Source organism: Primulina tabacum, chromosome 12, assembly GCF_025594145.1.
Source record: "Primulina tabacum isolate GXHZ01 chromosome 12, ASM2559414v2, whole genome shotgun sequence".
Lineage (NCBI taxonomy): Eukaryota > Viridiplantae > Streptophyta > Magnoliopsida > Lamiales > Gesneriaceae > Primulina > Primulina tabacum.
Window position 1 is genome coordinate 3591186 of NC_134561.1, and position 72089 is coordinate 3663274.

General features: G+C 36.0%; 4 protein-coding genes across 4 annotated transcripts; all 4 read left to right on the plus strand.

The window, feature by feature from the left end:
- Positions 1-10355: 10355 nt before the first annotated feature.
- LOC142520152 (uncharacterized) lies at positions 10356-11699 on the plus strand. Its single transcript, XM_075623151.1, has 2 exons — positions 10356-11142; positions 11287-11699. The coding sequence occupies exons 1-2, from the start codon at positions 10356-10358 to the stop codon at positions 11697-11699; spliced, it is 1200 nt and encodes a 399-aa protein (XP_075479266.1).
- Positions 11700-21592: 9893 nt separating this feature from the next.
- Positions 21593-27186, plus strand: LOC142520153 (subtilisin-like serine-protease S). Its single transcript, XM_075623152.1, has 12 exons — positions 21593-21742; positions 22633-22724; positions 22984-23084; positions 23155-23307; positions 23517-23613; positions 23855-24097; positions 24257-24557; positions 24965-25059; positions 25498-25740; positions 25943-26054; positions 26223-26421; positions 27056-27186. The coding sequence occupies exons 1-12, from the start codon at positions 21653-21655 to the stop codon at positions 27184-27186; spliced, it is 1857 nt and encodes a 618-aa protein (XP_075479267.1). The 5' UTR covers positions 21593-21652.
- A 20261-nt stretch (positions 27187-47447) lies between these two features.
- LOC142520154 (uncharacterized) lies at positions 47448-55563 on the plus strand. The gene is made up of 8 exons (XM_075623154.1): positions 47448-47609; positions 47655-47846; positions 48135-48924; positions 49069-49320; positions 49483-49803; positions 53460-53712; positions 54046-54726; positions 55077-55563. The coding sequence occupies exons 1-8, from the start codon at positions 47448-47450 to the stop codon at positions 55561-55563; spliced, it is 3138 nt and encodes a 1045-aa protein (XP_075479269.1).
- A 3705-nt stretch (positions 55564-59268) lies between these two features.
- LOC142521047 (subtilisin-like serine-protease S) lies at positions 59269-65565 on the plus strand. Its single transcript, XM_075624229.1, has 12 exons — positions 59269-59401; positions 60292-60383; positions 60643-60743; positions 60814-60966; positions 61176-61272; positions 61508-61750; positions 61910-62210; positions 62780-62874; positions 63316-63558; positions 63761-63872; positions 64038-64236; positions 64902-65565. The coding sequence occupies exons 1-12, from the start codon at positions 59312-59314 to the stop codon at positions 65435-65437; spliced, it is 2262 nt and encodes a 753-aa protein (XP_075480344.1). The 5' UTR covers positions 59269-59311; the 3' UTR covers positions 65438-65565.
- Positions 65566-72089: the final 6524 nt, after the last annotated feature.

The window sequence follows — 72089 nt, forward strand, 5'->3', positions numbered from 1 at the left end:
AATATATATTTGCCAAATAATAAAATAATAAAAATATTATGAAAATAGAAATAAGTATTATTTTATAAGTGAAATGTTGGTCTTGCCATATTTAAATTTTGGTAGGTAATATTCATTAACTCTACACCACTTACCTTATAATATAACACTACCATGCCTATAAATTTGAGTACATCATCCTATCATCTCAACCCTCGAATTACATTCACAACCTCATTGCAAAATGAAGTATTCCTTTGTTTTCTCCATCATTCTCTTAGCTCTTTTGGTCCAAACTTTGGGTATACATATATAAATGTGGTTTTGTCACTTTTTTATTATAAATTTGACACGAGAAAATTATATTTTTAGTTACATAATTTGTATGTTTTTTTATTGTAAGTCATTTTATCTCTCAATTCAAGGTCCTAGTCTACTGTTGCAATTTTAGTTATTTAATCGGGGTGCTGATGTGACAATTGAAGTTTTAGAAATGCTCGCACGCCAGCATTTTCCTTTGGCACATCATCATTTTTTCAACGTCACGTCATCATTCCGATGAAAAAAATAATAGAATCAGAAAAAAATTCAAATCAGTTTACTAAGACTGTAAATTGTCCGATAACATAAAAAAAATATATAACATGTAAGTTACAATATGAAAAACGTAATTTTCCCATTTTCTTTCTATATTTGGTTTATTTTCACTTTTGGTCGTACATGTCGTCAAAATTTGATCAGAAATTAATATATTTATTTTTTGACAGAGGAAAAGAAATCAAATATTTCCCTGCTCCAAGCCTCTTATTAAGATATGAAAATAAATGTTCTTCCATATGGTATGCGATATTGCTGTGTTGATTAAATTAAAGGACACGAAGAAGTTGGCGCATAACATTCAATGTGTTGATGTGGAACCTGGTGCCATCAAATGTACTTACGAAGTTTCTTGTGATTAATAAATTAATTCATGCAACAAAATTAGTTTAAACAAGAAATAATTAAATAAAGGCAAAAACTTCTGTGAGACGGTCTCACGGGTCGTATTTTGTGATACAGATCTCTCATTTGGATCACCCATGAATAAGTATTACTTTTTATTCTAAGAGTATTACTTTTTATTGTGAATATCGGTAGGATCGACACGTCTCACAGATAAAGATTCATGAGACCGTGAGACCTAGTCATAAATAAATAAATAAATGCATCATTATTCGCATCTATTAATAAATTTATTGTCCATGTGTGGATTCATCTGATCAATTTTAGGAAATAAATGTTAAAAATATGTGGAGGAAAAAAAAAATCTAATGTGAAAGTATCATTATTGTTGGTTTCGATTCAATTCGAGTTTTAGTTATTCGTGCTAAAATATAGAAAATTCAGAAACTATGATCGAAAGAATAGAATATTTTTAAAAAGTGAATGTTTGTCATTTTATCAAAATTTATAACTGATAAGAACGGTATAACTCAAATAGTTTAAATCATACAACAACTCAAGCATCGCATTTCGATTGTTCTACTATCAAAGACAATTATTGCACCACAAAAATTTTCCTATCGATAATTACATTCTTTGCAATCAACGATAATCGAACTCGTGATCAGAAGAGTATCTATTATAAGTTAATGTGTGAAAATTTAAATAGATTACTTATATTGATTGTTGTGTAGAAGCTAACTATAAATATAAGGGAAAATTTTAAATTACTCCCTTTTTCAAAACTCAACTTTCTCCTTACTCCCTACCCTTCTAAATCTTTGTTTTAACTCCCCATTTTTCCAAAATTTTCAAAAACATCCTTAATTCTATTATTTTTGTATGTGGCATTGTTATAACTACCGAGTTTGTTCTTGAAAGCATATAGCCCCAGGACATGCAGCTACGCAAGGTTTCCAGCCTATATATCATTCTCAAATGATCGATTTTTATTTTTATAAATGGCCAATCATGCTTTCGTATAATAAATTGAACTATTTACCTCTTTGACTGGAATGCCTTCGGGTTATATCCATCAGATTTTACAGACTGCTCGTCACAGCCTAACCACGCAGTCGCAACGGATGGTTCCTGACGCAGATTCTTTCAACAGCACTTAGCTCAACCCTGTTTCGTTTCCTACCTCAGGGTGTATAGTAAAATAGTTCAATCTGAAACTAATATATGAGAGGGGCAAAAGACTTGGTTCTTTTTTCAAATATACAAAATATTATTACATAGTAACCTCATGTAGAGGAGGAGAAACTTGTTTACTGAACTTACAGCACACATAAACTTGAAATAAAATATTGCAAATATTTTGAAGAAAAACGAAGAGGTTGAGTGATGCCTTCATCTTCCTTCTACCTGATTATTTATAGAAGTCCCTGGCGGATTTGTATTTCGGACTTCAAACCCTTGCTATAATCTGATGCCTTCCAGCTGTGGTTGGCCCTATCTGGTTGAGTGGTTGTCTTCTTCCTAGATTATTAATCTAGAAACAGCTCGTTCTTCTGACTTTTTCTCCTAGCATAACCGGTAGATATGTGTTTGTATTATATCAGCTGAGATCTCGTTTCCTTCTTCTTTTAACAGTTTGTAGAGATCTTTAGTATTTACCAGCTGCTTTCTTATTCTCTTGATGCATCTTTTAGAAACCTTTAAATATGTATAACACATTTTTCTTCAGGTTTCGACTTTGTTCTTGTGTATTTTTACTGGTTCCTATTTACTCTATTTATAGTTGTAATCGGGTCCAATTTTCCTTGTTCATTTAGTGGGTGAGTCACATGCCCACTATCTTTTGTCAGAGAATCTTTTGATTTTGTTATCCCAAGGAAAAGTGATTAAGTTCACATGCCCACTTATTTCTGTCGAGGAATCTTAAACTATTGATGTCCCCGAGGAAAACGTGATTGTGGTCCTTCACCACTTGGTCATGTTTCTGCAAGATGCTTCCTATATTACCGAGGTCTGAAGCCCTTGCCAAATTTTGGCTCTTTTTTATTCGGGCACTCTGGCAGATTTGTTCTGACCATCTTCTCACATGAGCCATATTGCAAAATTTTCGACGAGTTTCTTTACTCCCCGGCAGCTTGCTATTCCACAGAAGATTTCTTTTCTTCTCGAATAGATTTTCTGCAAAACTTGTGGTTTTACATGTCATAGTATTTAACAGGAATTATCTGTTTACCGAATTATGATAAAATTTAAACGGAAACTTGACTTTGTCCATCTCAGTTGGACAGACCCATAAAACACATGCTTTTCTGGTAGAAATATCGTCTTCAGTAATTGAACCAATCAGGGGTGTTTCTTCTGACGGATGATCCTTGATAAATTTCTGAACATTTGTATCTTCCCTCCTTAACTTGATAAAGTGAAAGACTTCATGTGAGCCTTTTTTCTGCTGGTTCTGGTGCTGTACTAAAAAAGTATAGCTCTCGAATATCTCCTCTGGACAAATAATCATTATTTGCGCTCAAGTTTCATGAACAACTTCCTGGATCCATTTCGGCAATCCTGAAATTTCTGGAAAGCTAGGCGATGTGGAATAAACTGAGGCAAGAGCCCCGAATTCATACCAAGATTTGTCTTCCTTTGGATATTTATTTGGTTTCATCCATACCCTAGCATGTTTTCCTGAAACATCAACCCTAATAGTGGTTGGGTTAATGCCTAATCTTTTTTTTAATTTCTCCCAGTTTTGCTGGTAAACCTAAAATGGAGAAATTGCAGCTTCATTAGTATCAACCTTAGATTTACCCTTGTCAGTATTAGGTCTAAGGTTGATCTTTTCCTCTAAAGTGTTGACTTGAGGACTCGAGATAAGGATCTAGAGTCTCAATTTTTATTTCAACCGACTCATCTAGAGATCTCGACTTAACACTTGTGCTAGGGGTATTTGAATCCTGTGCTCCAGGTATAGAGTCATGTACTCGAAAACTCTCCATTTGGGAAACCAGTGGCTTCTCAATGCCTTGGAGGATAGGCCTTTGCATTACATACAAGAACTGAGTATAAGCCCGTAAACATCTTGTGATTAGATCAGAGACAATTCTCTTATCGTCTTGTTGTAGTCTTCCCGTAACTTCTGCGTTTAAGACCAGTTTGTTAAACTCGTTCTGAAGCATTTCAAGGTGTTCCCTCAAATGCCTCTGTATTTGAGGGAACACCTTGAAATGCTTCAAAACGAGTTCAACAAGCTGGTCTTGATGGCATCGATATCACCGCTGTCCATCTCTTGTTAAAAAATCTGCAAGAATATTTTCATGAGATTTAATTATCACAATATCAAAAATATAATTCTAACATAATGTTTGTCATCTTAATAATCTTGTTTTCTCAGGTTTAGATTCTATTCTATTTCTTAAGAAAGCTTTTACCTATGCATTTTCAACTTTCAAAGTGAATTTTTTTGCAAATTAAAACAGTGGCCATTTTTCAAAAGCCCTTTTTACTGCATAATTTTTTTTTTCGTTGATCTGTCATCTTATGGCTTCTGCATCCGAGAAAAGTCCACTGCAATATGTGCATGGCTGTTCTCCTTCTTGTGTGAGTTTGGTTAAAACTGACGTCCACCAATGATCACTGGTATCTGTATATAATACCAGATCATGTTCATCCCGAGAAATAGAGATTTTCGGAAGATTTTTACAAATCTCCTTTAGTTGACTAAGTCCATGTGTGTGTTATTTCGTCCATATAAATTTCGCATCTTTTTTCAGTAATGGACTGAACACTTTCCTATGTTTTGCTAGGTTTTTGATAAACATCCCAACAAAATTAACAACCCCTAGAAAACTTTGAATTTGTTTCTTTTCTTTTAACTCGTTTGGAAAATTTTTCACTTTCTCTACTCTATGATCCTGCAAAATTATTCCTGACACATCGATTTCTATTCCGACGAATTCAATCTTTCTTGCGGCAATGACTGCTTTCTTTTCTGATAGAACTGGTCCTTCCTTTTTACAAACATCAGAGAAAATCTCTAGATGCTTAATATGTTCTTCCATATTTTTAGATGCGATCAACACATCGTCAATATAAACAAACATAAATTTAAAATAATATTTAAGTAAATTATCCATTTTCCTTTTAAATATCTTAGGTGAATTAGCCAATCCATTGGTAATACTTCTCAGATATAATGTCCTTGTGGAGTATAGAAAGCTATGAACTTCTTGCTTTCTTCCTGCGTTCGAATCTGATAAAAACCAGACTTACAATCGAATTTAGAGAATATCTTAGCATTGCGTATGCAACTGATTAGATATTCTCTGCTAGGTATAACATACCCATCAAAATCCAGAATCTTATTAATTTCTTGATAATTAATATCTAATCTGGGTTTGTTCCTTTTTATTTCACCATGATTTCTTACCAGGAATTCTGGGCTGCTGTATGGTGAAATTCCTGCTTTGATCAAATCAAGGTCCAAATGTTCCTTGATTTTAATCTGCATATCCATTTGATCAATTATATTCATTGGGATGCTTGCAACAGACAAATTCATACCCTTTGTCTTCCTTAATTTTAAGGCAAGATTTGAGTTGATTTTTGTCCCACCATTCCAAGGGATCTTCATTGTAATTTTCTTTGATCCTTATCTTAACATCTTCTAAAGATACCTTAGATTCATACCCTACCTCATTTTTATGTAGAGCTATCTTAAGGCATTCTATTTCTTCAGGTTGAAGCTCTTTATTTGCTCTTAGTTGAAGCAATGTTTCTCCAAACCGTCTAGAATCTTTTATTTTTGAGTTCAGAAGTTTTCCTTCATCACCACGCTTGCTGCGAAATTGTATTGGTAATTTTCTATAAAATACCTATCTTAATCTATGGACTATGATTTTTTGATTACAAGGTGTTGTAAACACTAATATTATAGTCTCATTTTCTTGAGTATATGATTTAAACATTTGTAGGAAATTATTTCCTAACAAAATATCAGCTCATGTATCATGAAAATAAATCGGTGGTGTTTTTACCTTATACCAAGGTGTTTGTCCAGCACCTCCGATTACGATCTCGGTCATTTTAATCCCCTTACATAAGATTAAGATTCTTCTAGAGAAATCTCTTCCAACAATCTTTGGTGGTTCTTCTTCCAAATTATTTGGAAAAACTCCTCTTTTGGCTGTACAGATTACAGCCCCTGAGACAATATAAGCAGCAAAGTATTCTGCTTTGTATTGTTCATATAACATCCCTACTGGAATGTATATCGAGAATGGACTTGTGGTCATTGGATTTTCCACATTCTATCATCTGCCATAAACTCCATTCCATACTCTAGACGTTTCCAAGGTTTGTGTTCCTCGAGAAACTCTAGTCCACGAACCAGCCGATCTGATTCTTTCCCTGGAATTTCTTTGATATGAACTTTCAGTTCTCCGATATTGATCATTCCTTGGTAAGTTCCTATTATAGGTTGTTCCAAATAGTATATGGTATTACAAAGAAATTGATTCCTTGTTTCGTAATATCAAATACTATTTCTACTTTCTTCCACCCTTCTGGGCATCTAAGCTTTCCTATGGTAGAAAAACTTTTTGGCTCATGTTGGGTTTCTTGGACAGGCATTTTTCCCCATCTGTAACTTGTAATTCTATCTCCCTGAAAAGATAGTCTCCTTGATTCCAATCTAAGACTTTGATTCCTTTGTAGAAATGGTTTGTCTTGTATTTGGATATATGTTTCCTGTATTAACGGAAACTCAACTCTTTCTGGATAAATAGCCTGAGCAACTTTTCCAAATATCTCGGGTAATTCAATGAATTAATTTCTAATAAAAAATTCTGAATGATGTATATTAGATAGAGCATATGAAATTTGATAGGCAATAGAATATGGTCTAATACCTTCTTTCATCAGTCCCTTTCCTTGAAATTCTGATGTATTGTCAAGGCTCGACTAAAATCTAGATCTGTTAAGTTGTAGTAAATTCTCGGATAAATTACTCCGACAATCTTTCCTGTGCAGAGATTTCCTGAGATAGTTCCCAGTACTGAATCTTGAAGGTTTCCCATTCTTTTATCGCATATAGCAATATCAATGGGTGAATATATTCCTTCTTTGAAATTAGCTTTTATCATAATCTGGATTGCTCCAATATGAATCCAAGACATAGTCCTTGCTACTTCTATCTTGAGTTTTTTGTAATTCCTCCTTAATTTTTTTTAGAAGGAATTAATTGCATCTCAATTCTATTTCCCGTAAGTTCGATCGGAATTGCCATTTCCCTTCTAGAAACTTTATAGATTATATGATGCTTTTTGTTTCTTAGGCCAAGACTTCCTAAGAACTTTTCTACCTGTCCTGCAGAGAATCCTTGATATCTCTGTAGACTAGGATTTTTTCTCATGATTCTTTGAACCATGTTATTAGATATTGTTGTCTGACTGAAGAAACCAGACAAATCTTCATGTGTTTTTTGTCGAAACACTTCGTCTTCAGTCAGATTCCGATTCAGTTCCATCAGATTCTCCCTGACTCAAGACTTCTTCTTCTTCATATATACTTTCATCTGAGGCAATATCCTCGAATCGGTATACCCGAATAAGATCTTGGTAATAAACTGCTTCTTCAATATCCGAGGTTGGATCGAAGGTTTAATACCTCTTTTTTTTCATTTTTTGGACAATTGGTTGAGATATGACCTCTTGCTCCACATGTCCGGCAATTACATTCTTCAAAATTTTCATTGGCTCGAGTATGAGCTCTTCTAAAAGTTTTCTTTGTAGGTGTTTTTCCTGTGCTTCAAGAGGTACTCAATGCTTGGGATGATATCCTACTCTTGATGATCCACTTCTTTGTCCAGATTTATAAGATCTGGCTTTTTGTCTAGACCAAACTGTTCTTGGTTTTCAAGAACTTCTTCCACTTCGAGCATAAAGATGAGTCCTAAAACTTTTCCTCTTATACTTCTGTGTTTTATTTCCAATAATTGTTGGAAGATCATTTTCGTTACGACACAAAGGAGTTCTTTTATTGATACCCTTAGGCGTTTGTAATTCTTTTGTGATGCTGCTATATGACACCATTCTGCCAATTTTCTTTTGGGAAAAGAGGCTATTCGTGCCAACGTATCTGGATTGCCATGGACATATTCCCTTATAAGCATTTCTCTCCAGAGACTTGGCATTTTGGCGAAGAAAAGCTGCATAGCTATATTTTCTACGACCCCTGAATTCCATCTATATTTAATGAATAACATAATATGTCCATCCACTAAACATATGTCGTGTAATTCAAGGCTATACAGAGCTTGAGTATATTTCTTCCTCTTCTCTGTATCTTGACTGTTAAAAAAATCTACCCCTATAAATTGTGCTTTAAATAGGGTAGCTATTTTTCCAGCTATCTCACTAAGAGATTCTCCAGCTAGGACTGACTCTTTGGTTTCTAATGAAGTTATGTCCCAAGCAATTTTAACTGATCCCATAAGACTCGTTTCTAGGAGTTTAATGAATCCTTCTCTGTTGAGATCAAGTGTTCCTTCGGCGATTCTCATAGCAGATGTCCAGTCGTCTATGATATCTTCTCTGTTTTTGTAATCAAGTAAATCAAGGTTAAGCATAACCCCATAAGGATATATAGGTTCTAAAACAGTTTTCCCATATGGAGATTTATGCATGTTGTTTTATTGTGCATGTTGTTTTCCCCATAAGGTTAAGCATCTCGAAATTTATGCATGTAGTTTTATTTTGCTCGATATGCCCCCACTTGCTGAGTATTCCCAAATACTCACCCCCGTTACAACCTTCCCAGATAAGCTTGAAGAAGAACTTGAGGAGGAAGAATCTGAGAAATTCTGGGGATGGTGAATGCTCAAGAATTTAGATTAAGTTTAGAGTTTATTATGTTATTCAGTTTTACGTTTCCGCATTAAACTCTGTTGTTTTGAGAATTCGGTTTTGTAAAGACAATGGTTATTATCGTTTAAATTATGATTTATAAATTGGTTTCGGTTTACACTATACTACAAAGGCTTGTTGTTTCGATTGTGTGATTGTTAAACAACGACGGTGTCAATCCCGAGTCTCGGGGCGTGACATTTAAGTGGTATCAGAGCCGCCAGGTTCATAATCTGGTTTGGAAAAATGAGAAAAATTTTTATAAAAAATAATTTTCGGTGGGATTTTTGAGTAAGGCCAATGCTATCCCCTCCGAAACAGCCCAACGATTGGAAATCGCGAAATTCCTTCGTTTGGGCCTCCGAAACGTCATTTTTGCCGTTTTAGGAAATATTCGTAGACACTATAACTTATCATAGGGAATTCCGAATTCGATTACGTCAATTGTTCTGGAATCCTCTCGACATATGCTTCGAACCCATGTGTCTATTTCCAAACTTTTCATTTTTGGAAAAAAAATATATTTCTATATATTTCGAAAATTTCATATATATTACATATTGCCCCTTGTTCTATATTGTCTCTTTCCGATTCTGAGCGTTTCCATTTTTGATTTTAGGAAATGGCTCCACGATCTCCCAGATGATTCCGTACTCGTGCCCAGGCTGCTATCCATCTGAAGCAGCTTGCCCTTGATTATCAGTCGCGCTAGCTGAAGCGACTTAGAGCCCGACTAGGCGAGGCGAGAGGAGGCGAGAGGTCGAGACCCTAGCCGCTAAAAAAGAAGAGATTCGCGTTCAGTGGAACAAGTCGATCTATCAGGGAGAGTTGGTCAAAGGAGACAACATGGACCTGAGGGAGGTCATAGAGCAGAGCTTGTACCAAGAGGGAAAGCTGCGAGAGGATATGGATCGATATCGTAAGGAATTGGAGGAGGAGAGGCAGCAGAATGCCAGAGGCAAGAGGAGACTGGAAAATTCATGCGAGGCTATGAGCAGCCTTGTGAAGGTGACCCACGGTCTGACCTAACAGGTGGAAACTCTGAAGGACCAGGCCAAGCAGAAGAAACAGTACCATCTGCAGTATCACCAGTATTGGAATGACGAGATGGATGTGGCCGATGCGGAGATACAGGGACTTAAGGCACAGGTGGCACAGCTCACGGAAGAGAACGCCCTGCTCACCCATATGGTGGAGATACTTCAAGAGGAAGAGCCAGAAGAAGAACCGGAAGAGGAGGAGCCGATATAGATAGATGAGCCTATAGCAGCAGTTGGGGATGGAGAGATAGACGACTAGAGTGCCTTAGTGACCTTTCTTTAGTACTAGGAGTTTATTTTCCCATTGTTCCTATATTATTTCAGTCATTACGATTTGTTTTCATTCAGTACTATTTGTTTCCATTCAGTATTCCTCTAAATTCAAAAATTAATAAAGTTATGTTTGTCTATTAATTTCAGTTGTTCCAGCATAACTTATTCATTCAAACCTATCGTTATGAACAACAAATTCTTAAAAACGTTTAAATTGTAGGAAATGGCCGGTAGACCTCCAAGGCAAAACCGCAACCCTCGCTACGCAAACAACAACAATGCCAACGAAGGAGGTAATGGACCACCACATGGGTTCAGCCTTAACCAAGCAGACCTAATGGCTATAGCCACGATCGTGGCGACGACACTGGAAGGGTTAGTAAACCCAAATGCCAATCAGCCACCACCACCTCCACCACAGCACGGAGTTAAGTTCCACTACGAATCACTTCGCAAGAACAGGTATCCAACCTTAAGTGGAGCTGCCGGCCCTGAAGTTAGCCAGAGCTGGCTGAAAAGCGTGGAGACTCGGCTGCGACTGTTGGAAGTCCTGGAGGCACTGAAAGCGGACGTGATAGTGCCTTTCCTGGAGGATAAAGCAGGCAAGTGGTGGGAAGCAATCTCGCCAGCCATGACAGCTGCAGGACCAATCACGTGGCAGGGTTTTAGAGAAGCTTTTCTGAAACAGTATTATCCAGCCGAGGTCAGACTTCAGAAAATGAGTGAGTTTGAAAATTTCAGTCAAGCTCCAGATATGTCAGTTGTGGAATACACCTCTCAGTTCAATGCCCTTGGATCATATGCTCCGGCAATCATGACGGATGAAGTGCTGAAATTGCACCGCTTTAAAAAAAGGGTTGAACAGCAGGATCCAATCAGCTCTAGCAGTCTACCAACCTGCCAACTTTTCACTGACATTTGTCGAAGAGAAGGGGAAAATAGGAACAAGCGACCCCTTAGCGGACAATATTCTCAGGAAAAACCAATGTTCAAGAGGCCCAATCAGTCAGGTGGACCTCCCTCAGGGCAATCCCCCGTCACTAACTATCAATGACTCAAGCCATGTCCAACTTGTGGCTTCAGACACGCCGGAAAATGCCGAAGGGCCAGCGGTGTATGCTTTGGATGTGGAAAATTGGGCCACATAATTGCAGAGTGTCCTACCGCCGCCAACCGACCAGCAGGGCCGAACAAAGGAACTGGGCCAAATGCGGGAGCAGGCCCTAGTAAACCAAAGGAGGACAAACCTAGCACCATAGTCTTTGCCATGACTCAGGAAGAGGCAGACGACGCCAATGAAGTCGTGTCAGGTACCATACTTATTCAGCAAGTGCCTGCTTATGCATTATTTGAGTGTGGTGCTACCCATTCCTTTATGTCTAAAAGATTTGCTAAGAAGCAAGGATGTAAGCCCGAGAATTTAACTGAGCCCTTTCGGATAGCCACACATACAAGTAGGGTCGTTGAAAATCACGAAATTTATAGAGATTGTAAAATCAGTGTCAATAATTGGACTTTTAGCGCCGACTTGATACAGTTGATCATGGTCGACTTCGACATCATCTAAGGGATGGATTGGTTAGGAGGAAACAACGCAATAGTAGATTGTAAGAGAAAGAGAGTCAAACTCCGAACCCCAGATCAGGAAGAAGTCGTGTTCCAAGGTAAATCCAAGGGACGGAAATCGCTGCTCTCCGCATCTAAATCTTGGAAAGTCATGAAATCCGGAGAAGACATCTACCTAGCAATGGTCAGTGAAATAAAGGAAGAAGTCGAGCTGAAACTGGAGGACATCCCGATAGTGAGAGAGTTCCCAGACGTTTTTCCAGAAGAACTCTCGGGGATAGTCCCGAACCGCGAAGTGGAGTTCGAGATCAATCTGGTTTCCGGTGCTGCACCGATCTCTAAAGCACCTTACAGAATGGCACCAGCCAAACTCAAGGAGCTAAAAGAACAAATCCAAGAATTGCTAGATAAGAGGCAAATTCGACCGAGCGTGTCCCCGTGGGGAGCTCCAGTACTCTTCGTGAAGAAGAAAGACGGGAGTATGAGATTGTGCATCAATTATAGAGAACTAAACAAGATCACAATCAAGAATAGGTACCCTCTACCCCGGATAGACGATTTGTTTGATCAGCTTAAAGGCGCCGCCGTCTTTTCTAAACTGGATCTGAGGACATGTTACCACCTGTTGCTTATTTTCATTACCGCAAGTGTACGGTGTCGAGTTTTAGTACTGGTTTGAGTACAGATATCGATACCACGAGGAGTAATTATTTAAAACTGTATATTAATTACCATAATTGACATAGTTCAACTTTATTTAGAGAATTCAAATAGATAGTTGAAAATCAATTCAAAACAAATAACGAATCAAAGAATTCTTAGCACGCAGTAGAAGTTCAATTAGTAGATCAATCTAGAGATATGATTTCGTCTGGTCTCCCCTATGCTAAATTAAAATTGACTAACATATTATTAAATCGCATCATGTTTACTAACCAAAAACTCGCAATTTCCTATTCCATTTTTCAAGTGATAAATAGAACTGTATTACCTATTATTTATTTTAATATGTCTATTCAAAATCACGTAACACGTAATAAATGCAAACAAGGTTCTCTTATGGATTCGTCAGAGTATACGTCTTTTGCACGTTATAAACGTCTAACGATGTGATTTCCACTGTCCTAATTTCAATCCCCTCTCTCGAGTGTTAGATCTTAATTATTTGATCAATCGAATTATGGCCAGTGATTCAAAAGCATTAACGACAAAAAATCACAAATAAACACGATGAATTAATTCAATGAAAATTCAAAACGTCAATAACATAGGTTCAACAAAGACTACGTCAATCTCTAGAAAATAAATTAGTTCATACTTGAATTTAAATCAATACAAAACCTGTTTGTAATCATTAAAAACGTAAAAGTAAAGAACCAAATTAGAAACGTGTTGAGGAAAGATGAAAGCGCGTCTCCGTGTCCAGATTTAGCGTCTTCTATCTCCATTTTTCGCGTTCCGTCTTCCGTGCTCTTACTTTTGCCCTCCTTTCTCGAGTGATATGTCGGCTGCTCTTCAAAGATTTCGACCCCTTTTTTAAGCCCACGACGAAACCTATTTAATTCTGAATATCGTACCGCGTGCATATGCGCGACCAAGACTCGCGCATATGCGCGCCTCTTTTTGTGCCGAGCTCCTTCTCCTCAAGCGCACATGCGCGCCTCTTTTTGTGCCGAGCTCCTTCTCCTCAAGCGCACATGCGCGCCCTTGCTCCACGCATATGCGCGGAGTCTTCTATTTTGAGCATCGGGAATTTCTTCAAGCGCGCATATGCGCGCCTTGTCCAGCGCATATGCGCGAGGTTCTCTTGTCTTGCCTTATGTATCGCGCGCATATGCGCGCCCTGAGTGGCACATATTGTGGGGACCCGGACGCTAATTCATTTCTTAATCGTCTGTGGGAATAATTAAATCAATTATAATAAACAGGGTCTAAAATTTATTTTTTTTATACAAGTATCAAGTGCGGAACGTAATGGAATTCATTCGAATATATACATCGAAACAAAGTACAAGTCTTGTACCATATACAGTCACTTAAAACTAAGGTTTAACAACTACAATTCAAGTGTTCAAACCCTATCTATAATCCAAGTCCGTAGTCTCCACTCTAATCACGATCTCTCTCTTCATCTCCTCGACCATGATCCTGTCCCACCTGTTGTCATGCACACATACAAACACGACAACAGCCGGATAACTCCGGTGAGAAATATATCCCAGTATAAATCAACGATACATGCAATCATATAATCAATATAAAGCATGAAACAGATATCAGTAATATGTATCAAATCTGAAAACAAATTCAATATAAAACTGTCAATCAGACTCGTGACTTTACTTCTCAGACTAGACTCATTCCTAGTCTAGGGATCCCGATTTCCAGATGTTGGCATTCTATATCGAATATCAGTAATAGAAGAAACTCCGATTCTATTCAACATCGATATAACCAAACATCCGGTGTCTTGACCTATTCGTCACAGACTTTGGCATCTCCTCCCAATCACTATTCGGTGACAATGTGCAATGGGTCAGTGACGATTCCATCACTATCAGACCCGTTTGTCACAAGACCAATCGTCTAATACATGCTTTCTATAAATCAATAGAACAAGCAACTCAATCTAAATCAATGCACACAATAACAATAAGTATGTAGTTTAGGGAAACTCAAGTATTTCACACTCGAGTCATTCTCCTGGTTCGGCATTGACTTATATCTTTCTTTAATAGCAGTTCTGACGACGTTCAAGTATGGAATTCGAAGTCTGTCAATACTTAATCTGGCAATGACAATATCAAGAAGTATAATATCAATATACTGCTCAAATCAATACCAAATCTGATCAATCTGAATCTAACTCAAAATCAATGGCATAACGGAACAATCTAAATATCCTTGTCAATACAATATCAACAGATATCAATTACCACAACTCATAATCGATAACGGTACAAATCTGATATCACATCTCAATCAAATCAACTCAAAAAATCATAACAATTTCATACGGTATCCGTTCTTCAATCCGGTTTCGATTATACGATGTCTAACATGTCAAGAACATTATCATAATTTCAAGACATATCAAAACTTAATAAAACTTACGTCTTGCATGCTGAAGAAACGTGTCTTATTCTTGAACTTTGGTCGGCGCTCGGGCGGTTATGTACCGCTCGGGCGCGGAGTGTTCTGTCCAACTCTTTTCTTATTACACATTGGCGCTCGGGCGGTCACAGACTACCGCTCGGGCGCCGCATCTTCTGCCCAAAACATGTTCTTGTTGAACATTGGCGCTCGGGCGGTCACAGACTACCGCTCGGGCGCCAATAGTTCTGTCCAAAAATTGCACCCTTCCTATGCTTTGGCCAATCGAGTCTCGGAATAGCCCGTCTATAATTATATCAATTCAAAATCAATAATTTTAGATTAATAGAATGCAAATCTCGGGCCTTACACATATGCGTGGGTCTCACTGCCTTCAGTGCTTGGTTTGCTCACATTTCTTCTCCTAAGCGCCATTTTAGTTCATTTTCACGCCTCTGTAGTAACTTTACCTGGATTCCTGCAATCACACCAAAAATAACAAAAACGCATAATTCTGCCCAAGAAAACTAACAATCTAAATGCATTATAAGGGTAATTTAAGTGCACAAATTGCACTTATCACCATTAGTTGAAGGTCAGGGCTGAAGATATCCCCAAAACAGCCTTTCGAACCAGATATGGACATTATGAATTCATAGTGATGCCTTTTGGTCTGATCAACGCACCGGCAGCATTCATGGATCTGATGAACAGAGTATTCAAGCCATTCCTGGATCAGTTCATAGTGGTATTCATCGACGATATCCTCGTCTATTCTCCTGACGAGGTGAGCCATGAAGAGCACCTTCACCTTGCTCTGCAAACCTTAAGAGAGAATAAGCTCTATGTTAAGTTTAGCAAGTGTGAATTCTGGCTAAGGAGCGTGTCATTTCTAGGACACGTGATATCGAAAGAAGGAGTGTCAGTGGATCCAAGGAAAGTAGAGGCAATTACTGAGTGGCCGAGACCTAAGAACGCCACCGACATCAGAAGCTTAATTGGATTGGCAGGTTACTACCGGAAGTTCGTCGAACGGTTTTCCTCGATAGCCGTGCCACTGACGAAGCTCACACAGAAGAATTCTAAATTCATCTGGAGTGAGGATTGCGAGAAGAGTTTCCTGACATTGAAAGAGAAACTCGCGTCCACGTAAGTGTTGATCCTGCCCGCAGAGAATAAAGATTTCACTATTTACAGTGACGCCTCTAAGGAAGGTCTAGGATGCGTACTAATGCAAGAAGGAAGAGTGATCGCCTACGCATCAAGGCACTTGAAACCGCACGAGCAGAACTACCCTACTCATGATCTGGAACTAGCAGCGGTTGTCTTCGCCTTAAAGATTTGGAGACACTACCTCTATGGTACTAAATGTGAAATCTTCACAGACCATCAGAGCCTCAAGTACTTGTTCACCCAAAAGGAGCTGAATATGAGGCAAAGACGATGGATCGAACTTCTGAAGGACTATGACTTGACCATAAGCTACCATCCGGGTAAAGCAAACAAAGTGGCTGATGCGCTAAGTCGGAAGGGCCCAGGCAAGGTAACTCTAGCTTCCCTCTCGGCCCAGCCATATCTGCAAGAGACCGTCAAGTTAAACCAAGATCGAGACCCGGTACTGACCAAACTTAAGGAGCAAGTCAGAGAAGGGAAGTCTCAGGATCATCAGATTGATGACAAGGGAATCTTATGGATGAAAAGAAGACCGTGTTTGCCCGACAGTGACAACCTTCGCCAAGAGATAATGGCAGAGGCGCACAAGTCAAAATTCTCAGTCCATCAAGGCAGTACGAAAATGTACAGGGATATCAAGAGTAATTTCTGGTGGAATGGCATGAAAAGAGATGTAGCTGAATTCGTCTCCAGATGTCAGGTATGCCAGCAGGTCAAAGCAGAACACCAGCGACCTGGAGGATTACTACAACCTCTGGAAATCCCCGAGTGGAAATGGGAGCATATTTCCATGGATTTTTTGGTAGGATTGCAAAAGTCTAGGCAAAGCCACGACGGTATATGGGTGATCGTAGACAGACTCACGAAGACCGCACACTTCCTATCCATCCGCATGAATTACAATCTCGACAAGTTGGCTTCACTGTACATGGACAATATTGTGAGGCTGCATGGAGTGCCAGTGAGCATCTTATCTGATAGAGATCCAAGGTTTGTCTCGCGCTTTTGGAAGAGCTTTCAAGAGGCCATGGGGACGAAAGTAACCCTAAGTACGGCCTAACATCCTCAAACCGATGGACAAACTGAGAAGACCATACAAACCTTAGAAGATATGCTGTGAGCATGCACCCTGAAATTTAGTAGCAACTGGAGCACTCATCTACCCTTAATTGAGTTTGCTTACAACCACAGCTATCACAGCAACATTGGAATGGCACCATACGAAGCCCTTTATGGAAGGGAATGTCAATCACCACTTTATTGGGACGAAGTAAGAGAGAAGGCCGTGGCGGGACCTGAGCTAGTACAGATGACCGTGGACAAGGTTAAAATCATTCAGGAACAGCTCAAGGCAGCTCAAGATCGACAGAAGAGCTGGGCAGATCTTAAAAGAAGGCCTGTAGAGTTCAACGTGGGCGAGAAGGCTTATGTGAAAGTCTCGCCTATGAGAGGGGTTGTCCGATTCTGTAAGGCCGGGAAACTGAACCCTCGATATGTTGGACCATTCGAAATCTTGGAAAAGGTGGGCACCCTAGCATGCAGACTGGCACTGCCACCAAGCATGTCAAGAATCCACAACGTGTTCCATGTGTCCCAACTGAGAAGGTACATTCCAAACCCGAGTCACGTGTTGGAGGTAGAACCACTCTTGATCGAAGGAAACTTGGGAGAAGAACTGAAATACGAAGAGGTCCCCATCAGAATTGTGGACACTAAGGAACAAGTCCTTAGACGACGTATCATTCCCTACGTGACCAAAGAGCGAGAAGCAACTTGGGAAGTTGAAGAGAAGATGCGAAAGGAATATCCCTACCTATTTGGAGACCAAGCCAACTCCAGTTCTGAGGACGAAACTTCTCATAAGAAGGAAGGGGTGTAAGAACCGATTTTTTTTCAAGGAAGTAATTAATAAGTTGTAAGGAAATTTGTAGAATTTGATTTTTTGTATAAAATAATAATAATAAGATATACACCTTGGGAAATTAATTGTTGGAAATAGTTTTGCCAAGTCAATAATAATACACCAAGGCATGCATATTTTCGAATTTTTGGGGGGAGATATTGCAAGATTTGGGAGATATCATGCAAGGTTTAGGAGAATGATTGCATGGACATGGACAATTTCGAAATTTTGAGAATTTTGCCTAATATTTGATAGCATACAAGCTTGAGTCAAAGAAGGGAAATAAATCCTTTTCTCCCTTGCACCATATTTCGAACCAATCTCAAGAGTGGGAATCAAGGATTTAAATCTCACGAATTAGGAAGATAGATCATCAGCAATGGCAAGAAAATTGGAGTCAAATATTGTGAGATTTGAGGCAAATTTGGGCATGATTTAGCCACCATAATTAGCTACATTCCCCTCCCCTATAAATACCACATCAAAGCCTAGCACTCCCTACACAAAATTTTCGAAATCCCTAGCTGCAATTCTTGAAAATTCCAGCAGCTATCCTAGCCGAAACCCTGCTGAAAAATCATCCAAAGTTAGCCGGGATCGTGAGCCGAAGCTCTGCTCGAACGAGGAACGAGAAGTGATTCAATCCAGAGCCATTCGCCTACATTTTTAGCATTCCAAAACTACGGTAAGTGGGCTTGTTTGTAAAATTAAAATCTCGGTTTTATGCATATGTGATTTTTGGTTTTGGTTTAAAAACACGGTCGAGTACTATCCTGCTTCTATTCCTTTCGTGTATTATTCATACGGTTTTAAGCACTGTGAGGAGTCGACTGTATATGGGTGGGAATCACAACCAAGACGTACCCTTACGCGGTGGGGGATATAACCGCTATACGGCCTCGTCCCCTTAGAGGAGTAAAAATTAGGGACTGACGTCAGTAAACCATAGAAAGTATATGAGTCGCAGTGCTTGATAAATATTATGCATGTGTTATGAAGTATGTATGCAAGTCATGAAAATCTCGAAATTTATGCATGTTGTTTTATTGTGCTCGATATGCCCCCACTTGCAGAGTATTCCCAAATACTCACCCCCCTTACAAGCTTCCCAGATAAGCTTGAAGAAGAACTTGAGGAGGAAGAATCTGAGCAATTCTGGGGATGATGAATGCTCAAGAATTTAGATTAAGTTTAGATTTTATTATGTTATTCAGTTTTACGTTTCCGCATTAAACTCTGTTGTTTTTGAGATTTAGGTTTTGTAAAGACAATGATTATTATCGTTTAAATTATGATTTATAAACTGGTTTCGGTTTACACTGTACTACAAAGGCTTGTTGTTTCGATTGTATGATTGTTAAATAACGCCGATGTCAATTCCGAATCTCGGGGCTTGAGACTTGTGACTAATAAATTAATTCATGCAACAAAATTAGTTTAATAAATAAATAAATAAATAAATAAAGGTAAAAACTTGTGTGAAACGATCTCATGGGTCGTATTTTGTGAGACGGATCTCTTATTTGGATCATCTATGAATAAGTATTACTTTTATGCTAAGAGAATATCGGTAGAATTGACATGTCTCACAGATAAAGATTCATTAGATCGTCTCAGAAGAGACCTACTCATAAATAAATAAATGCATCATTTTTCACATCTATTAATAAATTTATTGTCCATGTGTGGATTTATCTGATCAAGTTAGGAAATTAATGTTAAAAAAATGTGGAGGAAAAAAAATCTAATGTGAAAGTATCATTATTGTTTGTTTTGATTCAATTCGAGTTTTAGTTATTGGTGCTAAAATATAAAAAATTCAGAAACTTTGATAGAGAGAAAAGAATATTTTTTAAAACCGAATGTTTGTCGTTTTATCAAAAATTATAGCTGATAAGAACGGTATAACTCAAATATTTTCAATCGTACAACAACTCAAGCATCACATTTCGATTGTTCAACTAGCAAGGACAATTATTACACCACAACAATTTTTCTATCGATAATTACTCTATTTGCAACCAACGATGATCGAACTCGTGATCAGAGGAGTTTCTATTATAGGTTAATGCGTGAAAATTTAAATAGATTAGTTATATTGATTGTTGTGTAGAAGCTAACTATAAATATAAATCAAATATAAAATTTTGTGCTTGTCATAAATAAAAATTAAATCGTTTAATTGATCGACTACATATAATCATTAAGTGAGTTATATATATATATATATATATATATATATATATATATATAAATCGAGTTTAGCTTTTTTGTATAATTATTGGTGAGGTTATTATTTAAAAATAATAATATTAATAATACTAGAGATAAATAAGTTGAGATTAAATTAAGGATTAAAATAATATGTATATCATAACAGTCGATTTTTCATCAATGCACTTTTTACCATTAAATTTAACCTCCTATACTAAAATACATATGATGTCGAAATCCTAAGAGCATATTACACAGAAAATCTCCAGGAATAGAGAATCATATTTTCGGTCTTAGGTATAACTCGACTGAAAGGACACCCATTGATTTTGAAACATTAACAATGTGTTCCAAGAGAAAAATACAATATGAAACTGATTACAAGGACGATAAGATTAATCAAAATATGATGTTATATATATCATGCCTATTTTAAATGTCATATACCATGTCAAATAAATGAATATATAAACAATAAAACATTTTAGACCACATCATATAAGTCATAAGATTCACACAAATCACATTAACGACATAAATATGAATAAAACAAGATTTATGTGTTATGGCGGTATTTAGCTAAACTGTAACATACATATACCAATCAAATATTCCAAAGATCAACATGAACTTTCAATGTTATCATCTCGACCTATACCATTTAAAATATTCAAAAGACCGAATAAATTCACCAACATTATCTATATCTTAAATAATTCAACTAATATTTTTAAAAACCTTTAAAGTTGAAATATTTTCCCCAAAAATCTCAAGTTGACAAATTATCTTCTAAATCTCAACTAAGTTCCCAAAATATCCGATTCTAATTATTTACACTATTCGTTCCAAACATTCCAATATGTACAAGATTGAATAACAATATAACATTTCCAAAATTCATATAAAATTCTAAACAACACGATATTTAAATTTCGACAATTTTCTTATCTCGAATATCAATAAACCAATACCAACAATGTCGAACAACCATAATTCCTTCCAAATATCGCACTAAAAATTCGACATTAAATTATAAACTCGTCTACATTAACAATTCAATAAGCAATATAGTGTGATAAATGCGATAAAATTTAATTAAATTCGAAGGGATAAAATCCCCATTATAGGCAACTTGTAAAATCGAGAAATAAGGCTCGAATGTAGCTGGAAATCGATCTATGTGTTGATATCTGTAACTGAAATATTTTCTTGATAATCATATATATTTATCGATAATATCACACCCTATTTGAATTTTAAAACTTTTCTATCTTTTCAACATAGATCTGCAATTTTTAAATCGCTTAATTCACATAAACTACTAAATATTTTATTAATTTAAATTTGAGAAACTGTATTTTTGAGAAACACAAATTTCTCTTTAAATTTATATTAAATTGATAATAGATATTTACCCTTGTTTTTCGATATAATTATCTCCATGCAATCTAAAGATTTTTATAAGATAACAATTATCATTTGAATATAAAATTAGATTATTATTCCAACACACTCCCTATTCCTCTCATTTCTCAACCCTCAACGTTGCTCCTTTCCTTCCTTCTTCAAAAATGAAAACCCTCATTAATTTCGTTCTTCTATATTTTTTATTTAACATCGTTCATGGATCCAACGTTACTTCCGCCGCTGATGGTCGTAAGGTGTGTTAGATTATGTATATATATGTGTAAGGATTAATTTTTTATTAAATTTAGTTTTATAAGCGTCATCTTTAATAATAAAAAATTTTTGGATTGAATATGGATCTAATTAATCATATTTGTTTTTCTTTTTTGTTTGTTTGTTTGTGGTTCGAAGTAAATAATTTTGTTTTCAAGTAATATTCATGATACGTCGTTTTCCGATGTGACATGAAAAATTCTATCTATTCGAATATCATTTTTTTTATATAAATGGGGTTTTTTCAAATTTTTGTTATAATGTGTGTTGGAAATTTATCTTAGTGTTTTATTAAAGCTGAAATACTCATAAAAACTGGTTCTCAATTAATTGGTGAAGCCACCGGTAGAATGTCTCAATTAACTATAAATCCATTTTCCCCAACATTCTTCTTCGTGTGTGGAATAATGAATTAAATCGTTTTTTAATAACATTCTTCTAATTTATTTTAAATCGTTTTCCGCTGTTTCGTTAATAAATATTTTTTTGTAAAGAAAATAATAAAAATTATATTTTGTTTCACTGTGGATAGAAAATATTACATAAATGTGAATAAATATATACAAATGTGAATCAATGATTTACACTATATTTTTTGTTATTTGTATTCTATTTGTGAATAAATTCGACATATATTTTACACATAGAGTGAATCGCAGATAACACAAAATAGAATTTAAATTTTAAAACACAAGTTATTTGATATGAAAATATTGGTTATAAAATCTAAGGTAAATATACGTTGTTGTTGTTGTGTGTTTTATTTTAAATTTCACTTTTTTCTTCTTATTTATTTTTTCTCTATTTACATGCATTTAGTTAAATTGATTTTTGTTCAAGATAATTTCATATTTTGTCTTGTTTTTCACAGCATTACATAGTTTACATGGGATCTCATTCATTTCCCAGCAGTGAATCTGTGATCTCCTCCAACCATGACTTATTATCCTCAGTTACTGGCAGGTAAAAAATTTATAATAATTAAATACAAATATTATCCACAAGTGCTATATATATCAAGGTCGATTTCATGTAATATTTTTTTCATGAATGTGCTCGTGAGTCATATCAGTACACGGTGTAAATACAACACTTATGCATAAAAGTTAATAATAATTAATCTTGTTATATGGTATAGAATATAGATACAATAGTACTATGTATATCATATTAAATGTCTTTTAATTTTTTAAAAAATCTTTTATCACTGATGAACTTGCAGCACTTCCATAGAGGCACAAAAGGCTATAATCTACCACTATCACAGGAGTTTCAGAGGGTTTTCGGCAATGCTTACTCCGGAAGAAGCCCATAAAATCTCTTGTAAATGATCTAATTCTGTAGAATATTATTTAATTCAATATATAACTATGGAGCTTATTTAAAAATGCAGATCAAGAGTCAGTTGTATCAGTGTTCGAGAATCAAAATGGACATCTTGAAACTTCGAGGTCGTGGGATTTCGTCGGGGCTGCTGCTCAAAGCGTATTCACTGTTCAATCCGAGCAAAAAGACTTGGATGTCATCGTCGGTCATTTGGATAGTGGTACGTACCTAGTAATTCTTTCTTTCTTTTGAAACTTTTTATATATGAATAATTAATCAAGATCAGGTGTATTTATTTGTTGATAAACTACTCATTTTACATTTTAGATAGTATATTTGTCATTATATGATATAAAATAGTTTGAATTTGTTTGATTAACTTGAATATTTTCCATAATATAATATATTTTAAATTTTTTCAATGGACAGGGATATGGCCCGAATCACCAAGTTTTCGGGCGGATGGATTTGGTCCGGCTCCTGCTAGATGGAAAGGCCACTGCCCCGATGAACCCCAGTGCAATAAGTCGGTCACAATCCACTTGCTTCAATTCAAAAAAAGAAAAAGGAAAAAAAAAAACATTTTTTAATATCATATGCTTCACTCTCTCTTGAAATTTGATGAATTAATGGTTGGGTTTTTATGTATTTTTGAAACAAAGTTAGGATATATATATATATATATATATATATATATATATTTGACAGACAGAGTTATATTTTCGAATATATATATGTATTGTAAACTTTGCAATTCAATCATGCAGCAAAGTGATCGGCTACCGTTGGTACTCCCGTGGGTTCGAGCAAGAGAACGGGCCGATTGTGTCGTATGGCGGCCGCCACTATTTCTCAGCCCGGGATGACTTCGGCCACGGCACACACACGGCCTCAACAGTCGCTGGGATGCCCATCGGCCTCAGCATGAAAGGAATGGGCGGTGACAAGGTCATTCGTGGTGGCGCTCCTGGTGCACGCCTCGCTGTCTACAAGGTTTGCTGGTTCAACAGGTCAGTGGAAACACTCTCTCTTAGAAAGCTTTTACATACTTCAATATTTAGATTATATTATATGTATTGGCTATTAAAAGAAAAGTTAGGGCGTCGCCATATAGTCTTGTTCGAGTTTTTATTTCATTACTTTTCTTGATCATTGAGCTATTGCAACAGATGTACCTGCTCAGACTTGCTCAAAGCTTTTGATGATGCCATCGCTGATGGTGTCGACATAGTGACATTTTCGATCGGTGGATTCGTGCGGCATAATCGTCCGGGATTCATGAGTGATTGCATTTCAATTGGTACGTTGCATGCGTTTGAAAAAGGAATTCTTTTTTCTTCTAGTGCCGGAAATAGTAGAGAACCGGAGACTGTGGACGATGCCGCACCATGGATGCTGACGGTTGCAGCCACTTCTACCGATAGGGAGCTCGTTGCCACCGTCGAGTTGGGAAACTCAGAGACCTTGAGGGTATGGCCTTCACATTTTCCATTTATTGACTTAAAAATGGTAATTTCAATAATGCAGGGAATGAAAATTTATACGTAAAGTAATTGGCTTATATATATTGTATTTTTTCTCCTTTAATTGGTCAATATTGTATTTTTTTTTTTTTTTTTTTTGCTAGGATTCATGATTCTCATGTCACTTCAACTAAATAAGAGCTAAGTATGCAAAAAAAAAAAATCCAATTATGACCGTAAAATCATTTTTTGATTAATTAGAGTACCAAAACCCTATCTACACCTAATTATTATCATTTTTAGACTTTTTTCAATGTATGTAGTTGGGATTTAATTAAATTTCTTCTACTATCTTGTTAGGATCAAATTCTTTAAATCTAATTCAAATACATAATGAAATTCTTGTTTTTGAAGGGGCAAGGTTTCAACTACTACGATATGAATGGATATAATGAACTAGTTTATGGAAGAAATGCGGCAAAATATTGGAGATGGGCAGACAGTGCAAGGTACATGCAACATTATACAATCAGAAACTATATTTTTTTTATATCATATATATGTTTGTCTCTCTAACGATTTTGATCATTTAATCAATTAAATAAATTTTAATCTTAGTGCATTAACTTGTTACTTGTTTTTTTTCTCTATCCTTGTTTTTTATTTGTTTTGTATTTTCATTTTTCTTTAGTAATTTGGTCATTTTGTTTGTATTTTAGTCCTCATGTCCCACGGTGTATTGACTTGGAAATACTAAAAGGATTAAAGTTTCAAACAAAGGACTAATTTGAAAAATATAGTATTAAGACTCAATTTGATAATACACAGATCCAAAGACAAACATACACGAAGAATATTACAATTTTTCTTACATTACTATCAATCAATTTTCTAATATCTAACTAGCTCATTCAATTGTATCTCACATCTCAATGAAAAATTTTCAGTTTCTGCAAAGAGGGTACACTTGACCCCAGAGTTGTTTGGGGAAAAATTGTGGTGTGCATCAAGGATTCTTGGAACGACAAAACGTTGCCGAAATCCGACATTGTGCGCGAGAATGGAGGCATTGGAGTGATCGTCGTTGATCCATATTCAAGCAACGATATGAGTTTGAACTTTATGATACCAACAACTGTGATAGGCGTGGAGGATGCAAGAAAGCTGGATGCATACATGAGAAGTACAAGGTAAAATGGATAATTTAATCCATACATATAAAAATATACACACCAAAAATTTATTGTAATGAGATTGTCAACTTACTTTACAAACAAGGTAGTTTTTATCTATTTTTAATAAGGAATTTAGCCTATATACTAGTTTATAGGGAATTTATCCTAATTATCTTGGTAGTTTGGTTGCAAAATGATAATTTTGGACATGATTCAGCCGCCCTTTTGCTTATATTCGGCGGCACGAGGCTCAGATCAACCAACAACCTGCCCCGAAGATGGCCGTGTTTTCTTCCCGAGGACCTGGATCTGCCCTAGACATCATCAAAGTACGATTTTTTTTTTCATTTTTCTTATAAGACGGACTACGAATATATTCGATATTTTGCCAATGAATAATTTTTTTGTGTTATGCAATTATCAATATATCTATAGTTTTGGTAACTACATATTTTTATAAACATCGATGATAAATTCAAATTATTATCACTACACAGCCGGATGTAGCAGCTCCAGGGCTTAACATTTTAGCAAGCTGGCCTACATGGAATCATGAAGATCCGGGCCGTCCATGGTTTGGCTTCGATTCCGGAACTTCCATGTCTGCCCCTCATGCTGCGGCCATAGGTGCAACCTTGAAAGGAATTCATCCCAACTTCAGTCCAGCTGCTATAAAATCAGCCATCATGACGACAGGTAAGCTTCATATATATGTTCCATTCGTAGTTCCTTTTCGATATTACATTTGTTGCATTATATAGTAAGATAAGATGTACTTAATTTGTAACATACATAATATATTAATTACTTGATAAAAGAAATTTTTTGAATCTTATCTTGTAATATAACTTAATAGTATTACAACAATTTTACGAAAAATATATTATATTATTCAAATTTGGTCAGATTGGTTGATCGGTGTTAGGACACTAATAGTGGAGGAAGCATTATAGCTTTACATTCACCATTTTTTTAAATGAAAAATGGAATATAATTTTTTTTTAAATTAAAATTTTTTGTATTAAAATGTATAATTAATTTTATTTTAAAATTCACTTGCTCTTTTAATTTTAACAAAACAACTTTGTTAGAAAAAATGAAATATATGGCAGTTTTTACGTAAAACTAAGATTTAAGATACAAGCATGGTTTAGAGATTTCTAACTAAGCTTTTGTCTAAGCATATAAACACTAGAAGATTGGTTATAATTTTATGCGTGCATTATGTATTATTTGAATAAGTATTCACGTATACAAATTTAATATTCGGCACCAAACTTTGATTTATCTAGAATAAACTGAATGAAATATGTGTATGAATTTGTGACAGCCTCACATCTGGATAACACTGGAGGACCAATTCAATCTGATAATGGAAAGGCCACCTCCGTTCGACATGGGATCAGGAAACATAAACCCAACAATGCTCTCATCCTGGCCTTATTTACGACTACAACATGAATGACATGATTGCATATTTATGCAATATTGCCAATTCCAAGACTATTGGAAACATACTTAGAGCCAGAGTCACATGTCCTTCGCCTGGAATTCCTCATACAATCTGAATTACCCTTCCATTTTTGTTTCCAATTTATATCGACCAGTTAAAGTTACTACGAACCACTACTTACGTAGGCAATGAAGGGGATCCGAAATCCTTCCATGTAAAGGTCGAAATCCAGAAGGGGTTTTGCTGCAAGTCGAACCAAGTGTTCTTGATTTTTCTGATGGTAAAAAGACTGCAACTTACATAGTGAACGTGGTTCCGAACAGCGGATCAGGAAAATATGTGTTTGGAAGTATTACTTGGTCCAATGATGTGCATTCGGTGCGGAGTCCAGTAGCAATTCGAGTTTCTTGAAAGTGAGACTTAAGTTAGATTTAATAATTGGACACCGAATAATATTATTGTTAATAATATTTATATTTTTATTATTTTTTTGGGTAGGCTTTCTTCCCTCCTCCTTTAGATTATTGGTTCCTTCTATAATTTTTTTTTATTTTATAATTTAATGCATTTTATATTATGTAAGTATTTAATATGATTATTTAGTTGTTATATAAATAAATATTCTTTTGGTTATATTAACATGTGTATTCGATTAGATAGCGATGGTTTCGGGTATTACCCAATTAGCTAAATTAAAATCTTAAATAAATATTAAAATAAATATTTTTAAAAAAAGAAAGACCCGTGGTGAACAATAGATCTATAATTGGGATATTTTAGTATGTTTCGATTAAAATTTTAATAGAATCAATAATAATTTAACATATTTTTTTGTTTAAAAAGCTAAAAACTTAAATGCTTACAATGTAATGAAGTACCCTATTTATACTACTCTTATCATGAATAAATGGTTATGATCAATGCAATCGTATGATGAAAACTAAGTCTCCAAAATCATCCAAAATATCTTTGAAAATGTTCTAAAATATATATGGGAGAACTTTCTAGAAATATATTAAAATTTATGTATTGTAAAAAAAAAAACTAAAATAAGATACATGTATCTTCAATAATTCTTAAGAAATTCAACCTATATTTTAAATATGAAGAAATTGAATTAAATTTGAAGGGAAACTTGCAAAATCGAGAAATAAAGGTGGAATGTAGCTGGAAATCGATCTAAAAATTAAGCTTCAATGCTGGAAGCCAAAATGATCTAGAAATGACATCAACGTCGTATGGTGGTCGCGAAGCAGAGGTTCTCGGAACACGGCTGAACTCGTCGGGGATGGGTGAGGTTTGAGTGAACTTGCTCCTAAACTCGACTACTACCTCCCCTCTGTCGGAAAACACCAAAGTAGCCAAGAAATCGGCCGAAGATAGCAGCATGCAGTCGAGGCCGCGACAGATGAGCCTCAATTATTTAATTGAAATTTTATATTTGGTAGTAAAGTTCAATCAATTCGGTTTGCCGAAATTTTTTTGGTCAATTCGACTTTAGAAAGATCGGCTCGATTTTAATCGAACGTTAATCCTGTCGAGGAAAGAGGTCGAGAGCTATATTCCATGTAAACTTTGTAGGCTAAATGATGTCGGGGTTTCAATAAGAGGCCGAACTCACAGTTGCCCTGAAATGTTCATGTGCCTAACCCACATTAGAAATATTTGTGGCATAAAATATATTAGTGAAATAATTTTAATTACGTTAAGATTTTACTTAATAAATTAGGTAATCAGTTTTATTTGCCAAATAATAAAAATTATAATAAATATATTTTTCGTAAATACATATTATTTAAATGAATTATAAATATTTTTTTAATCTTAAAAACGTATTTTTGTAATAAATTTGTATTGTTTCCCTAAATCTGAATTGGTCTGGCAGTAAGTAGCATACAAGCGAGGAGTGTTGGTTGGTATTTTTTTATTTATCTTGAGAAATCACGATATAGAAATGAGTGAACTAAATTACTATAAGAAAATAGTCGATGCAAGAGTTTGACTCTTTTTTCTTAAAACGATATTGTCTCGCTCCGATACTCACAGTTTGTGGTAATTCGTTCCCAATATTCATCTATGACGGATTCAAAATAGTAGCACTTGGAGGGTGTCAAAATCAGACACGAACCACAAACCTGACACGGTTCAACCCGAAAAAAATCAGGTTTGTGTTTGGGGAATTTTCGGGTCCAGATCGAGTTGGATTCGATAGCTGATCCGGAAAAAATGATCGGCTTGGTTGGGGGCTGATTGACCCAAAATATTTTTTTTTAAAAAAATATAATAATAAATATTTTCTACATTTTTATATACTGCATGTCTAAAAAAATATTTATTGTATATTTATATCATAAATTTTCATAAATTTAATATTTATTTTGAATTTTTATTTTTTAAAACAATTGTTTATATTATTAGTAATAACTTTATTTTTCTACTATTAGACTTTCAATTTAAATCACATATATGATGGAGATTTTATTATTATGTGTTTAAATTAAAATATTATTATTATTTGAATTTTATTTAATTTTCTTACAACAAATTTAAAAACAAATTCAAAATGGGGTAAATCGGGTTGATCGGTTGATTCGGGTTCAGCTTGAGTGTTTTCGGGTGGGCTCGGGTTCGGGTTGGGCAATTTTTGAATAGTACTATTGCCCAACCCGACCCAACCCACCCGAATTGACACCCCTAGTAGCATTACAAATTTAAAGACACGCGAACTTTGAAAAATGTTTAGAACACTATCAAGATGGTATGCAAATTTTCCAATTTCAATTTAAAGTTTAAATTTAAAATTCCAAACTTAAGATTTTATATCTTGAAATTTGAATTTTAAGCGCTAATTCTTAAAAATTCGCATAGAGAGCTAAACTTAGAGAGAAAGGAGAAGAAGAGACAAATTATGTGTGAATACAATGAATTAGACCTTATTTATAGAAGATGAAAAGCCTTAAATGAAATGATGCATCATTTATCAATCACTCTCAATAGACTTGTGCCTTCGCCAAGTCTAAAGTGGCGCCTCTTAATCACACGGCAATTTGCCGTGTGATTTCATAATTTTTTTAAATATATATTATATATATAATATTTCAATATTGTGGGGACCCGGACGCTAGTTCATGTCTTAATCATTATTAATGTCAAATATACAATTAAGAAAAGTGGGACTAAATTTTTTTCCTTTTAAATTATAATGCGGAAACGTAATGTAATCTATCTCATATACATGCAGTAAAAAAATACAAATCATGTACTACATGTCTCTATCTCAACTAGGTTCAACAGCTATACATCAAGCGTTGAATCTATTCTGCTTCTGGGCCCGGATCTCCACGCTAACTATAATCTCTCATCCTCTTCCTGATATGATCATGTCCCACTGTTGTCATGCACACATACAAACAAGATAACAGCCGGATAACTCCGGTGAGAACTACATTTCCAGTATAAATCATGTATACATGCATTTTATATACAAATATAACATCATGAAACAAATATTCATAACATGTATCAAAATCAGAAACATTAATCAATACAAACTCCGAATCACATTCCGTGATTCTTAGACTCTGACTCGACTCATCCTAATCTAGGGATCCCGATCTGAATAGAACATACACTCACCTACACTCCCGATCGGGGTGGTGGTACGTTCTTATTCGCGGACTTTGGCTCTTTCCATATCGAACATCAGTAATAGAAGAAACTCTAATTCTATCCACTTCGATATAACCAAACGTTCCGGCGTCTTGGCGAATCAGCCACTAACTAGGCATATCAGCCTTGACATATCCTGCCAAACCTCTGTGACAATGTGCAATGGGCCCAGTGACGATTCCATCACTATCAGGCACCCTTGTCACGAGATCAATCGTCTACGACTAGACGTATCCGCCTATGACTCAATACATAAATCAATAGATCAAAAATATCAATCTCATTCAATTGCAAATATCAATGCAATAAGGTAAAGTATGTGATTTTGGGAAACTCAAGTCAAATCAAACTCGAGTTGTGCAATCCCGCAATCAACATCAATTTATACCTTCCATTTCGTTCTGTCGATCTGACTCTGTCGAAGTCTCGAACTCACTGCCTGTCAAATCAATCTGGCAATAACAATATCGAATACACTGTATCAATGTATAACTTAATTCAAGACCTGTTCTGATCAATACTCAAATCAAACATAATCTGATCCATATCAACGATATCATGATACAATCTCAATCAAAACTGAATCCGATCAAAATCAATCTACTGATGTTTCGACGGCATAACAATACAATCTCAATAACCCGTCAATCTCAACATCACAGATATAATACCACAACTCATAATCGATATCAATACGAATCATAATCTTCAATAATAACATATCATAATATCAAATCTGTACAATCTCGATCATATTACTTCAGAAAATCATAACAATTATATAAACAGTCCGTTCTTCGATATGACTTCAATTATATACCGATCAGTATACCCAGAACACAATATATCTGTCAAATCGCAATTCCCCCAATATCATAATTTCAAGACATATCAAAACGTAGTAAAACTTACGTCCAGTTATAGCCTGCGTCGATAGGAACACAGTACTGAAGTCGGATTCAAATCTAACAGACGGATCGGAATATAAAGGCGCAAGGATTTTCTAAAAGATTTCTCGTCCCTTTCTTCGTTTTTACTGATCTGAAAGAAGGAAACTTATATATATCTCTTGTGCATGTGTAAGATACGTGGAACACTCTTCTGCAATTCTGGTTGACGCTCGGGGCGGTCAAAAATATCCGCTCGGGCGCGGAACTTGCTGTCTGGATGCCTAACTTATTATCCATTGGTGCTCGGGCGGTAACTTTCTACCGCTCAGGCGCCACATGTTCTGTCCAAATCCTACTCTTGTGGGACACTGGCGCTCGGGCATGTTTTTTCTACCGCTCGGGCGCCAGAAGTTCTGTCCAAAATCTGCTTGTTATGAACCAACGCCCAGCTTCTCCTTTCACGTCTTATTTTAGCTCCTGAAATCTCAATTCTGTCAATTAATCATGTCTATTACGATGGTAAAAACTCAGGCATTACAAATATAATTGAAACGTCTACTGCTAAAATACTACTGATTTTTTTAAGTAATGGCCGAAACCATAACCACATAAATCCAAGGAAAATTCGAACTTACACTGTATAAAACCATCCAACGACTGAATAGTTAACTGCAGTTATCAAATCTTGAAAATATAATCAATTTCAGAGTCCTACTGTTTTAAAATAAAAACCCAAACATGTTACCAAAAATCTGTCAAATCAACAACGTATTAATATTCACAAACATTTAAAAATAATATTTTAACTCATGCCTCAAAAATCATATTGTGCAGAAGAAATGCAAGTCCTCGAGTTTTCACGTGCACCCCCAGCTCAGCCTACTCATGTTCAGCGCCTCTAGTCTCATCATCACATGATCATCTGCATCAATCACACCTAGTGAGTCTAAAAACTCAACACACCTGAACCGTTATAACAAGTCATATGCATATCATGCAACATTGAAAAATATTGTATTAGTCAAAATAAATTTCGTGATCTTTCAAAGTATAAACATTAACATCAACATATTGGGTCAAATAAAATCATGTCATATCATATCATCATATACATATTCAATTTCCTTGATTGAATTCAGATAATTAGTTGTGAATTTCATATCAGCTCTAGGTCGATGGATCCATCTACTTATAACTGTGGTACTCGATGGCGGAGACATTAGCGACACTCTCATCCGTCAACTAAGCCTTGACCTTACATGTTCGTGTTCGTATTAGTCACAATTAAATCACCCCTTCAAAAACATGACACATATTCATCACTTGTAAAATTCATGCATATACATACATTTTCTTTAAAACCAAGCTTGTAACGTATTTTTCAGCAATATCATAAAAATTCATATTCATAATTCACATAAAATTTTAAATATGCATTTTCATTTATCAAAGAACTTCAAAGCGTGCTAACTCGATTCAGGTGAAAAATGACAATTTTGTCCGTGAAACCCTAATTTGACCATTTTACCTCTGAACATTAAAACTTTGACTCGAACCCATCCGAACTATCAAGGCATCTTAAAACATACTTATAATCATTTCTTAGATGGTAACTCGAGTCCATGCATTAACTTCTATAATTCGTTTTAAAAACTTGGACTGGTGTCCCGGTTTAACGCAAATCAATCCGAAACTTAATCAAACTTTTTTCAATTTAAACCATGACTTAATGACAAATAACCAGCCCTAAAACAACCATATTCGAACCGTTTAAGACCCTCGAATCGCATTTGAACAGCTGCTGGAAATTCTGCACTTACTGAACTGAAACCTTGGGTGTATCCCAAGCCAAAAACTCGACACTACACCCAACTAGCCCGACCAGACCCAAACCAGACATTCCTAGACCATGAAAAACACTTCTGGACCGATTTAACCGAGGCATAGAGTCCCATGCAATCAACCGTGAATGGTTCACTCGGAACACCAAAAACCCGAACCACTTAGCACCTAGGACTCTCGATCTGATCTGGGACTATGACCAGCTGCGCTCGTAGCTTTCTTGGATCATGACTCGGACTCTCCAAGTTCTGCACCATGGCCCGGTTTGACCCTCTCACAGCCACCCCTCGTCCTATGCCCGATCGATACGAAACTGATCCCTAAAGCCATCAATCCGATCGGCACTCTCAAAGGCTGTTCTACATTTGAACCTAGCACTGAAAACCACTTCAATCTTGCTATAAATCACCGCCTCAAATGTCAAACCTAGAATCCCCCTTTCAAAATGTGACAAAACCGTGAGCCACATGTATATTTTTCAAAAGAATTTCATGTAAAAACCATGTATAATCCATTCATATCAGTAGATCTATATTAGATCATGCAACTACAATCAAAATTCGTAATAGGGTGTGAAAGATAAGAAAACAAAGTTTTAGGGGCGTGTCTTTGCGTATATGCGCTCGAAATCTAAACGAATGGAGCGGGACTAACACCGGAGGAATGGGACAATATTTTTACTGAATTTTCTTCGAAAACCAAAGCCATGGATACTGGAACTTCACGTGTGACTGCTGGAAGGATGAGGGCGTTTGTGCTCGGTTTGGGGTCGGTTTTAGTGAAATAAAAAAATGGGGTTTTGGGTTTATGTTGAAAAATACTAATTGTGTAGAAGTATAGGCCCAAAAATCTATTAAAACAAGACCGTTAGGCCCAATAACATGCACGTGAAATATTTCGTTTAAATACCTTTTCAAAAATGTTACACGAGCCCCCAAAAAGTCTTCCATTTTGCTAAACATAGGCTACCGATTTAAAATATGACTCGACGTGTAAAAATACTCTGAAATTACTTATTTTTGAAAATTACATAATAAATGCATCATATATTAAATAATTAAAATAATTATTTAATAGAAACATTTTCTTTAACTATCCCTGGTCTCTGTTCCTCGTTCGAGCATCGAATACTGCTAAATGCCCTAGTTTATGCAATTCTAGTAAATCATGCAGTGAAAACACATAATCATGTCATAAACATGCATTTAATGCATTTAAAATATTTAATTAAATATTTTAATAATACCTTAGATTTCCATGCAGTTAGATTACGTCACTTGAAATTTCTAGACCATACAAGTCCTCTCTCCTTAAATAGAATTTCATCCTCGAAATTTAAAACTTATCGAAAAGTTGTGGGTAGCGGCTCCTCATCTTTGCGTCGCTTATCTGCATAACTCTTCTGTCGGCCCTGAGTAGTCTTCATCCTGTCTCGGATCTTGAATACTAGCTCCATAGTTTGCCTGATGATATCTGGACCCAACTCTACCTTTTCACCTATCTCATCCCAATAAATCTGTGATCTACACGTTCTCCCATAAAGTGTCTTGTAAGGAGCCATATTAATAGATGCTTGGTAACTGTTGTTGTATGTGAACTCCACGAGAGATAACTTCAGCTCCCAGCTGGCCTGGAAGTCGATCACGCGTGCCCTGAGTATATCCTCCAACATCTGAATCATTCTCTCAGAATGACTGTCTGTTTGAGAATGGAAAGATGTACTGAATAGCAACTTGATACCCAATACCTGATGCAGACTCTTTCAGAATGCAGATGTAAACCTCTGGTCTTTGTCTGACACAATGGACATTAGAATCCCATGCAATTTGACTCTCTCTGATGTACAGCTCTGCGTACTGAGTCATGGTGAAAGTCTTCTTGATCGGTAGAAAATTTGCTGATTTAGTGAACCGATCGAATATCACCCAATGGCATTATATCCTCCAACCGTCCTAGGTAACCTTGTCACAAAATACATCGTGATGTTCTCCTATTTCCACTCGGTAATAGAGAGTGGTCTAAGCTTTCCTGCAGGTCTCTGATGTTCTGTCTTAAGCTGCTGACATGTCAAGCACTCAGACAAAAAACGCAAAATATCTCGTTTCATGCCCGACCACCAATACAAAGACTGCAGATCCTTGTACATCTTCGTACTCCTTGGGTGAATAGAGTACGGGTTGTTGTGGGCTTCATTCATAATGTATTCTCTCAGTGAATCACAACTAGGAACCCAAATTCGATTGCGATATCGGACTATGTCATTCTCGACAGAATACAATCTCAGACCCTTGGACTCATCCCTCAGTCTCCACTTCTGCAACTACTCATCAGATGACTGCCCTGCTCTCTCAGCGTTGACTGTACTGTCAGGGTAGAAAAATTAGGAGCATTGCCCCTAACATACACTGCAAGCTCGAATATCAGAATCTCTGCCTCAGTCATAGTCCTTCACCAGCTCTAATCATCTCCACTGTCTAATATTCAGCTATTTCTGGGTGAAGAAGTACTTCAAACTCTTGTGATCTGTGAAAATCTTGCACTTCTGTCCATATAGATAGTGTCTCAAAATATTCAGAGCGAATACTATTGCTGCTAGTTAGAGGTCATGAGTCGGATAATTTTTCTCATGAACCTTCAGCTGTCTGTATTCATAGGCTATCACTCTGTCATTCTGCATCACAACTGTGCCCAAACCAAGCTTCGAAGCATCAGTGTATAGCACATACTCTCCTTGCCCTGATGACATAACTATAACTGGTGCTAAACTCAATGCTTACTTCAGCTTCTCAAAGCTCTCCTGGCACTCTGGTCCACAAATGAATTTGGCATTTTTCATTGTCAAGGCGGTCATGGGTACCGCAATAGAAGAAAATCCTTGAATAAACTTCCTGTAATACCCAGCTAGATCCAAGACACTGCGGATCTCTGTCACACTCTTAGGCACTGGCCAATCTCTGACTGCCCCAACCTTGGTGGGATTAACCTCGACTCCATCCTTGGAAATAATGTGGCCCAAGAACTTCAATTTGTCGAGCCAGAACTCGCACTTGCTGAACATGGCATATAACTTTCTGTCTTTCAACGTTTGTAGTGTCGTTCCTTAGTGCTGACTATACTTATCTATGCTCTTCGAATAGATCAGTATATCAACTATAAAGACTATGAAGAACTGATCCAAATACGTCTGAAATAAGCGATTCATGAGATTCATGAAGATCGCTAGCGTGTTATTCAATCCGAAGGGCGATCACCATAAACTCGTAGTACCCATAACGCGTCCTGAAAGTCGTCTTGTGAACATCCGCCTCCCTCACCTTTAGCTAGTGATATACTAAACGAAGATCTATCTTCGAGAACACTTTTGCTCCCTACAACTGATCAAATAAGTCCTCGATTTTAGGCAGAGGATGCTTATTCTTGATGGTGACTTTGTTCAGCTCTATGTAATCAATGCAGAGTCTCATACTGCCGTCCTTCTTCTCCAATAACAATGCCGGTGCGCCCCATGGAGAAAAGGTTGGGCGAATAAAACCCTTGTCCAGCAAATCCTGAATCTGATATGAAACGTCCACTACTCATTTTTTTGAAAAATACTAGAATTATTTTTTCCTAAAACCCTCGGCCGATGTATATACATACACATATATACCTAAAATATTTTTGACACCATTTTAAAAATAAAACAACCAACTATAATTGAAAAGTCAAAGGAAATAGTTCAAAACATAAAATCATCAAACGTTTGCAAATCTTAACTTAGCAATATTTCAAAATAAAGCCAACTCTAACAATCTCTCAAAAACCACTCAAAAACATAATAAAAGTCGTAAAAATCCTTAACATAAACTTTAAATCATAAGTGCGGAATACTAGCACTGGTTCTCGGGTTATGTGCACCTTCAGTCCAGCAAGGTCAACCATCAAGACCTCCCTCTACATTTACATCATGCTCACCTGCATCAATCACTTCCAGTGAGTCTAATGACTCAACAAACCATATTTCAATTTCGTTTTCTTTGGCATTTCCGTTGTAAAGACAAGTTTATTACGAATTATTTATGAAACAAATTGATTTGATTCATGCTATAATACGAGGCTTGTTGTTATAAAATTTATATTTGTTAAACAAACTGATGTAGATATGCCTAGGGTATAGGGCGTGAAAAAAATAGCAAAAAATATAACTTATAATACAAAAAATATAATTTCCCCAGTAAAATTTAGGTAATAATATATATTTGCCAAATAATAAAATAATAAAAATATTATGAAAATAGAAATAAGTATTATTTTATAAGTGAAATGTTGGTCTTGCCATATTTAAATTTTGGTAGGTAATATTCATTAACTCTACACCACTTACCTTATAATATAACACTACCATGCCTATAAATTTGAGTACATCATCCTATCATCTCAACCCTCGAATTACATTCACAACTTCATTGCAAAATGAAGTATTCCTTTGTTTTCTCCATCATTCTCTTAGCTCTTTTGGTCCAAACTTTGGGTATACATATATAAATGTGGTTTTGTCACTTTTTTATTATAAATTTGACACGAGAAAATTATATTTTTAGTTACATAATTTGTATGTTTTTTTATTGTAAGTCATTTTATCTCTCAATTCAAGGTCCTAGTCTACTGTTGCAATTTTAGTTATTTCATCGGGGTGCTGATGTGACAATTGAAGTTTTAGAAATGCTCGCACGCCAGCATTTTCCTTTGGCACATCATCATTTTTTCAACGTCACGTCATCATTCCGATGAAAAAAATAATAGAATCAGAAAAAAAATTCAAATCAGTTTACTAAGACTGTAAATTGTCCGATAACATAAAAAAAATATATAACATGTAAGTTACAATATGAAAAACGTAATTTTCCCATTTTCTTTCTATATTTGGTTTATTTTCACTTTTGGTCGTACATGTCGTCAAAATTTGATCAGAAATTAATATATTTATTTTTTGACAGAGGAAAAGAAATCAAATATTTCCCTGCTCCAAGCCTCTTATTAAGATATGAAAATAAATGTTCTTCCATATGGTATGCGATATTGCTGTGTTGATTAAATTAAAGGACACGAAGAAGTTGGCGCATAACATTCAATGTGTTGATGTGGAACCTGGTGCCATCAAATGTACTTACGTAGTTTCTTGTGATTAATAAATTAATTCATGCAACAAAATTAGTTTAAACAAGAAATAATTAAATAAAGACAAAAACTTCTGTGAGACGGTCTCACGGGTCGTATTTTGTGATACAGATCTCTCATTTGGATCACCCATGAATAAGTATTACTTTTTATACTAAGAGTATTACTTTTTATACTAAGAGTATCACAGATAAAGATTCATGAGACCGTGAGACCTAGTCATAAATAAATAAATAAATGCATCATTATTCACATCTATTAATAAATTTATTGTCCATGTGTGGATTCATCTGATCAATTTTAGGAAATAAATGTTAAAAATATGTGGAGGAAAAAAAAATCTAATGTGAAAGTATCATTATTGTTGGTTTCGATTCAATTCGAGTTTTAGTTATTCGTGCTAAAATATAGAAAATTCAGAAACTATGATCGAAAGAATAGAATATTTTTAAAAAGTGAATGTTTGTCATTTTATCAAAATTTATAACTGATAAGAACGGTATAACTCAAATAGTTAAAATCATACAACAACTCAAGCATCGCATTTCGATTGTTCTACTATCAAAGACAATTATTGCACCACAAAAATTTTCCTATCGATAATTACATTCTTTGCAATCAACGATAATCGAACTCGTGATCAGAAGAGTATCTATTATAAGTTAATGTGTGAAAATTTAAATAGATTAGTTATATTGATTGTTGTGTAGAAGCTAACTATAAATATAAGGGAAAATTTAAATTACTCCCTTTTTCAAAACTCAACTTTCTCCTTACTCCCTACCCTTCTAAATCTTTGTTTTAACTCCCCATTTTTCCAAACTTTCAAAAACATCCTTAATTCTATTATTTTGGTATGTGGCATTGTTATAACTACCGAGTTTGTTCTTGAAAGCATATAGCCCCAGGACATGCAGCTACGCAAGGTTTCCGCCTATATATCATTCTCAAATGATCGATTTTTATTTTTATAAATGGCCAATCATGCTTTCGTATAATAAATTGAACTATTTACCTCTTTGACTGGAATGCCTTCGGGTTATATCCATCAGATTTTACAGACTGCTCGTCACAGCCTAACCACGCAGTCGCAACGGATGGTTCCTGACGTAGATTCTTTCAACAGCACTTAGCTCAACCCTGTTTCGTTTCCTACCTCAGGGTGTATAGTAAAATAGTTCAATCTGAAACTAATATATGAGAGGGGCAAAAGACTTGGTTCTTTTTTCAAATATACAAAATATTATTACATAGTAACCTCATGTAGAGGAGGAGAAACTTGTTTACTGAACTTACAGCACACATCAACTTGAAATAAAATATTGCAAATATTTTGAAGAAAAACGAAGAGGTTGAGTGATGCCTTTATCTTCCTTCTACCTGATTATTTATAGAAGTCCCTGGCGGATTTGTATTTCGGACTTCAAACCCTTGCTATAATCTGATGCCTTCCAGCTGTGGTTGGCCCTATCTGGTTGAGTGGTTGTCTTCTTCCTAGATTATTAATCTAGAAACAGCTCGTTCTTCTGACTTTTTCTCCTGGCATAACCGGTAGATATGTGTTTGTATTATATCAGCTGAGATCTCGTTCCCTTCTTCTTTTAACAGTTTGTAGAGATCTTTAGTATTTACCAGCTGCTTTCTTATTCTCTTGATGCATCTTTTAGAAACCTTTAAATATGTATAACACATTTTTCTTCAGGTTTCGACTTTGTTCTTGTGTATTTTTACTGGTTCCTATTTACTCTATTTATAGTTGTAATCGGGTCCAATTTTCCTTGTTCATTTAGTGGGTGAGTCACATGCCCACTATCTTTTGTCAGAGAATCTTTTGATTTTGTTATCCCAAGGAAAAGTGATTAAGTTCACATGCCCACTTATTTCTGTCGAGGAATCTTAAACTATTGATGTCCCCGAGGAAAACGTGATTGTGGTCCTTCACCACTTGGTCATGTTTCTGCAAGATGCTTCCTATATTACCGAGGTCTGAAGCCCTTGCCAAATTTTGGCTCTTTTTGATTCGGGCACTCTGGCAGATTTGTTCTGACCATCTTCTCACATGAGCCATATTGAAAAATTTTCGACGAGTTTCTTTACTCCCCGGCAGCTTGCTATTCCACAGAAGATTTCTTTTCTTCTCGAATAGATCTTCTGCAAAACTTGTGGTTTTACATGTCATAGTATTTAACAGGAATTATCTGTTTACCGAATTATGATAAAATTTAAACGGAAACTTGACTTTGTCCATCTCAGTTGGACAGACCCATAAAACACATGCTTTTCTGGTAGAAATATCGTCTTCAGTAATTGAACCAACCAGGGGTGTTTCTTCTGACGGATGATCCTTGATAAATTTCTGAACATTTGTATCTTCCATCCTTAACTTGATAAAGTGAAAGACTTCATGTGAGCCTTTTTTCTGCTGGTTTTGGTGCTGTACTAAAAAAGTATAGCTCTCGAATATCTCCTCTGGACAAATAATCATTATTTGCGCTCAAGTTTCATGAACAACTTCCTGGATCCATTTCGGCAATCCTGAAATTTCTGGAAAGCTAGGCGATGTGGAATAAACTGAGGCAAGAGCCCCGAATTCATACCAAGATTTGTCTTCCTTTGGATATTTATTTGGTTTCATCCATACCCTAGCATGTTTTCCTGAAACATCAACCCTAATAGTGGTTGGGTTAATGCCTAATCTTTTTTTTTAATTTCTCCCAGTTTTGCTGGTAAACCTAAAATGGAGAAATTGCAGCTTCATTAGTATCAACCTTAGATTTACCCTTGTCAGTATTAGGTCTAAGGTTGATCTTTTCCTCTTCAATCTCCGAGGTAAAGTGTTGACTTGAGGACTCGAGATAAGGATCTAGAGTCTCAATTTTTATTTCAACCGACTCATCTGGAGATCTCGACTTAACACTTGTGCTAGGGGTATTTGAATCCTGTGCTCCAGGTATAGAGTCATGTACTTGAAAACTCTCCATTTGGGAAACCAGTGGCTTCTCAATGCCTTGGAGGATAGGCCTTTGCATTACATACAATAACTGAGTATAAGCCCGTAAACATCTTGTGATTAGATCAGAGACAATTCTCTTATCGTCTTGTTGTAGTCTTCCCGTAACTTCTGCGTTTAAGACCAGTTTGTTGAACTCGTTCTGAAGCATTTCAAGGTGTTCCCTCAAATGCCTCTGTATTTGAGGGAACACCTTGAAATGCTTCTAAACGAGTTCAACAAGCTGGTCTTGATGGCATCGATATCACCGCTGTCCATCTCTTGTTAAAAAATCTGCAAGAATATTTTCATGAGATTTAATTATCACAATATCAAAAATATAATTCTAACATAATGCTTGTCATCTTAATAATCTTGTTTTCTCAGGGTTAGATTCTATTCTATTTCTTAAGAAAGCTTTTACCTATGCATTTTCAACTTTCAAAGTGAATTTCTTTGCAAATAAAAACAGTGGCCATTTTTCAAAAGCCCTTTTTAATGCATATTTTTTTTTTCGTTGATCTGTCATCTTATGGCTTCTGCATCCGAGAAAAGTCCACTGCAATATGTGCATGGCTGTTCTCCTTCTTGTGTGAGTTTGGTTAAAACTGACGTCCACCAATGATCACTGGTATCTGTATATAATACCAGATCATGTTCATCCCGAGAAATAGAGATTTTCGGAAGATTTTTACAAATCTCCTTTAGTTGACTAAGTCCATGTGTGTGTTCTTTCGTCCATATAAATTTCGCATCTTTTTTCAGTAATGGACTGAACACTTTCCTATGTTTTGCTAGGTTTTTGATAAACATCCCAACAAAATTAACAACCCCTAGAAAACTTTGAATTTGTTTCTTTTCTTTTAACTCGTTTGGAAAATTTTGCACTTTCTCTACTCTATGATCCTGCAAAATTATTCCTGACTCATCGATTTCTATTCCGACGAATTCAATCTTTCTTGCGGCAATGACTGCTTTCTTTTCTGATAGAACTGGTCCTTCCTTTTTACAAACATCAGAGAAAATCTCTAGATGCTTAATATGTTCTTCCATATTTTTAGATGCGATCAACACATCGTCAATATAAACAAACATAAATTTAAAATAATATTTAAGTAAATTATCCATTTTCCTTTTAAATATCTTAGGTGAATTAGCCAATCCATTGGTAATACTTCCCAGATATAATGTCCTTGTGGAGTATAGAAAGCTATGAACTTCTTGCTTTCTTCCTGCGTTCGAATCTGATAAAAACCAGACTTACAATCGAATTTAGAGAATATCTTAGCATTGCGTATGCAACTGATTAGATATTCTCTGCTAGGTATAACATACCCATCAAAATCCAGAATCTTATTAATTTCTTGATAATTAATATCTAATCTGGGTTTGTTCCTTTTTATTTCACCATGATTTCTTACCAGGAATTCTGGGCTGCTGTATGGTGAAATTCCTGCTTTGATCAAATCAAGGTCCAAATGTTCCTTGATTTTAATCTGCATATCCATTTGATAAATTATATTCATTGGGATGCTTGCAACAGACAAATTCATACCCTTTGTCTTCCTTAATTTTAAGGCAAGCTTTGAGTTGATTTTTGTCCCACCATTCCAAGGGATCTTCATTGTAATTTTCTTTGATCCTTATCTTAACATCTTCTAAAGATACCTTAGATTCATACCCTACCTCATTTTTATGTAGAGCTATCTTAAGGCATTCTATTTCTTCAGGTTGAAGCTCTTTATTTGCTCTTAGTTGGAGCAATGTTTCTCCAAACCGTCTAGAATCTTTTATTTTTGAGTTCAGAAGTTTTCCTTCATCACCACGCTTGCTGCGAAATTGTATTGGTAGTTTTCTATAAAATACCTCTATGGACTATGATTTTTTGATTACAAGGTGTTGTAAACACTAATATTATAGTCTCATTTTCTTGAGTATATGATTTAAACATTTGTAGGAAATTATTTCATAACAAAATATCAGCTCCTGTATCATGAAAATAAATCGGTGGTGTTTTTACCTTATACCAAGGTGTTTGTCCAGCACCTCCGATTACGATCTCGGTCATTTTAATCCCCTTACATAAGATTAAGATTCTTCTAGAGAAATCTCTTCCAACAATCTTTGGTGGTTCTTCTTCCAAATTATTTGGAAAAACTCCTCTTTTGGCTGTACAGATTACAGCCCCTGAGACAATATAAGCAGCAAAGTATTCTGCTTTATATTGTTCATATAACATCCCTACTGGAATGTATATCGAGAATGGACTTGTGGTCATTGGATTTTCCACATTCTATCATCTGCCATAAACTCCATTCCATACTCTAGACGTTTCCAAGGTTTGTGTTCCTCGAGAAACTCTAGTCCACGAACCAGCCGATCTGATTCTTTCCCTGGAATTTCTTTGATATGAACTTTCAATTCTCCGATATTGATCATTCCTTGGTAAGTTCCTATTATAGGTTGTTCCAAATAGTATATGGTATTACAAAGAAATTGATTCCTTGTTTCGTAATATCAAATACTATTTCTACTTTCTTCCACCCTTCTGGGCATCTAAGCTTTCCTATGGTAGAAAAACTTTTTGGCTCATGTTGGGTTTCTTGGACAGGCATTTTTCCCCATCTGTAACTTGTAATTTTATCTCCCTGAAAAGATAGTCTCCTTGATTCCAATCTAAGACTTTGATTCCTTTGTAGAAATGGTTTGTCTTGTATTTGGATATATGTTTCCTGTATTAACGGAAACTCAACTCTTTCTGGATAAATAGCCTGAGCAACTTTTCCAAATATCTCGGGTAATTCAATGAATTAATTTCTAATAAAAAATTCTGAATGATGTATATTAGATAGAGCATATGAAATTTGATAGGTAATAGAATATGGTCTAATACCTTCTTTCATCAGTCCCTTTCCTTGAAATTCTGATGTATTGTCAAGGCTCGACTAAAATCTAGATCTGTTAAGTTGTTGTAAATTCTCGGATAAATTACTCCGACAATCTTTCCTGTGCAGAGATTTCCTGAGATAGTTCCCAGTACTGAATCTTGAAGGTTCCCCATTCTTTTATCGCATATAGCAATATCAATGGGTGAATATATTCCTTCTTTGAAATTAGCTTTTATCATAATCTGGATTGCTCCAATATGAATCCAAGACATAGTCCTTGCTACTTCTATCTTGAGTTTTTTGTAATTCCTCCTTAATTTTTTTTAGAAGGAATTAATTGCATCTCAATTCTATTTCCCGTAAGTTCGATCGGAATTGCCATTTCCCTTCTAGAAACTTTATAGATTATATGATGCTTTTTGTTTCTTAGGCCAAGACTTCCTAAGAACTTTTCTACCTGTCCTGCAGAGAATCCTTGATATCTCTGTAGACTAGGATTTTTTCTCATGATTCTTTGAACCATGTTATTAGATATTGTTGTCTGACTGAAGAAACCAGACAAATCTTCATGTGTTTTTTGTCGAAACACTTCGTCTTCAGTCAGATTCCGATTCAGTTCCATCAGATTCTCCCTGACTCAAGACTTCTTCTTCTTCATATATACTTTCATCTGAGGCAATATCCTCGAATCGGTATACCCGAATAAGATCTTGGTAATAAACTGCTTCTTCAATATCCGAGGTTGGATCGAAGGTTTAATACCTCTTTTTTTCATTTTTTGGACAATTGGTTGAGATATGACCTCTTGCTCCACATGTCCGGCAATTACATTCTTCAAAATTTTCATTGGCTCGAGTATGAGCTCTTCTAAAAGTTTTCTTTGTAGGTGTTTTTCCTGTGCTTCAAGAGGTACTCAATGCTTGGGATGATATCCTACTCTTGATGATCCACTTCTTTGTCCAGATTTATAAGATCTGGCTTTTTGTCTAGACCAAACTGTTCTTGGTTTTCAAGAACTTCTTCCACTTCGAGCATAAAGATGAGTCCTAAAACTTTTCCTCTTATACTTTTGTGTTTTATTTCCAATAATTGTTGGAAGATCATTTTCGTTACGACACAAAGGAGTTCTTTTATTGATACCCTTAGGCGTTTGTAATTCTTTTGTGATGCTGCTATATGACACCATTCTGCCAATTTTCTTTTGGGAAAAGAGGCTATTCGTGCCAACGTATCTGGATTGCCATGGACATATTCCCTTATAAGCATTTCTCTCCAGAGACTTGGCATTTTGGCGAAGAAAAGCTGCATAGCTATATTTTCTTCGACCCCTGAATTCCATCTATATTTAATGAATAACATAATATGTTCATCCACTAAACATATGTCGTGTAATTCAAGGCTATACAGAGCTTGAGTATATTTCTTCCTCTTCTCTGTATCTTGACTGTTAAAAAAATCTACCCCTATAAATTGTGCTTTAAATAGGGTAGCCATTTTTCCAGCTATCTCACTAAGAGATTCTCCAGCTAGGACTGACTCTTTGGTTTCTAATGAAGTTATGTCCCAAGAAATTTTAACTGATCCCATAAGACTCGTTTCTAGGAGTTTAATGAATCCTTCTCTATTGAGATCAAGTGTTCCTTCGGCGATTCTCATAGCAGATGTCCAGTCGTCTATGATATCTTCTCTGTTTTTGTAATCAAGTAAATCAAGGTTAAGCATAACCCCATAAGGATATATAGGTTCTAAAACAGTTTTCCCATATGGAGATTTATGCATGTTGTTTTATTGTGCATGTTGTTTTCCCCATAAGGTTAAGCATCTCGAAATTTATGCATGTAGTTTTATTTTGCTCGATATGCCCCCACTTGCTGAGTATTCCCAAATACTCACCCCGTTACAACCTTCCCAGATAAGCTTGAAGAAGAACTTGAGGAGGAAGAATCTGAGAAATTCTGGGGATGGTGAATGCTCAAGAATTTAGATTAAGTTTAGAGTTTATTATGTTATTCAGTTTTACGTTTCCGCATTAAACTCTGTTGTTTTGAGAATTCGGTTTTGTAAAAACAATGGTTATTATCGTTTAAATTATGATTTATAAATTGGTTTCGGTTTACACTATACTACAAAGGCTTGTTGTTTCGATTGTGTGATTGTTAAACAACGACGGTGTCAATCCCGAGTCTCGGGGCGTGACATTTAAGTGGTATCAGAGCCGCCAGGTTCATAATCTGGTTTGGAAAAATAATAAAATTTTATATAAAAAACAATTTTCGGTGGGATTTTTGAGTAAGGCCAATGCTATCCCCTCCGAAACAGCCCAACGAGTGGAAATCGCGAAATTCCTTCGTTTGGGCCTCCGAAACGTCGTTTTTTCCGTTTTAGGAAATATTCGTAGACACTATAACTTATCATAGGAAATTCCGAATTCGATTACGTCAATTGTTTTGGAATCCTCTCGACATATGATTCGAACCCATGTGTCTATTTCCAAACTTTCCATTTTTGGAAAAAAAATATATTTCTATATATTTCGAAAATTTCATGTATATTACATATTGCCCCTTGTTCTATATTGTCTCTTTCCGATTCTGAGCGTTTCCATTTTTGATTTTAGGAAATGGCTCCACGATCTCCCAGACGATTCCGTACTCGTGCCCAGGCTGCTATCCATCTGAAGCAGCTTGCCCTTGATTATCAGTCGCGCTAGCTGAAGCGACTTAGAGCCCGACTAGGTGAGGCGAGAGGTCGAGACCCTAGCCGCTAAAAAAGAAGAGATTCGCGTTCAGTGGAACAAGTCGATCTATCAGGGAGAGTTGGTCAAAGGAGACAACATGGACCTGAGGGAGGTCATAGAGCAGAGCTTGTACCAAGAGGGAAAGCTGCGAGAGGATATGGATCGATATCGTAATGAATTGGAGGAGGAGAGGCAGCAGAATGCCAGAGGCAAGAGAAGACTGGAAAATTCATGCGAGGCTATGAGCAGCCTTGTGAAGGTGACCCACGGTCTGACCTAACAGGTGGAAACTCTGAAGGACCAGGCCAAGCGGAAGAAACAGTACCATCTGCAGTATCACCAGCATTGGAATGACGAGATGGATGTGGCCGATGCGGAGATACAGGGACTTAAGGCACAGGTGGCACAGCTCACGGAAGAGAACGCCCAGCTCACCCATATGGTGGAGATACTTCAAGAGGAAGAGCCAGAAGAAGAACCGGAAGAGAAGGAGCCGGTATAGATAGATGAGCCTATAGCAGCAGTTGGGGATGGAGAGATAGACGACTAGAGTGCCTTAGTGACCTTTCTTTAATACTAGGAGTTTATTTTCCCATTGTTGCTATATTATTTCAGTCATTACGATTTGTTTTCATTCAGTACTATTTGTTTCCATTCAGTATTCCTCTAAATTCAAAAATTAATAAAGTTATGTTTGTCTATTAATTTCAGTTGTTCCAGCATAACTTATTCATTCAAACCTATCGTTATGAACAACAAATTCTTAAAAACGTTTAAATTGTAGGAAATGGCCGGTAGACCTCCAAGGCAAAACCGCAACCCTCACTACGCTAACAACAACAATGCCAACGAAGGAGGTAATGGACCACCACATGGGTTCAGCCTTAACCAAGCAGACCTAATGGCTATAGCCACGATCGTGGCGACGACACTGGAAGGGTTAGTAAACCCAAACGCCAATCAGCCACCACCACCTCCACCACAGCACGGAGTTAAGTTCCACTACGAATCACTTTGCAAGAACAGGTATCCAACCTTAAGTGGAGCTGCCGGCCCTGAAGTTAGCCAGAGCTGGCTGAAAAGCGTGGAGACTCGACTGCGACTGTTGGAAGTCCTGGAGGCACTGAAAGCGGACGTGATAGTGCCTTTCCTGGAGGATAAAGCAGGCAAGTGGTGGGAAGTAATCTCGCCAGCCATGACAGCTGAAGGACCAATCACGTGGCAGCGTTTTAGAGAAGCTTTTCTGAAACAGTATTATCCTGCCGAGGTCAGACTTCAGAAAATGAGTGAGTTTGAAAATTTCAGTCAAGCTCCAGATATGTCAGTTGTGGAATACACCTCTCAGTTCAATGCCCTTGGATCATATGCTCCGGAAATCATGACGGATGAAGTGCTGAAATTGCACCGCTTTAAAAAAAGGGTTGAACAGCAGGATCCAATCAGCTCTAGCAGTCTACCAACCTGCCAACTTTTCACTGACATTTGTCGAAGAGAAGGGGAAAATAGGAACAAGCGACCCCTTAGCGGCCAACATTCTCAGGAAAAACCAATGTTCAAGAGGCCCAATCAGTCAGGTGGACCTCCCTCAGGGCAATCCCCCGTCACTAACTATCAATGACTCAAGCCATGTCCAACTTGTGGCTTCAAACACGTCGGGAAATGCCGAAGGGCCAGCGGTGTATGCTTTGGATTTGGAAAATTGGGCCACATAATTGCAGAGTGTCCTACCGCCGCCAACCGACCAGCAGGGCCGAACAGAGGAACTGGGCCAAATGCGGGAGCAGGCCCTAGTAAACCAAAGGAGGACAAACCTAACGCCATAGTCTTTGCCATGACTCAGGAAGAGGCAGACGAAGCCAATGAAGTCGTGTCAGGTACCATACTTATTCAGCAAGTGCCTGCTTATGCATTATTTGAGTGTGGTGCTACCCATTCCTTTATGTCTAAAAGATTTGCTAAGAAGCAAGGATGTAAGCCCGAGAATTTAACTGAGCCCTTTCGGATAGCCACACATACAAGTAGGGTCGTTGAAACTCACGAAATTTATAGAGATTGTAAAATCAGTGTCAATAATTGGACTTTTAGCGCCGACTTGATACAGTTGATCATGGTCGACTTCGACATCATCTAAGGGATGGATTGGTTAGCAAGAAACAACGCAATAGTAGATTGTAAGAGAAAGAGAGTCAAACTCCGAACCCCAGATCAGGAAGAAGTCGTGTTCCAAGGTAAATCCAAGGGACGGAAATCGCTGCTCTCCGCATCTAAATCTTGGAAAGTCATGAAATCCGGAGAAGACATCTACCTAGCAATGGTCAGTGAAATAAAGGAAGAAGTCGAGCTGAAACTGGAGGACATCCCGATAGTGAGAGAGTTCCCAGACGTTTTTCCAGAAGAACTCTCGGGGATAGTCCCGAACCGCGAAGTGGAGTTCGAGATCAATCTGGTTTCCGGTGCTGCACCGATCTCTAAAGCACCTTACAGAATGGCACCAGCCAAACTCAAGGAGCTAAAAGAACAAATCCAAGAATTGCTAGATAAGAGGCAAATTCGACCGAGCGTGTCCCCGTGGGGAGCTCCAGTACTCTTCGTGAAGAAGAAAGACGGGAGTATGAGATTGTGCATCAATTATAGAGAACTGAACAAGATCACAATCAAGAATAGGTACCCTCTACCCCGGATAGACGATTTGTTTGATCAGCTTAAAGGCGCCGCCGTCTTTTCTAAACTGGATCTGAGGACATGTTACCACCTGTTGCGTATTTTCACTACCGCAAGTGTACGGTGTCGAGTTTTAGTACTGGTTTGAGTACAGATATCGATAACACGAGGAGTAATTATTTAAAACTGTATATTAATTACCATAATTGACATAGTTCAACTTTATTTAGAGAATTCAAATAGATAGTTGAAAATCAATTCAAAACAAATAACGAATCAAAGAATTCTTAGCACGCAGTAGAAGTTCAATTAGTAGATCAATCTAGAGATATGATTTCGTCTGGTCTCCCCTATGCTAAATTAAAATTGACTAACATATTATTAAATCGCATCATGTTTACTAACCAAAAACTCGCAATTTCCTATTCCATTTTTCAAGTGATAAATAGAACTGTATTACCTATTATTTATTTTAATATGTCTATTCAAAATCACGTAACACGTAATAAATGCAAACAAGGTTCTCTTATGGATTCGTCAGAGTATACGTCTTTTGCACGTTATAAACGTCTAACGATGTGATTTCCACTGTCCTAATTTCAATCCCCTCTCTCGAGTGTTAGATTTAAATTATTTGATCAATCGAATTATGGCCAGTGATTCAAAAGCATTAACGACAAAAAATCACAAATAAACACGATGAATTAATTCAATGAAAATTCAAAACGTCAATAACATAGGTTCAACAAAGACTACGTCAATCTCTAGAAAATAAATTAGTTCATACTTGAATTTAAATCAATACAAAACCTGTTTGTAATCATTAAAAACGTAAAAGTAAAGAACCAAATTAGAAACGTGTTGAGGAAAGATGAAAGCGCGTCTCCGTGTCCAGATTTAGCGTCTTCTATCTCCATTTTTCGCGTTCCGTCTTCCGTGCTCTTACTTTTGCCCTCCTTTCTCGAGTGATATGTCGGCTGCTCTTCAAAGATTTCGACCCCTTTTTTAAGCCCACGACGAAACCTATTTAATTCTGAATATCGTACCGCGTGCATATGCGCGACCAAGACTCGCGCATATGCGCGCCTCTTTTTGTGCCGAGCTCCTTCTCCTCAAGCGCACATGCGCGCCCTTGCTCCACGCATATGCGCGGAGTCTTCTATTTTGAGCATCGGGAATTTCTTCAAGCGCGCATATGCGCGTCTTGTCCAGCGCATATGCGCGAGGTTCTCTTGTCTTGCCTTATGTATCACGCGCATATGCGCGCCCTGAGTGGCAAATATTGTGGGGACCCGGACGCTAATTCATTTCTTAATCGTCTGTGGGAATAATTAAATCAATTATAATAAACAGGGTCTAAAATTTATTTTTTTTATACAACTATCAAGTGCGGAACGTAATGGAATTCATTCGAATATATACATCGAAACAAAGTACAAGTCTTGTACCATATACAGTCACTTAAAACTAAGGTTTAACAACTACAATTCAAGTGTTCAAACCCTATCTATAATCCAAGTCCGTAGTCTCCACTCTAATCACGATCTCTCTCTTCATCTCCTCGACCATGATCCTGTCCCACCTGTTGTCATGCACACATACAAACACGACAACAGCCGGATAACTCCGGTGAGAAATATATCCCAGTATAAATCAACGATACATGCAATCATACAATCAATATAAAGCATGAAACAGATATCAGTAATATGTATCAAATCTGAAAACAAATTCAATATAAAACTGTCAATCAGACTCGTGACTCTACTTCTCAGACTAGACTCATTCCTAGTCTAGGGATCCCGATTTCCAGACGTTGGCATTCCATATCGAATATCAGTAATAGAAGAAACTCCGATTCTATTCAACATCGATATAACCAAACATCCGGTGTCTTGACCTATTCGTCACAGACTTTGGCATCTCCTCCCAATCACTATTCGGTGACATTGTGCAATGGGTCAGTGACGATTCCATCACTATCAGACCCGTTTGTCACAAGACCAATCGTCTAATACATGCTTTCTATAAATCAATAGAACAAGCAACTCAATCTAAATCAATGCACACAATAACAATAAGTATGTAGTTTAGGGAAACTCAAGTATTTCACACTCGAGTCATTCTCCTGGTTCGGCATTGACTTATATCTTTCTTTAATAGCAGTTCTGACGACGTTCAAGTATGGAATTCGAAGTCTGTCAATACTCAATCTGGCAATGACAATATCAAGAAGTATAATATCAATATACTGCTCAAATCAATACCAAATCTGATCAATCTGAATCTAACTCAAAATCAATGGCATAACGGAACAATCTGAATATCCTTGTCAATACAATATCAACAGATATCAATTACCACAACTCATAATCGATAACGGTACAAATATGATATCAAATCTCAATCAAATCAACTCAGAAAATCATAACAATTTCATACGGTATGCGTTCTTCAATCCGGTTTCGATTATACGATGTCTAACATGTCAAGAACATCATATATGAATGATATCCGATTCTGACCATATCATAATTTCAAGACATATCAAAACTTAATAAAACTTACGTCTTGCATGCTGAAGAAACGTGTCTTATTCTCTTGAACTTTGGTCGGCGCTCGGGCGGTTGCAATGTACCGCTCGGGCGCGGAGTGTTCTGTCCAACTCTTTTCTTATTACACATTGGCGCTCGGGCGGTCACAGACTACCGCTCGGGCGCCGCATCTTCTGCCCAAAACATGTTCTTGTTGAACATTGGCGCTCGGGCGGTCACAGACTACCGCTCGGGCGCCAATAGTTCTGTCCAAAAATTGCACCCTTCCTATGCTTTGGCCAATCGAGTCTCGGAATAGCCCGTCTATAATTATATCAATTCAAAATCAATAATTTTAGACTAATAGAATGCAAATCTCGGGCATTACACATATGCGCGGGTCTCACTGCCTTCAGTGCTTGGTTTGCTCACACTTCTTCTCCTAATCGCCATTTTAGTTCATTTTCACGCCTCTGTAGTAACCTTACCTGGATTCCTGCAATCACACCAAAAATAACAAAAACGCATAATTCTGCCCAAGAAAACTAACAATCTAAATGCATTATAAGGGTAATTTAAGTGCACAAATTGCACTTATCACCATTAGTTGAAGGTCAGGGCTGAAGATATCCCCAAAACAGCCTTTCGAACCAGATATGGACATTATGAATTCATAGTGATGCCTTTTGGTCTGATCAACGCACCGGCAGCATTCATGGATCTGATGAACAGAGTATTCAAGCCATTCCTGGATCAGTTCATAGTGGTATTCATCGACGATATCCTCGTCTATTCTCCTGACGAGGTGAGCCATGAAGAGCACCTTCACCTTGCTCTGCAAACCTTAAGAGAGAATAAGCTCTATGTTAAGTTTAGCAAGTGTGAATTCTGGCTAAGGAGCGTGTCATTTCTAGGACACGTGATATCGAAAGAAGGAGTGCCAGTGGATCCAAGGAAAGTAGAGGCAATTACTGAGTGGCCGAGACCTAAGAACGCCACCGACATCAGAAGCTTAATTGGATTGGCAGGTTACTACCGGAAGTTCGTCGAACGGTTCTCCTCGATAGCCGTGCCACTGACGAAGCTCACACAGAAGAATTCTAAATTCATCTGGAGTGAGGATTGCGAGAAGAGTTTCCTGACATTGAAAGAGAAACTCGCGTCCACGTAAGTGTTGATCCTGCCCGCAGAGAATAAAGATTTCACTATTTACAGTGACGCCTCTAAGGAAGGTCTAGGATGCGTACTAATGCAAGAAGGAAGAGTGATCGCCTACGCATCAAGGCACTTGAAACCGCACGAGCAGAACTACCCTACTCATGATCTGGAACTAGCAGCGGTTGTCTTCGCCTTAAAGATTTGGAGACACTACCTCTATGGTACTAAATGTGAAATCTTCACAGACCATCAGAGCCTCAAGTACTTGTTCACCCAAAAGGAGCTGAATATGAGGCAAAGATGATGGATCGAACTTCTGAAGGACTATGACTTGACCATAAGCTACCATCCGGGTAAAGCAAACAAAGTGGCTGATGCGCTAAGTCGGAAGGGCCCAGGCAAGGTAACTCTAGCTTCCCTCTCGGCCCAGCCATATCTGCAAGAGACCGTCAAGTTAAACCAAGATCGAGACCCGGTACTGACCAAACTTAAGGAGCAAGTCAGAGAAGGGAAGTCTCAGGATCATCAGATTGATGACGAGGGAATCTTATGGATGAAAAGAAGACCGTGTTTGCCCGACAGTGACAACCTTCGCCAAGAGATAATGGCAGAGGCGCACAAGTCAAAATTCTCAGTCCATCAAGGCAGTACGAAAATGTACAGGGATATCAAGAGTAATTTCTGGTGGAATGGCATGAAAAGAGATGTAGCTGAATTCGTCTCCAGATGTCAGGTATGCCAGCAGGTCAAAGCAGAACACCAGCGACCTGGAGGATTACTACAACCTCTGGAAATCCCCGAGTGGAAATGGGAGCATATTTCCATGGATTTTTTGGTAGGATTGCAAAAGTCTAGGCAAAGCCACGACGGTATATTGGTGATCGTAGACAGACTCACGAAGACCGCACACTTCCTATCCGTCCGCATGAATTACAATCTCGACAAGTTGGCTTCACTGTACATGGACAACATTGTGAGGCTGCATGGAGTGCCAGTGAGCATCTTATCTGATAGAGATCCAAGGTTTGTCTCGCGCTTTTGGAAGAGCTTTCAAGAGGCCATGGGGACGAAAGTAACCCTAAGTACGGCCTAACATCCTCAAACCGATGGACAAACTGAGAAGACCATACAAACCTTAGAAGATATGCTGTGAGCATGCACCCTGAAATTTAGTAGCAACTGGAGCACTCATCTACCCTTAATTGAGTTTGCTTAACACCACAGCTATCACAGCAACAATTGAATGGCACCATACGAAGCCCTTTATGGAAGGGAATGTCAATCACCACTTTATTGGGACGAAGTAGGAGAGAAGGCCGTGGCGGGACCTGAGCTAGTGCAGATGACCGTGGACAAGGTTAAAATCTTAAAAGAAGGCCTGTAGAGTTCAACGTGGGCGAGAAGGCTTATGTGAAAGTCTCGCCTATGAGAGGGGTTGTCCGATTCTGTAAGGCCGGGAAACTGAACCCTCGATATGTTGGACCATTCGAAATCTTGGAAAAGGTGGGCACCCTAGCATGCAGACTGGCACTGCCACCAAGCATGTCAAGAATCCACAACGTGTTCCATGTGTCCCAACTGAGAAGGTACATTCCAAACCCGAGTCACGTGTTGGAGGTAGAACCACTCTTGATCGAAGGAAACTTGGGAGAAGAACTGAAATACGAAGAGGTCCCCATCAGAATTGTGGACACTAAGGAACAAGTCCTTAGACGACGTATCATTCCCTACGTGACCACAGAGCGAGAAGCAACTTGGGAAGTTGAAGAGAATATGCGAAAGGAATATCCCTACCTATTTGGAGACCTAGCCAACTCCAGTTCTGAGGACGAAACTTCTCATAAGAAGGAAGGGATGTAAGAACCGATTTTTTTTCAAGGAAGTAATTAATAAGTTGTAAGGAAATTTGTAGAATTTGATTTTTTGTATAAAATAATAATAATAAGATATACACCTTGGGAAATTAATTGTTGAAAATAGTTTTGCCAAGTCAATAATAATACACCAAGGCATGCATATTTTCGAATTTTTGGGGGGAGATATTGCAAGATTTGGGAGATATCATGCAAGGTTTAGGAGAATGATTGCATGGACATGGACAATTTCGAAATTTTGAGAATTTTGCCTAATATTTGATAGCATACAAGCTTGAGTCAAAGAAGGGAAATAAATCCTTTTCTCCCTTGCACCATATTTCGAACCAATCTCAAGAGTGGGAATCAAGGATTTAAATCTCACGAATTAGGAAGAAAGATCATCAGCAATGGCAAGAAAATTGGAGTCAAATATTGTGAGATTTGAGGCAAAATTGGGCATGATTTAGCCACCATAATTAGCTACATTCCCCTCTCCTATAAATACCACATCAAAGCCTAGCACTCCCTACACAAAATTTTCGAAATCCCTAGCTGCAATTCTTGAAAATTCCAGCAGCTATCCTAGCCGAAACCTTGCTGAAAAATCATCCAAAGTTAGCCGGGATCGTGAGCCGAAGCTCTGCTCGAACGAGGAACGAGAAGTGATTCAATCCAGAGCCATTCGCCTACATTTTTAGCATTCCAAAACTACGGTAAGTGGGCTTGTTTGTAAAATTAAAATCTCGGTTTTATGCATATGTGATTTTTGGTTTTGGTTTAAAAACACGGTCGAGTACTATCCTGCTTCTATTCCTTTCGTGTATTGGTCATACGGTTTTAAGCACTGTGAGGAGTCGACTGTATATGGGTGGGAATCCCAACCAAGACGTACCCTTACGCGGTGGGGGATATAACCGCTATACGGCCTCGTCCCCTTAGAGGAGTAAAAATTAGAGACTGACGTCAGTAAACCATAGAAAGTAGATGAGTCGCAGTGCTTGATAAATATTATGCATGTGTTATGAAGTATGTATGCAAGTCATGAAAATCTCAAAATTTATGCATGTTGTTTTATTGTGCTCGATATGCCCCCACTTGCAGAGTATTCCCAAGAATCTGAGCAATTCTGGGGATGATGAATGCTCAAGAATTTAGATTAAGTTTAGATTTTATTATGTTATTCAGTTTTACGTTTCCGCATTAAACTCTGTTGTTTTTGAGATTTAGGTTTTGTAAAGACAATGATTATTATCGTTTAAATTATGATTTATAAACTGGTTTCGGTTTACAATGTACTACAAAGGCTTGTTGTTTCGATTGTATGATTGTTAAATAACGCCGATGTCAATCCCGAATCTCGGGGCTTGAGACTTGTGACTAATAAATTAATTCATGCAACAAAATTAGTTTAAAAAATAAATAAATAAATAAATAAAGGTAAAAACTTGTGTGAAACGGTCTCATGGGTCGTATTTTGTGAGACGGATCTCTTATTTGGATCATCTATGAATAAGTATTACTTTTATGCTAAGAGAATATCGGTAGAATTGACATGTCTCACAGATAAAGATTCATTAGACCGTCTCATAAGAGACCTACTCATAAATAAATAAATGCATCATTTTTCACATCTATTAATAAATTTATTGTCCATGTGTGGATTTATCTGATCAAGTTAGGAATTTAATGTTAAAAAAATGTGGAGGAAAAAAAATCTAATGTGAAAGTATCATTATTGTTTGTTTTGATTCAATTCGAGTTTTAGTTATTGGTGCTAAAATATAGAAAATTCAGAAACTTTGATGGAGAGAAAAGAATATTTTTTAAAACCGAATGTTTGTCGTTTTATCAAAAATTATAGCTGATAAGAACGGTATAACTCAAATATTTTCAATCGTACAACAACTCAAGCATCACATTTCGATTGTTCAACTAGCAAGGACAATTATTACACCACAACAATTTTTCTATCGATAATTACTCTATTTGCAACCAACGATGATCGAACTCGTGATCAGAGGAGTTTCTATTATAGGTTAATGCGTGAAAATTTAAATAGATTAGTTATATTGATTGTTGTGTAGAAGCTAACTATAAATATAAATCAAATATAAAATTTTGTGCTTGTCATAAATAAAAATTAAATCGTTTAATTGATCGACTACATATAATCATTAAGTGAGTTATATATATATATATATATATATATATATATATATAAATCGAGTTTAGCTTTTTTGTATAATTATTGGTGAGGTTATTATTTAAAAATAATAATATTAATAATACTAGAGATAAATAAGTTGAGATTAAATTAAGGATTAAAATAATATGTATATCATAACAGTCGATTTTTCATCAATGCACTTTTTACCATTAAATTTAACCTCCTATACTAAAATACATATGATGTCGAAATCCTAAGATCATATTACACAGAAAATCTCCAGGAATAGAGAATCATATTTTCGGTCTTAGGTATAACTCGACTGAAAGGACACCCATTGATTCTGAAACATTAACAATGTGTTCCAAGAGAAAAATACAATATGAAACTGATTATAAGGACGATAAGATTAATCAAAATATGATGTTATATATATCATGCCTATTTTAAATGTCATATACCATGTCAAATAAATGAATATATAAACAATAAAACATTTTAGACCACATCATATAAGTCATAAAATTCACACAAATCACATTAACGACATAAATATGAATAAAACAAGATTTATGTGTTATGGCGGTATTTAGCTAAACTGTAACATACATATACCAATCAAATATTCCAAAGATCAACATGAACTTTCAATGTTATCATCTCGACCTATACCATTTAAAATATTCAAAAGACCGAATAAATTCACCAACATTATCTATATCTTAAATAATTCAACTAATATTTTTAAAAACCTTTAAAGTTGAAATATTTTCCCCAAAAATCTCAAGTTGACAAATTATCTTCTAAATCTCAACTAAGTTCCCAAAATATCCGAGTCTAATTATTTACACTATTCGTTCCAAACATTCCAATATGTACAAGATTGAATAACAATATAACATTTCCAAAATTCATATAAAATTCTAAACAACACGATATTTAAATTTCGACAATTTTCTTATCTCGAATATCAATAAACCAATACCAACAATGTCGAACAACCATAATTCCTTCCAAATATCGCACTAAAAATTCGACATTAAATTATAAACTCGTCTACATTAACAATTCAATAAGCAATATAGTGTGATAAATGCGATAAAATTTAATTAAATTCGAAGGGATAAAATCCCCATTATAGGCAACTTGTAAAATCGAGAAATAAAGCTCGAATATAGCTGGAAATCGATCTATGTGTTGATATCTGTAACTGAAATATTTTCTTGATAATCATATATATTTATCGATAATATCACACCCTATTTGAATTTTAAAACTTTTCTATCTTTTCAACATAGATTTGCAATTTTTAAATCGCTTAATTCACATAAACTACTAAATATTTTATTAATTTAAATTTGAGAAACTGTATTTTTGAGAAACACAAATTTCTCTTTAAATTTATATTAAATTGATAATAGATATTTACCCTTGTTTTTCGATATAATTATCTCCATGCAATCTAAAGATTTTTATAAGATAACAATTATCATTTGAATATAAAATTAGATTATTATTCCAACACACCCCCTATTCCTCTCATTTCTCAACCCTCAACGTTGCTCCTTTCCTTCCTTCTTCAAAAATGAAAACCCTCATTAATTTCGTTCTTCTATATTTTTTATTTAACATCGTTCATGGATCCAACGTTACTTCCGCCGCTGATGGTCGTAAGGTGTGTTAGATTATGTATATATATGTGTAAGGATTAATTTTTTATTAAATTTAGTTTTATAAGCGTCATCTTTAATAATAAAAAAATTTTGGATTGAATATGGATCTAATTAATCATATTTGTTTTTCTTTTTTGTTTGTTTGTTTGTGGTTCGAAGTAAATAATTTTGTTTTCAAGTAATATTCATGATACGTCGTTTTCCGATGTGACATGAAAAATTCTATCTATTCGAATATCATTTTTTTTTATATAAATGGGGTTTTTTCAAATTTATGTTATAATGTGTGTTGGAAATTTATCTTAGTGTTTTATTAACGTTGAAATACTCGTAAAAACTGGTTCTCAATTAATTGGTGAAGCCACCGGTTGAATGTCTCAATTAACTATAAATCCATTTTCCCGAACATTCTTCTTCGTGTGTGGTATAATGAATTAAATCGTTTTTTAATAACATTCTTCTAATTTATTTTAAATCGTTTTCCGCTGTTTCGTTAATAAATATTTTTTTGTAAAGAAAATAATAAAAATTATATTTTGTTTCACTGTGGATAGAAAATATTACATAAATGTGAATAAATATATACAAATGTGAATCAATGATTTACACTATATTTTTTGTTATTTGTATTCTATTTGTGAATAAATTCGACATATATTTTACACATAGAGTGAATCGCAGATAACACAAAATAGAATTTAAATTTTAAAACACAAGTTATTTGATATGAAATATTGGTTTTAAAATCTAAGGTAAATATACGTTGTTGTTGTTGTGTGTTTTATTTTAAATTTCACTTTTTTCTTCTTATTTATTTTTTCTCTATATACATGCATTTAGTTAAATTGATTTTTGTTCAAGATAATTTCATATTTTGTCTTGTTTTTCACAGCATTACATAGTTTACATGGGATCTCATTCATTTCCCAGCAGTGAATCTGTGATCTCCTCCAACCATGACTTATTATCCTCAGTTACTGGCAGGTAAAAAATTTATAATAATTAAATACAAATATTATCCACAAGTGCTATATATATCAAGGTCGATTTCATGTAATATTTTTTTCATGAATGTGCTCGTGAGTCATATCAGTACACGGTGTAAATACAACACTTATGCATAAAAGTTAATAATAATTAATCTTGTTATATGGTATAGAATATAGATACAATAGTACTATGTATATCATATTAAATGTCTTTTAATTTTTTAAAAAATCTTTTATCACTGATGAACTTGCAGCACTTCCATAGAGGCACAAAAGGCTATAATCTACCACTATCACAGGAGTTTCAGAGGGTTTTCGGCAATGCTTACTCCGGAAGAAGCCCATAAAATCTCTTGTAAATGATCTAATTCTGTAGAATATTATTTAATTCAATATATAACTATGGAGCTTATTTAAAAATGCAGCTCAAGAGTCAGTTGTATCAGTGTTCGAGAATCAAAATGGACATCTTGAAACTTCGAGGTCGTGGGATTTCGTCGGGGCTGCTGCTCAAAGCGTATTCACTGTTCAATCCGAGCAAAAAGACTTGGATGTCATCGTCGGTCATTTGGATAGTGGTACGTACCTAGTAATTCTTTCTTTCTTTTGAAACTTTTTATATATGAATAATTAATCAAGATCAGGTGTATTTATTTGTTGATAAACTACTCATTTTACATTTTAGATAGTATATTTGTCATTATATGATATAAAATAGTTTGAATTTGTTTGATTAACTTGAATATTTTCCATAATATAATATATTTTAAATTTTTTCAATGGACAGGGATATGGCCCGAATCACCAAGTTTTCGGGCGGATGGATTTGGTCCGGCTCCTGCTAGATGGAAAGGCCACTGCCCCGATGAACCCCAGTGCAATAAGTCGGTCACAATCCACTTGCTTCAATTCAAAAAAAGAAAAAGGAAAAAAAAAACATTTTTTAATATCATATGCTTCACTCTCTCTTGAAATTTGATGAATTAATGGTTGGGTTTTTATGTATTTTTGAAACAAAGTTAGGATATATATATATATATATATATATATATTTTGACAGACAGAGTTATATTTTCGAATATATATATGTATTGTAAACTTTGCAATTCAATCATGCAGCAAAGTGATCGGCTACCGTTGGTACTCCCGTGGGTTCGAGCAAGAGAACGGGCCGATTGTGTCGTATGGCGGCCGCCACTATTTCTCAGCCCGGGATGACTTCGGCCACGGCACACACACGGCCTCAACAGTCGCTGGGATGCCCATCGGCCTCAGCATGAAAGGAATGGGCGGTGACAAGGTCATTCGTGGTGGCGCTCCTGGTGCACGCCTCGCTGTCTACAAGGTTTGCTGGTTCAACAGGTCAGTGGAAACACTCTCTCTTAGAAAGCTTTTACATACTTCAATATTTAGATTATATTATATGTATTGGCTATTAAAAGAAAAGTTAGGGCGTCGCCATATAGTCTTGTTCGAGTTTTTATTTCATTACTTTTCTTGATCATTGAGCTATTGCAACAGATGTACCTGCTCAGACTTGCTCAAAGCTTTTGATGATGCCATCGCTGATGGTGTCGACATAGTGACATTTTCGATCGGTGGATTCGTGCGGCATAATCGTCCGGGATTCATGAGTGATTGCATTTCAATTGGTACGTTGCATGCGTTTGAAAAAGGAATTCTTTTTTCTTCTAGTGCCGGAAATAGTAGAGAACCGGAGACTGTGGACGATGCCGCACCATGGATGCTGACGGTTGCAGCCACTTCTACCGATAGGGAGCTCGTTGCCACCGTCGAGTTGGGAAACTCAGAGACCTTGAGGGTATGGCCTTCACATTTTCCATTTATTGACTTAAAAATGGTAATTTCAATAATGCAGGGAATGAAAATTTATACGTAAAGTAATTGGCTTATATATATTGTATTTTTTCTCCTTTAATTGGTCAATATTGTATTTTTTTTTTTTTTTTTTTGCTAGGATTCATGATTCTCATGTCACTTCAACTAAATAAGAGCTAAGTATGCAAAAAAAAAAAATCCAATTATAACCGTAAAATCATTTTTTGATTAATTAAAGTACCAAAACCCTATCTACACCTAATTATTATTAGGCAAAAACTTGTTTGAGACGGCCTCACGTGTCGTATTTTGTGAGACTGATCTCTTATTTGGGTCATCAATAAAAAAATATTATTTTTTATGCTAATAGTATTACTTTCTATTGTGAATATCGGTAGGGTTGTCACACGAGAGATCTACTCTTATTATTATCAGTTTTAGACTTTTTTCAATGTATGTAGTTGGGATTTAATTAAATTTCTTCTACTATCTTGTTAGGATCAAATTCTTTAAATCTAATTCAAATACATAATGAAATTCTTGTTTTTGAAGGGGCAAGGTTTCAACTACTACGATATGAATGGATATAATGAACTAGTTTATGGAAGAAATGCAGCAAAATATTGGAGATGGGCAGACAGTGCAAGGTACATGCAACATTATACAATCAGAAACTATATTTTTTTTATATCATATATATGTTTGTCTCTCTACGATTTTGATCATTTAATCAATTAAATAAATTTTAATCTTAGTGTATTAACTTTTTGCTAGTTTTTTTTCTCTATCCTTGTTTTTTATTTGTTTTGTATTTTCATTTTTCTTTAGTAATTTTGGTCATTTTGTTTGTAATTTTAGTCCTCATTCCCACGGTGTATTGACTTGGAAATACTAAAAGGATTAAAGTTTCAAAACAAAGGACTAATTTGAAAAATATAGTATTAAGACTCAATTTTGATAATACACAGATCCAAAGACAAACATACACGAAGAATATTACAATTTTTTCTTACATTATTATCAATCAATTTTCTAATATCTAACTAGCTCATTCAACTGTATCTCACATCTCAATGAAAAATTTTCAGTTTCTGCAAAGAGGGTACACTTGACCCCAGAGTTGTTTGGGGAAAAATTGTGGTGTGCATCAAGGATTCTTGGAACGACAAAACGTTGCCGAAATCCGACATTGTGCGCGAGAATGGAGGCATTGGAGTGATCGTCGTTGATCCATATTCAAGCAACGATATGAGTTTGAACTTTATGATACCAACAACTGTGATAGGCGTGGAGGATGCAAGAAAGCTGGATGCATACATGAGAAGTACAAGGTAAAATGGATAATTTAATCCATACATATAAAAATATACACACCAAAAATTTATTGTAATGAGATTGTCAACTTACTTTACAAACAAGGTAGTTTTTATCTATTTTTAATAAGGAATTTAGCCTATATACTAGTTTATAGGGAATTTATCCTAATTATCTTGGTAGTTTGGTTGCAAAATGATAATTTTGGACATGGTTCAGCCGCCCTTTTGCTTATATTCGGCGGCACGAGGCTCAGATCAACCAACAACCTGCCCCGAAGATGGCCGTGTTTTCTTCCCGAGGACCTGGATCTGCCCTAGACATCATCAAAGTACGATTTTTTTTTCATTTTTCTTATAAGACGGACTACGAATATATTCGATATTTTGCCAATGAATAATTTTTTTTGTGTTATACAATTATCAATATATCTATAGTTTTAACAACATATTTTTATAAACATCGATGATAAATTCAAATTATTATCACTACACAGCCGGATGTAGCAGCTCCAGGGCTTAACATTTTAGCAAGCTGGCCTACATGGAATCATGAAGATCCGGGCCGTCCATGGTTTGGCTTCGATTCCGGAACTTCCATGTCTGCCCCTCATGCTGCGGCCATAGGTGCAACCTTGAAAGGAATTCATCCCAACTTCAGTCCAGCTGCTATAAAATCAGCCATCATGACGACAGGTAAGCTTCATATATATGTTCCATTCGTAATTTCCTTTTCGATATTACATTTGTTGCATTATATAGTAAGATAAGATGTACTTAATTTGTAACATACATAATATATTAATTACTTGATAAAAGAAATTTTTTGAATCTTATCTTGTAATATAACTTAATAGTATTACAACAATTTTACGAAAAATATATTATATTATTCAAATTTGGTCAGATTGGTTGATCGGTGTTAGGACACTAATAGTGGAGGAAGCATTATAGCTTTACATTCACCATTTTTTTAAATGAAAAATGGAATATAATTTTTTTTTAAATTAAAATTTTTTGTATTAAAATGTATAATTAATTTTATTTTAAAATTCACTTGCTCTTTTAATTTTAACAAAACAAATTTGTTAGAAAAAATGAAATATATGGCAGTTTTTACTTAAAACTAAGATTTAAGCTATAAACATGGTTTAGAGATTTCTAACTAAGCTTTTGTCTAAGCATATATACACTAAGCTTTTGTCTAAGCATATAAACACTAGAAGATTGGTTATAATCATATGCGTTCATTATGTATTATTTTGAACAAGCATTCACGTATACAAATTTAATATTTCGGCATCCAAACTTTGATTTATCTAGAATAAACTGAATGAAATATGTGTATGAATTTGTGACAGCCTCACATCTGGATAACACTGGAGGACCAATTCAATCTGATATTGGAAAGGCCACCCCGTTCGACATGGGATCAGGAAACATAAACCCCAACAATGCTCTCAATCCTGGCCTTATTTACGACTACAACATGAATGACATGATTGCATATTTATGCAATATTGCCAATTCCAAGACTATTGGAAACATACTTAGAGCCAGAGTCACATGTCCTTCGCCTGGAATTCCCTCATACAATCTGAATTACCCTTCCATTTTTGTTTCCAATTTACATCGACCAGTTAAAGTTACACGAACCACTACTTACGTAGGCAATGAAGGGGATCCGAAATCCTTCCATGTAAAGGTCGAAAATCCAGAAGGGGTTTTGCTGCAAGTCGAACCAAGTGTTCTTGATTTTTCTGATGGTAAAAAGACTGCAACTTACATAGTGAACGTGGTTCCGAACAGCGGATCAGGAAAATATGTGTTTGGAAGTATTACTTGGTCCAATGATGTGCATTCGGTGCGGAGTCCAGTAGCAATTCGAGTTTCTTGAAAGTGAGACTTAAGTTAGATTTAATAATTGGACACCGAATAATATTATTGTTAATAATATTTTATATTTTTATTATTTTTTTGGGTAGGCTTTCTTCCTCCTCCTTTAGATTCTTGGTTCCTTCTATAATTTTTTTTTATTTTATAATTTAATGCATTTTATATTATGTAAGTTTTTAATATGATTATTTAGTTGTTATATAAATAAATATTCTTTTGGTTATATTAACATGTGTATTCGATTAGATAGCAATGGTTTCGGGTATTACCCAATAAGCTAAATTTAAAATCTTAAATAAATATTAAAATAAATATTTTTTAAAAAAAGAAAGACCCGTGGTGAACAATAGATCTATAATTGGGATATTTTAGTATGTTTCGATTAAAATTTTAATAGAATCAATAATAATTTAAAATATTTTTTTTGTTTAAAAAGCTAAAAACTTAAATGCTTACAAATGTAATGAAGTACCCTATTTATACTACTCATATCATGAATAAATGGTTATGATCAATGCAATCGTATGATGAAAACTAAGTCTCCAAAATCATCCAAAAATATCTTTGAAAATGTTCTAAAATATATATATGGGAGAACTTTCTAGAAATATATTAAATTTTATGTATTGTAACGTGTTTTTTTTTTTATAAAAAAAAACTAAAAATATGATACATGTATCTTCAAATAATTCTTAAGAAGTTCAATCTATTTACAAACAATCATCACAAATATCACAACATATTCCAAATATGAAGAAATTGAATTAAATCTGAAGGGATAAAATCCCCACTATAAGCAACTTGCAAAATCGAGAAATGTAGCTGGAAATCGATCTAAAAATTATGCTTCAATGAAGGAAGCCAAAATGATCTGGAAATGACAGCAACGTCGTATGGTGGTCGCGAAGCAGAGGTTCTCGGAACATGGCTGAACTCGTCGGGGATGGGTGAGGTTTGAGTGAAACTTGCTCCTAAACTCGACTACTACCTCCCCTCTGTCGGAAAACACCAAAGTAGCCAAGAAATCGGCCGAAGATAGCAGCATGCAGTCGAGGCCGCGACAGATGAGCCTCAATTATTTAATTGAAATTTTATATTTGGTAGTAAAGTTCAATCAATTCGGTTTGCCGAAATTTTTTTGGTCAATTCGACTTTAGAAAGATCGGCTCGATTTTAATCGAACGTTAATCCTGTCGAGGAAAGAGGTCGAGAGCTATATTCCATGTAAACTTTGTAGGCTAAATGATGTCGGGGTTTCAATAAGAGGCCGAACTCACAGTTGCCCTGAAATGTTCATGTGCCTAACCCACATTAGAAATATTTGTGGCATAAAAATAATTAGTGAAATAATTTTAATTACGTTAAGATTTTACTTAATAAAATTAGGTAATCAGTTTTATTTGCCAAATAATAAAAAATTATAATAAATATATTTTTCGTAAATACATATTATTTAAATGAATTATAAATATTTTTTTAATCTTAAAAACATATTTTTGTAATAAATTTGTATTGTTTCCCTAAATCTGAATTGGTCTGGCAGTAAGTAGCATACAAGCGAGGAGTGTTGGTTGGTATTTTTTTTATTTTATCTTGAGAAATCACGAGATAGAAATTGGTGAACTAAATGGCCTATAAGAAAATAGTCGATGCAAGAGTTTGACTCTTTTTTCTTAAAACGATATTGTCCCGCTCCGATACTCACGGTTGTTGGTAATTCGTTTCTCAAGATACACCGATTATGACTTCAAAATAGTATCACTTAGGGGTGTCAAAATCAGACACGGCCCACCAACCCGACACGGTTCAACCCGAAAAAATTATGTTTGTGTTTGGGATTTTAGGGTTCGGATCAGATCGGGTTGGACCCGATAGCTGATCCGAAAAAAATGATCAAGCTCGGATTGACCTGAAAATTTTAATTGTTTTAAAAAAATATATAATTAATAAATATTACCTATATTTTTATATATTGTATGTCTAAAAATATATTTATTGTATATTTATATCATAAATTTTCATAATTTAATATTTATTTTGGACATTTTTTTTATTTTTTTAACAATTGTTTATTTGATTTAGTAAATATATTATATTTATCTACAATTATACTTTCAAATTTAAATCATATATATGAGGGAGATTTTGTTATTATGTGTTTGAATTAAAATATTATTATTATTTTAATTTTATTTAATTTTATTTTAAAAAAATTTAAAAATCGGGTTGATCGGGTTGATCAAGTTGATTAGGATTCGGGTTCAGTTTCGGTTAGGGTTGAGAGTTTTCTGGTTGGCACGGATTCGAGTTGGGCAATTTTTGAATAGTACTATTGGTCAACCAAACCCACCCGAATTGACACCCCTAGTAGCACTACAAATTTTAAAGACGCGCAACTTTGAAAATGTTTAGAACACTATCAAGATGGTATAAAAACTTTCCAATTTCAACTTAGAAGCGTTAAACTTAAAAATCCAAACTCAAGATTTTATATCTTGAAAATTTGAATTTTAAGCGTTAATTCTTAAAAATTCACATATAGAGCTAAACTTAGAGAGAAATGAGAAGAAGAGATAATTGTGTGTTGAATATAAATGAATTAGACCTTCTTTATAGAAGGTGAAAAGCCTAAAATGAAAATGATGCATCATTTCACAAATCACTCTCAATAGACTCTGCCTTTCGGCCAAGTCTAAAGAGGTGCCTCTTAATCACACGCCAAATTGCCTTGTGATTTCAATAAATTTTTAAATATATATTATATATAATATTACAATATAATTGAAATATCCATTGCTAAAATACTGCTATTTTTTTAAGTAATGGCCGAAACCATAACCACATAAATCCAAAGAAAATTCAAAACTTACATTATGTAAAAATCATCCAATGACTGAATAAAATAACTGCACTTATCAAATCTTGAAAATATAATCAATTTCAGAGTCTACTGTTTTAAAATAAAAACTCAAACATGTTACCAAAAGTCTATCGAGTCGAAAACGTATTAAAAATTCATAAACATTTAAAAATACTATTTTAACCTATGTCTCAAAAATCATATTGTGCGGAAGAAAACTCCAGCTCAGCCTACTCACTGTTCAGCGCCTCTAGTCTCCTCATCCACATGGTCACCTGCATCAATCACAGCTAGTAAGCCTAAATACTCAACACAACTTAAACGTTATAACAAGTACATATACATATCATGCAACATTGAAAAGTACTGTAATCAAAATAATTTTCGTGATCTTTCAAAGCATAAACATCAACATATCGGGTCAAATCAAATAAAATAATGTCATATCATATCATCATATACATATTTATTTTCCTTGATTGAATTCAGATTATTAGTTGTGACTTTCGTTTCAGCTCTAGGCTGATAGATCCATCTACGTATAAATGTGGTACTCGGCGGCGGAGACATCAACGACACTCTCACCCGCCAACTGACCCTTATCTTTACATATTCGTGTTCGTGTCGTGTTCGTTTTCGTGTACGTGTTAGTCACAACCAACTCAACTTCTTCAAAAACATGACATCGTATTCATCACTTGTAAAATTCATGCATATACATACATTTTCTTAAAACCAAGCATGTAACGTATTTTTCAGCATTATCATAAAAATTCATATTCAAAGTTCACATAAAAATTTTAAATATGCATTTTCAGTTATCAGGGCACTTCCAAGGCTGCTAACTTGATTCAAGTGCAAAATGACCATTTTGCCCCTGAAATCCTAATTTGACCATTTTACCTCTGGACCTTAAAACTTCGATGTTAATCTATCCGAACTTATCAAGACACCATAAAACATACTTATAATCATTTCTTAGACGAAAAATCGAGTCCATGCATTAACTTCTATAATTAATTTTAGAACTTAGACTGATGTCTCGGCTTTAACTCGAATCAACTCGAAACTTAACCGAACCTTTCCAAATTTCAACTATGACTTAATGACACATAACCAGCCTACAACAACCATATTAAGACCGTTTAAGTCCCCAAATCATGTCTGAACTGCTTCTGGAAATTCTACACTTATTGAACTGAAACCATGGGTGTATTCCAAGCCAAAAACTCGGCACTACAATGTAGCCCGGACCAGACCCAAACTGGACATTCCTGGACAACAACCAAACCCTCCTGGACTGATTTAACCAAGGCCTAGAGTCCCATGAAAGCGGCCGTGGTTCACTCGGAACACCCAAAACCTGAACCTCTTAGCACCTAGGACTCTCGATCTGATCTTGGGCTATGACCAGCTGCGCTCGAGCTTTCCTGGACCATGACTCGGACCCTCCAAGGTCTGCACAATGGCCCGATTTGACCCTCTCACAGCCACCCCTCCTCCTATGCCCGATCGATACAAAACCGACCCCTAAAGCCATCAATCTGATAAGCACTCTCAAAGGCTATTCTAGATCTCAACCTAGCACTGAAACCACTTCAATCCTGATGTAAATCACGCCTCAAACATCAAACTTAGCAGGCCCCTTCAAACCGTGACAAAATCATGAGCCACATGCATATTTTCAAAAGAATTTCACGTAAAAACCATGTACAATCCATTCATATCAGTAGATCTATAACAGATCATGAAACCACAATCAAAATTCGTAATAGGAGGTGAAAAACTGTAGATCCTTATACATCTTTGTACTCCCTGGGTGAGTGAGTACGGGGTGCTGTGGGCTTCTTTTAAAATGTCTTATCTCAGTGAATCACCACTAGGAACCCAAATTTGGTCGCAATATCGGATTGTGTCATCCTAGATAGAATACAATCTCAATCCCTTGGACTCATCCCTCAGTCTGCATTTATGCAGCTGCTCATCATATGATTGCCTTGCTCGAATCAAGTCTCTCAGTATTGTCTATACTGTCAGGGTAGAAAGATTAGGAGCATCGCCACTAACATACACTACAAGCTTGAATCTCAGAATCTCTGCCTACAATGGCCTCTGAACTGAAAACTGAGCAATCACTGCATTCTTCCTACTCAACACATCTGCGACCACATTAGCCTTCCCTGGGTGGTAGCTAATATCGCAATCATAGTCCTTCACCAGCTCTAATCATCTCCGCTGTCTCATATTCATCTCTTTCTGGGCGAAGAAGTACTTCAAAATCTTGTGATATGTTAAAATCTTGCACTTCTGTTCATACAAATAGTGTCTCCAAATCTTCAGAGTTAATACTACTGCTGCTAGCTCGAGGTCATGAGTCGAATATTTCTTCTCATGAACCTTCAGTTGTCTGGATTCATAGGCTATCACTCTGTCATGCTGCAACAGAACTATGCCCAAACCAAGCTTCGAAGCATCTGTGTATAGTATATACTCTTCTTTCCCTGATGGCGTTGCTAGAACTGGCGCTCAAGTCAATACTTACTTCAGCTTCTCAAAGATCTCCTGGCACTCCGATCCCCAAATGAATTTGGCATTTTCCTTGTCAAGACGGTCATGGGTACCGCAATATAAGAAAAGCCCTGAATAAACTTCCTGTAATACCCAGCTAGATCCAAGACATTGTGGATCTCTATCAAACTCTTAGGCACTGGTCAATCTCTGACTGCCTCAATCTTGTTGGGATTGACCTTGATTCCATCCTTGGAAATAATATGGCCCAAAAACGTCACTCTGTCGATCCAAAACTCGCACTTGTTGAACTTGGCATATAACTGTCTGTCTTTCGACGTTTGCAATGTCGTTCTCAAGTGGTGAATGTGCTCCTCTCTACTCTATCAGTATATCATCTATAAAGACTATGACGAACTGATCCAAATATGCCTGAAATACACGATTCATGAGATTAATGAAGATCGCTAGCGTGTTTGTCAATCCGAAGGGCAACACCATAAACTCGTAGTGCCCATAACGCTCCTGAAAGCCATCTTGTGAACATCTGCCTCCCTCACCTTCATTTAGTGATATCCTAAATGAAGATATATCTTCGAGAACACTGATGCTCCCTGTAGCTGATCAAATAAGTCTTAGATTCTATGCTTATTCTTGACGGTGACTCTGTTCAGCTCTATGTAATCAATGCAGAGTCGCATACTATCATCCTTCTTCTTCACAAACAGTACCGATGTGCCCCATGGAGAAAAACTAGGGAGAATAAAACCCTTGTCTAGCAAGTCCTAAATCTGATCTTTCAATTCTTTCATCTATGCAAGTGCTAGACGATATGGTGCCTTAGAAATTGGCACTGTACCTAGTATCCACTCAATATAAAAATCTACCTCTCTGTCTGGTGGAATGCCAGAAACGTCCTCAGGAAAGACGCTAGGAAAATCTCTGACATCCTCTAATCTTTGACCGACTGGCTCAAATACTAACACAATACTCTCCAGAAAAGCTTGGCAGCCTCTCTTCATAAGTTTCCTCTCATAGATACAATAAATGATGTGCGGCATCTGCTTGCTCTTTGCTGTCTCAGAAACAAAAGACTTCCCGCTGGGCGGTCGAACAGATACTGACCTTTGCCGGAAATCTATCGAAGCTCCATTCGACAAAAGCCAGTCCATGCCCAAAATGATTTCAATCTCAGGCATCGGTAGCACAATCATATCTGCCTAAACAACATTCTTTTGCAAACGAAACTTCAATTTATTCACTATCCTCGAAGTAAACATCTGAT

What these genes read in the sequence shown, in the direction of transcription:
- LOC142520152 (XM_075623151.1), top strand. Translation starts at nt 10,356, where the DNA reads ATGGCCGGTAGACCTCCAAGGCAAAACCGCAACCCTCGCTACGCAAAC. An exon ending in CAAGAGGCCCAATCAGTCAG is followed by an intron (nt 11,143 to 11,286) that starts GTGGACCTCCCT and finishes ACATAATTGCAG; the next exon opens with AGTGTCCTACCGCCGCCAAC.
- LOC142520153 (XM_075623152.1), top strand. Translation starts at nt 21,653, where the DNA reads ATGAAAACCCTCATTAATTTCGTTCTTCTATATTTTTTATTTAACATC. An exon ending in GATGAACCCCAGTGCAATAA is followed by an intron (nt 23,614 to 23,854) that starts GTCGGTCACAAT and finishes TCAATCATGCAG; the next exon opens with CAAAGTGATCGGCTACCGTT. An exon ending in ATCAGCCATCATGACGACAG is followed by an intron (nt 26,422 to 27,055) that starts GTAAGCTTCATA and finishes AATTTGTGACAG; the next exon opens with CCTCACATCTGGATAACACT.
- LOC142520154 (XM_075623154.1), top strand. Translation starts at nt 47,448, where the DNA reads ATGGACCTGAGGGAGGTCATAGAGCAGAGCTTGTACCAAGAGGGAAAG. An exon ending in AACCGGAAGAGAAGGAGCCG is followed by an intron (nt 47,847 to 48,134) that starts GTATAGATAGAT and finishes TTTAAATTGTAG; the next exon opens with GAAATGGCCGGTAGACCTCC. An exon ending in TTATCTGATAGAGATCCAAG is followed by an intron (nt 54,727 to 55,076) that starts GTTTGTCTCGCG and finishes AAATCTTAAAAG; the next exon opens with AAGGCCTGTAGAGTTCAACG.
- LOC142521047 (XM_075624229.1), top strand. Translation starts at nt 59,312, where the DNA reads ATGAAAACCCTCATTAATTTCGTTCTTCTATATTTTTTATTTAACATC. An exon ending in AGAAGCCCATAAAATCTCTT is followed by an intron (nt 60,744 to 60,813) that starts GTAAATGATCTA and finishes TTAAAAATGCAG; the next exon opens with CTCAAGAGTCAGTTGTATCA. An exon ending in GCATACATGAGAAGTACAAG is followed by an intron (nt 63,559 to 63,760) that starts GTAAAATGGATA and finishes GACATGGTTCAG; the next exon opens with CCGCCCTTTTGCTTATATTC.